We start from the raw sequence: 60,948 nt of genomic DNA on the forward strand, positions 1-60,948 counted from the left end.
CAACTTTGGCCTTTTCAAGCAATTGCTAGGGGAAAACCCATGGGACAGGGTACTAGAAGGTAAGGGGGCTCAAGATAGTTGGTTAGCATTCAAGGACTGCTTCTTCCGAGCTCAAGATCAGAGCATCCCAGCAGGTAGGAAGTCAAGAAAGGGTACCAGGAAACCTGCATGGTTAAACAGGGAACTGCTGGGCAAACTCAAGTGGAAGAAGAGAGTGTACAGATCATGGAAGGAGGGGCTGGCCACTTGGGAGGAATATAAGTCTGTTGTCAGAGGATGTAGGGAGGCAACTAGGAAAGCTAAGGCCTCCTTGGAATTAAACCTTGCAAGAGAGGTCAAGGACAACAGAAAGGGCTTCTTCAAGTACACTGCAGGTAAAACCAACACTAGAGGCAATGTAGTCCCACTGATGAATGAGGTGGGGGCCCTGGAGACAGAGGATAAAAAGAAGGCGGAGTTACTGCATCAGTTATCTTTGCCTCAGTCTATACTGCTGGAGGCTGTCCTGAGGAGCCCCGGACCCCTGCGGCCTCAGAAGAAGTCAGGATAGAGGAGGAATCTGTCTTGGTTGATGAGGGCTGGGTCAGGGACCAATTAAGCAACCTGGACGTCCATAAATCTATGGGCCCTGATGGGATGCACCCGCGGGTGCTGAGGGAGTTGGCGAAGTCATTGCTAGGCCACCCTCCATCATCTTTACTAAGTCGTGGGCAACGGGAGAGGTGCGTGAGGACTGGAGGAAAGCGAATGTCACTCCAGTCTTCAAAAAGGGCAAGAAGGAGGACCCGGGTAACTATAGACCGGTCAGCCTCACCTCCATCTCCGGAAAGGTAATGGAACGACTTGTCCTTGGTGCTGTCTCTAGGCACATCAAGGATAGGGGGATCATTAGGGGCAGTCAACATGGCTTCACCAAGGGGAAGTCATGCTTAACCAACTTCATAGCCTTTTATGAGGACATAACCTGGTGGATAGATGATGGTAAAGCTGTGGATGTGGTCTATCATCTCGATTTCACTAAAGCGTTTGACACTGTCTCCCACAGCATCCTCGCAGCTAAACTGAGGAAGTGTGGTCTGGATGATCAGGTAGTGAGGTGGATTGTGAACTGGCTGAAGGAAAGAAGCCAGAGAGTGGTGGTCAATGGGACAGAGTCCAGTTGGAGGTCTGTGTCTAGCGGAGTCCCTCAAGGGTCGGTACTGGGACCAGTGCTATTCAATATATTCATTAATGACTTGGATGAGGGAATAGAGTGCACTGTCAGCAAGTTCGCTGATGACACAAAACTGGGAGGAGTGGCTGACACACCAGAAGGCTGCGCAGCCATTCAGAGAGACCTGGACAGGCTGGAGAGCTGTACGGGGAGAAATTTAATGAAATATAACAAGGGCAAGTGTAGAGTCCTGCATCTGGGCAAGAACAACCCCATGTATGAGTACAAGTTGGGGACAGACCTGTTGGAGAGCAGTGTAGGGGAAAGGGACCTGGGGGTCCTAGTGGACAGCAGGATGACCATGAGCCAGCAGTGTGCCCTTGTGGCCAAGAAGGCCAATGGCATCCTGGGGTATATTAGAAGGGGTGTGGTTAGCAGGTCAAGAGAGGTTCTCCTCCCTCTCTACTCTGCCCTGCTGAGGCCGCATCTGGAATATTGTGTCCAGTTCTGGGCCCCTCAGTTCAAGAAGGACAGGGAACTGCTAGAGAGAGTCCAGCGCAGAGCCACGAAGATGATTAAGGGAGTGGAACATCTCCCTTATGAGGAGAGGCTGAGGGAGCTGGGTCTCTTTAGCTTGGAGAAGAGGAGACTGAGGGGTGACCTCATTAATGTTTATAAATATGTAAAGGGCAAGTGTCATGCGGATGGAGCCAGGCTCTTCTCAGTGACATCCCTTGACAGGACAAGGGGCAATGGGTGCAAGCTGGAACACAGGAGGTTCCACATAAATATGAGGAAAAACTTCTTTATGGTGAGGGTAACCGAACACTGGAACAGGCTGCCCAGAGAGGTTGTGGAGTCTCCTTCTCTGGAGACATTCAAAACCCACCTGGACGCGTTCCTGTGTGATATGATCTAGGTAATCCTGCTCCGGCAAGGGGATTGGACTAGATGATCTTTCGAGGTCCCTTCCAATCCCTAACATTCTGTGATTCTGTGATTCTGTGATATGCTGTAGGCAGTAAACACAGATTCATTTACTTAATGGTCTTACTTGCAGAAAGTCACTAACTCTTAACACACATAGCAGCTTAGGATCAGAAAGCACTGTACATGTATTCATTCAGCAGGCCCTGCAATACTGCTGTGGCAAACATCCCTTTGTTCCAGCTATACTGTAATTTTTTGTTTTAGTTCTGCTAATTAATATTTAGATAGTGCTTACCATTATTCTTGCCTGAACAGATCTTCCCTATTTGTTCATGTACTCTTTTCACTTTGTATTTTACAGGGCATTCATACGGTTTGCATGTGCTCACTGATCTCTTGATCTGAGTTCACAATGTTCCATAGTGCAAAATTCAGTCCAAGTTTTTTTCCTCATAAATGAAATGAAAGCAAAATATTCAGCTCTGTAGTGCTTTCACAAATCAATGAGTAAGTGAAGGATTTAGGATTCTCTCTGATTAAAAAAAGCTTACAGAGAGTACTAAGAGTCAGAGAGAAAGCCACAGAAGGCAAAAGCAAATAAGGTAAGGAAAAAGTTGTGTATGCCTCCAGTCTTCACAACCTTTAATCCCAGGCACTTGGGATGCTGTTAAACAATAACATGGAGTGGCCAATTATTTCACCTTATAATGGTCTTGCAAGAACAAAAGTAAACTAGCTTCAATACTACTAGAGTCATCCAGGCACTTCTGAACTCCCTAGCTAATTGGGATCCAACCAGTTTAAGAAAGGGATTTCCCAGATATCACATGGTGGATGTGGTAGAACACAGCCTACAGGTCCCTCTTGAGTCCCTTCTGTGTTTTGTAACACTTAAAGCCACACAAAGAGAAGTCATGCTCAAAGAGTTGGAAAAATAAACCTGAACTGATGTGAGAATGTGGCTGGGGAAAATCAGCTCATGAAAGCCAAATCTGACATTAGTTTTGGACTTCATTGAATTTATTTTTTGCACAATCATAACCTCAGCTGTTGCTCTGGGAATTATAATGTAATGCTTTCCTTCATAGCTTTTAGGCTATCAATTAATGAATTCTTGGAGATTGATACTATTTGTATAACATAAAATATACCAAGTTTATCTACTTTCCCATGGTGACCAATGAGAGGACGATGGAACCATTCTTCTAACTGAACTTTAATTCTAATATCAATGAACTAAATCCTGATTCACAGGCACTGCTGGTGTAAATGTTCTGAGTACACAGCATGGCAACTCACAGTGCTTCTTAGAGAAAAGCTTGCTAAAAACTACTTCTAGCTGCTCTCTGATGAACTAGCTTATTACTTTTATCAGTGGAGCCTTAGACTCCTCTCCTCATCTTCATCGCTGTTTTAGCAAATACATTAATAAACCTTTGGGGATGGATGTTGTGGAGACTGTATAAAAGACTGGTGAGAATCCTTTCCTAGCACGAGAGCTGGCTAACAGGTCTGAAGCAGATCTACCTCCTAGGAATGATGGGAGACTCTGCATATAAAGAGAATTCCTGTGAATTTTTTAAATCAGGGAAATGCAAAACGTTTTCATTTTTTTCAATTTGTCTTCTTCATGGACCTACATGCTTTCTCTCTAGCAACTATTGGAGCTCCCTGTTACTGCAGCTCACTTTTCTTGCTTACAGAAAAGAAAGGTACCTTGTATTAGTCCCAATATTTTGTGGGGATTTCCCAGGATCCTCACTGAAATGCATGGGTGTCACCCAGACAACTGCTCAGAGTAGATCAATACAGATCTTCCATTTATACAAGCAAATGTCACACTGCAAGTTACTCTATGCGCACTAAGCTCTCTCTTGTTCCCTATTTTCAGGGCAGATGAATCTTTGCTATGAGACATTCAGAAATACAAAATGCTTCTCAACTATTTTATTTCTTTTTCTTGCAAATAGAGTATAAAATTAAACATAAGGTCCAAGCCTAATGAGTTATGTTATAAATAACCCAGTGCTTGACACTTCTTTGTGCATAGACTTCTTTTTCTTCTTTTCCATTTTAAGTCATGATTTATAAACTGGAGTTTCACAATCCAGCTGCTAGCCTTGGGAATCCATTCCAGAAGAGTACTTGAAAGGACGGCAGGTCATCTGGAGGAGAGGTTGTCATCAGTTCTTCCAGCTGGTCCCTAACCTGACAATGGTACCAGCTGCAGAACCATGCAGATGTAGTGACAGTTACTGAAAGAGAGTAAGAGAGGAAAAAAATATCAAAAAGGAGGTTGAAAATTGATGACCAAAAACTCTGAAAGACTTTACATTATTGAAATTCAACTTTTACACATCTAAACAGTTTTGGTAACACATGGGTAGCCTGTACTGCATTATCACGGTGTTTAGAAAAATGGAATTCTATTCTCCAGGCCATTTTCATTAATTTTAAAAAACATTCTGTTTTACAGAGTTATGTCCTGCCTTCAGGTTTACATTGGGTGTGTGAACACCTTCCAAGAAACAGGCTGGATTTTTCACTGGGAGCTTTTTTCCAACAGATCAGATTCCCACAAGAAGGACTCAGGTGGAAGGTCAGTCGTCGCTTTTGGCCTGGCTTTCAGTCATGCTGCTGGCATCAGGTCCGTGCTGAAAAAGTGGAGAAGGGAATCTGATGTCCGGGGGAAACAACAAACAGCTGCCAGAGAGCCTAGGGTAGGAAAGAGTTGCTTGGATGCAACACAGAGTAATCATTGTGTCCTTATGTGGCATATCCAGACCACAACATAAATGCAATCAGAGTAGGGAAAAATGGACTGGGAAAGTCTTGAGATGATTATCAAGAATTACCAGCATCATTTTTGTGCTTATTGCATTTCCATTTTCTTCAGTGGAAAGATGCTGTGCTGCTGATGGCTCTTCTATAACAATTTGTTTCATTTGGTTCTCATTGCACCATCATCTGTGAAGATAACAGAGAAAATAAGGGCAAAGGCTGAAGTTAGAAAGCAACAGTTCTAGAAAAATAAGCTGTAAAACAGCATAAGGAGGAAAAGGGAAACAAAACACATAGTGAACAGAGAAAAATGTTGGAAGGCAGGCTGGGACGATCACAGATTCTGTTTAGGCATACAGTATTTTTCCCTCTACCCTGAAATTTTGATCTCAGTTTGTTCCAAAAGTTAGAACGAAAAACAAAAGATTGTACATTCTAAAAATGGATCTGTGCATTTCGCCAGATAGGAAACAGATGCACATAAGGTAGTGGGATGAACTAGAAATTTCTTGAGGTCCATTCCAACTCCGTCTCCTACGATCCCATGATAAGGCAGAAAGTTATCACAGACAGATACGTAACTGACAAAAATAACTGATCAGGTTGAACAGATGTGAGAGACAAGATCATTTTTTTAAAGAATTCTTAAGAAAATACTGTAGATAGGATTTATATTGTGACAGAATGATCTAAGTGATTTTGGTTTATGCTTCAGGATTACTACCTTGCTTCATGTGAATTGCAACACTTGTTTGTGTTGGATGCTTCCCTTTTAAAAAATCTCCCGTGGCTTCTTTTTCAGGTATAAATAAAGTTGAAAAAAATATGTGAAGTGTGGATGAAGGAGGAAAAACAACAGATCCAGACTCCCTGGTACCGTTCAGTGGCAGCAGATGCCAAACATAACAAATAAGTTTTACAACAAGCTTTACGCACCAGTCACCTTTTTCAAGAAAACTTTGAGGCAAGAAAAAAATGAGAGTTTAATTCTGTGCCTCTCGATAAGCCATTTTCAACAACCCATAAAATATGGATTTCTCCAGTGCAATGAGAGAATACAGTGCTTGGTCTTGCATTTATGGCTACAGCCTAAAACTGAGCAAAAGGAATTAATCTGCAGAAGCTGTGTAGGTCCAACGGTAACAGATGCCACCCTGTGACCTAGAAGAAAGAAAGTGACCCAGTCTGTTCCCTATTCTGATTAAGATCGCATATATATAGACCACTCTTGAAAGACATTGTTCAGACTTCTGTCTCCTGTCTCATGAAAGAGTTGATCCACACGTGATGAACTCCGCACGTATTAGAAAGTATTCTTATTATCTGCCCAAAACTTACCCTTATGCAAACAGGCCTTTACTTCTTGCCATATTATGAAGGAAATGCATAATGGTTCACCATCACTTTTCTTTACGGCATTCTTTACAACTTCTCGTTTATTAGATTAGTATCATGTCCCTCATTGTTTTCTCAACTTTGCCTCACAGATCATGTAATCTAACCTCTTATCCTTCTTGTTGCTGTTCCTTAAAGCCCTTTTAGTTTGTCTACATCTTTCTTACTGTGCTCTGAAAAGACAACATTCTTGACCTGGGGCCTGAGCATTGATTTGAGTTAAAAAAAAAACCACCTCTCTCATGCCTTATATAAATGCTCCTGTTAATATTCCCAAAATGAAAATCACTTATTTTGCAGGTGATGCCCTCAGGATCAGTTGTGGTCTGTTCTACGCTCTCAATTTCCTGATACACTTTTGTTTTCTCACCAGTTAGTCCTTGTTTTGTATTTGTGCATTTCATATTTGCTTCCTGAATGTCATACTTTTTTTTTTAAATTCTAGCAGACGATTGAAAGTTCTTTAATTTCAGAATTTAATCCTCTTTCAGCTCTTCTCACTTATCTATAAAGCATCTACAAATTTTCTAAGTCTGAGTCTGTTTCGTCAACTAAATCACAGTTTAAGGACTGACCCAGAATAGATACCCGTGGTATCAGCTTACAATGTCTTTGCATTTTGGCTGTGAAACATTGACTATTCCTTTTTGGTATGGCTTGTTGACTTCCTGTTGTGGTAGATGGATGAGATAACAACTTGCTGACACTTCCCATCAGTTTCAGATAGCTTCTCTGGGAAGCAGATGTGTCTTTGAAAATGCATATTACGGTAATTACTCAAAGCAATCAAGTGAAATGGTTTTTCTAAAGACAACGAACTTCTTAGTGTTGCCAGTCAGTGATGTGCAATGGCTTTGATTCAGTAGATTAGCATTTTTCAATAATGCAAGCCATTTATTATTCCTTTGTTCATTCATGTATTCCTCATCTTCTTGGATGGACATGTGAAGCATTTTTTTATCCGGCTAACAGGTTCACAGGTTTTATGATGCTTTTCTGGTGTACTTATCTGTGACTTCTGTGACTGAATTTGGCACCCACTTTGTAAAGAAGCATGAAGACAGTCTCCAGTCACATTACTTTCACAATAAGTTTTGATGCACATGGTTCTCTACCAATGTAGCTACTTAACCTAGAGAAACGGTAGTCCCTGGACAGGGGAGGTTTGTAGTTAGCCACCAGAGGGAGTCTACCTATCCCCAAACGTAACACAAAATACTCCGTGATCTCACACGAAAAGGAATATTTTAGACCATAAATTTTAAAAAAAAAGTCTGAGAATACGGAAATGAGGACATGAGTGGCAACCTTGAAGTATGTTCTGGGTATAAACTGTGTTTCCAAGTGTAGTTTAAACACCTGTAAGAGAAAAGGAAGTACCTCAATTTACTGAATTCATAAAGTAACACGCTGCTTATGCCAGCTTTGACATAAATGTATGGGAAGAATGAAATCCAACGCATTGTTTTTCTTTGAGGAAGAAAAAATACAAAATCCTTTGACTGAGACCAATGAATTTTTCCAGAAGTAACATGCTCATCTAAAATAATAGGTTCCATGTCAATATACTGACTTAGCAAAGAGAAATATATTCTTGGCAATAGCTTAGAGCTGTTATAAGAGAACAAAAAGCTCACTACTCCAAAATAGCATTTGCTTCATTGTTTTATACTTCTGGTTAAATAACAGTATGGGAATTTCCTAAGGCTGATGGTTTATATTCATGACTTTTTAAGAGAATTGGCTTCTAAATAACATTTGCTCTCTAAACCAAAAAACCCGCAATGCATTCCCATCATACTGAAGTAATAATTACAAATCCACTGATGTTTTACATTTGATTTAATTTGGATATTCTAACGCTTGGATCTAATAAGCAGTACAATGTCAGCATTTAAGTTTTTCATCCATCAGAACCTCAGAGAAGACTTTAAGTTCCTCTATGTTTTAAAAGGCTTGAGTAAAAATGTACAAGACCCTGAAAAAAATTTAAAGGAATTTATCCCATGTTATATTCAAATGTGTTACACTAATCATGATCTTGACTCAGGATGCATAAATTGCTTTGATCATACTGAAAGATGAAGATATATTAAATACTTTCAGTTCTACCCTGAATCCCACAATGTCTCAGGACATACAGGAAAACTAAGCAAATGGTCATACCTTTATATACCTGCCTGTGTTCTCATTGCCAGCTTTCAAGGTACCTCCCGAGTCCTCCAGCTGTATCCTCAGTATGCCACAAATACAGGGGAGAGGATACGTAGTGCCTCAAGATATGTCACCCTCCCCTAATCCCCGTCCACTCCTCTGTGCCCAGTGAAAGGTTGTAAGGACCACTTCTAGACTGTTTCTTGGAGCCTGGAGGGGGGAGAGTGCTGAGAAGGGGTCAGATCCAGTTCTTTGGGAGATGCTCAACTTTCCTCACCCTTTCTCCATAACCAGTCAGTGCCTGGACCTGGCAACCTGTATCAGACAGCACAGCAAACATCTGTCTTCACAGGTTCCTGCTGCCTAAACACCTGCAAAAAAGCATTGGTGCCAGCGCTGCACTTGCATTTCTCCCAGTCCTCCCTGTCTTCACCAGTTCTTCAACTAATGTTGCCTCTGGGACAAGCCCTGCTACACAAGCAGCCTGCTGCACAAAAAGGATATGCCAGAATAATTTTTTCAGCCCTTCCTTAATAAATAGGTACACAGAATGGCTCAATGATAGAAAATGCTGGGGCACATACCAGGGTCATAAAATGAATAAACAGTAGCTGCTAGATGTATACTCCTGTTGACATGCTGTCAGGGACAGCAGTGATGGTGAGAAACACGCAGACTGCCCCAAAAGCTGTTTCTGGACCATGAACCCGCAGGCATCAGCACCCTCTCCCACAGGGGCAGACCATGTCCTGTCTCTGCATGGGCTGTGCTCCATTCTTTCCTGCTCCATGTTACCAGCCCTGTCATCTGGGGAGGGGATGGAACATCTCCTCTGCTCTGGGTAGCATAGATGAGGCAGCTGCTTACTCTGGTCATGGCTTCTACTGCATCGAGAGCCCCAAGTGGATTTTTTTTCCTTGATGGAGGCAGGCACCTTCCCAGCAGATGCCTATTGCTAGCACGGCAGTGGGCACTTTTAGGAAGTCTCTGGAGTGTTTAGGTAAAAGCCAAAGAATAACTAAAGCTCAGTCCACACGGGTGTGCAAGTGTCCAACCCTTTTGATATCATTAGGAAACAAGTACCTGAATGATCTTGGGGATGTCAGGTAAATTTTTGGATAATTTAACGCATGCAGACAGTTGCCAGTCTCACTACACACCTGTGCAAATCAGAGTTGTATGCACTGCCTTTCTATCTAGGCTGCTGACAAAAGTTAGCCAAATGTAGGAACAGAGGAATCACCACAACAAAGAAGAGCTATGGCCCTATACCAACCATTTAAAAAAATTCTCCTCCCACATAATAAAATGAATATAAGGTAAATCTCCCAAATGTCAAGAAGCAGATCATTTATATTTCAAAACATGAAGACTAATTAACCTTATAAATATTTGACTTAGTTTAACTATGGGTGACACTACACTATATGAATGTCTAAGCCTTTCTCAAAGTTTCAACTTCCATGTCTACATTCAGATTTTTGTACTGAACCAGATTTATTTAATTTTTATAGATCAAAAAGTACTGCAACTGAATAATATTCAATCATTGAGTATGACAAAATAACTATTCTCTAAACATGACGCTTAATTCTTAACTATTGTTCCAAAACCATCATGTTTTCTTCACTACTTCTCACATATGCTATTCGTTACATATTTCCCATGCAAGACCTATATAATATTTTCAGTCCTGTGCTTCTGTCACCAAGTATGTGGGAGTTGTTTCCAGGCCACCTGGGACAAAATGAGCCAGGCTCACTCAGAATGCAAACCCAGCTAGATCCTTCCTGGGCTGGCAAAATCACTTCTGACTGCTCATCTCAGCTGGTCAGTTGGAGGATCAGTACAGCAATAACCTCCTGTAGGACATGGCAACAAAAAGCAAAGCACAATTGCATCCTCTCCTAACACAGAGGGAACCAGCCTGGACTTTTGGGCAGAGCCAGGTGACCCATCTGCACAGAGCAGGTACTGCTCCCAACCCACACCTTGAACTGCCCGTTGCCACCAAGCGGTTCACAGCATGTTGATCTCACTGGTTTTGCTGTTCACCTGATGGCTTCCAACAGCTACCACTCCCACGGGCAGGTCTGCTGCAGTGAGCTGTCAGCGACTGTGGACAGTCAGGTGAGCAGCAGGGAAAACGTAGCTTTGAAACACCACAATTCTGAACATCTTTTGAAAATGAATGCTTCAAAATAGCTCATATGTTGTAGAAAGTGAATTGGTCTGTGCAGAGGACGGCAGGTACGTTTGTTGGAGGAAATTATTCAAAATATCCAGAGAGTTCAAATATCTTGAAATAATTAATTCTGTGGACGGGCTGTGTTTGTTACTCTGGATAAATCAGCTTGTCAGCTGTTTATGATCTATATTCCTAGCATCAGGCAGGAAGTGGGAGGCTACTCATCCTTCTTCCATTTTAATCTGTATAACTGCAAACAAGAAGGAGGAACTGAGATATCAGTACACTATCCTTATGTTAACATGCCAGTACACTAGCAGCCACAGGAAGAGAACTTAGAGATCTCCAGGACAAACTTTTTTTGTTCTATGCTAAAAAAATTGCTTCCCAAACTTTTGACTGATACATATATACACACTGATATATATATACACACACTGATAGACATATATATATATATAGTCTATATAGAGGGAGAGTATACCTAGATAGACAGATATAGAGAGAGTATTTATAGAGTATAATACTCTATATAGAGTATATGTAAAGAGAGTATATATGTAGTCTCTATATACTATATATACATTACATATCTCTCTATAGAAATTACCTATATACATTGATACATGTATATATTCTGTTTCCTCACTCTTCCACTCTCTATGTATTGTTTTATAGTGGCTTTTTCTGTGTGGATCTACATGTTTTGTATCTAAAAGATCAAAGCTAAAGAAGCTAAAAGGTAGCGTGTATCAAAGAGGACATCCACTTGAGTCGCCCAAGGTAAGGGCCAAAGGTAAGGTAAGACTTGTTATACGTTTCCTGTATGGTCAATAGAAAAAAATAAGGGAGATAAGCGCGGGTGATCTATAGTAAATTGGAATTGCTCTCTGAAGGTGTGCATGTATCTCCTGCCAACTAAATAGGGAATATAGAAATGAGGATGCTTATATTACAGGCAATTTAATATCATGCTTCAAATTAGGTAAGACAACACTCTTTACAATCTGTCTTTATCTGAAAGGGAAAACGTGCTCAGGATAGAAAGTCCCTCCTTACAGTAGTGCTAGGATTTTTAAGGAGGACTGGTTAGGTGCAGTTAAGACAATTCCACCATGTGCTACTCGGGAATGCTCATGCAGAATTTCATTAATATCACTTTAAGTTCATACTAAATTCATCCTGAACAGGTTCAGTGATTTCACTAACTAATTTACTGGCAGAATCATACTTGTAACCTATAGTATTGAAATGAGATGCTTGATGCCCTAGTTTTTGACACACACAACACTGGGTTAATTAAAGCAAAGAAAATACATTGTAGGATACAACATAAACTAGATAAATAGAAGATTAGAAAACCGCATGCACTTTTCTGTAGCTAAATTTCTAGTTTATGCAGGCCAAGCACTTAAAAAATCCCTTCTAAGACATCAAGAATCTCAGTGGTTTGTTTCTGAAGCTCCCATCTCTTTATCAATGGATTCCTCACTATCTTAGGACTGCATGCTCCTCTAAAGACTTCCCTGAGATCCTCAAGCTGTTTTCTTAAGAAAAAAATGTGATTATTAACTTATTTAGACAATACATTGATTACTTTCTCAATGGTCTTGAGAGATTAATATTTTTTCTTACTCTGTGTTTAGCATCTGTTATCACTTGAAGCACAAACTTGGAAGAAACAGATTTTCCAAGCCCAAACTTATGCCTCCACAGGATAAATTTAGCTGGAGCATAGTGAAATAAAATTTGCCAAAGAAGGACAATGTTGTAAAGACAGATTTTGGCTTAACGTGTCTCAAGACATCTCAAAGAAAATCAAATATATGTATTAGATATACAAATATATGTATTAGATGCTGTATTAGCTCTAGTGGCAACAGTGCCAGGCTCTTCTTCTGCACTGCTGTTCAGTGGATGTTTGCAAGCTTTCCTGTTACTTATTGGAAAAGCCTAATCAACATTAAATTGATAAACTAATTGTTATAACAGCCAGAGACAGTGCTATTTGGTGGAAATCAATTATGTTAGAAGTTTTTCATTTTTCGTACTTATCTTTTGTCTGGTCTGGTTATAATGTAGACAGATGCCCCAAGTCAGTTTACAGCAAAACTGTAAATTATGCAAATTACAGCTGCATTTGGGCTGTGGAACTCTGAAATAAAGCAAATACTGGTTCATGCATACTCACTGTGCAACTTTCAATGAAAAATTGTTTTCACATGCCCTTATCTTATATGTTCACAAAGTGGGAAAAAAATCTCAGTGAATTGTAGATTATGCTCTGAAAAAAATGACTGGAGACATTTGAAACAACTTTCAACTTTTTCTGGCGTCTAGCTTTCTTAATCCATGCAAATACAAACATTTTGAGAGATATTTTTGAGTATGTTCTTTGTTTCCTTTAATTTCAGGGCTCTGTTAAAGCAACAGCAGTACATGAGCCAGTGCGTCTGGAGGGGAGGGAAGTAATTTTTTCTCAGAGTAATTTTGGATTGAGTATTATTAATAGTATTTTGAGTCAGGTTAATTCTACAACCACTTTATAATTTTTATGACGATAAATACTGCAATCAGCCAACAAGCACAATTTAAGATTAAGGCTCAATAACTTAAAGAGTTTATAATTCAGGATATACGCATATGCTTTGCTGAATGAGATTTTCTCACCTAACCACAGTTGTCCTGAAGTCAACCATCTATGTATGTATTTGTACAAGTATCCTCTCTAGGCAATGGAAATAGGCAATCATCAGGCAATCCATCCTACTGTAAGAGTTAAAGACAGGTAGGATTCTAGAAGAATCATCTTCTCCTTTGACTGTCTCCTTCTGTAGCCTATAAATTGAGCTGAATAGCTTAAACTAGATTCCTGCCTTTTAGACAGCTACAGTTATGAGGGGTAAACTGTACGCAAAATGCATATGAAAATGTTAAGGGAGAATTGAAGTGCAGGGTTTTGGAGCTCTATGTTGGATATGCGTGTTCTTAGAATTCCAACAGTGGTCTCAGAGAGCAGATTTCCGCTCTCTTACTTTCTGCTTTAAAATCAAAGTGAATTATCTCAAATCAACCACACACAGCAAGCTGTGAGGGGCAAACTATTTTAAAGCACTGAACACCTATATAAGAGCAGATGCAACACCTTGCTCCTTTTGTGCACGTGTAATTGCAGCAGAGGAACTGCAGGAACCCCAAACCTCGACCTTCCACAAGCTCTTTGGAGATCCTCTTGGCAACTCCCTAGAAATGGCTTCAAAGCCATGAGAACATACAAAATACATTATCTTCAGTGTCTGGAATATAAATAACGAATATTGTTCCTTACCTACCCCAAAGAACTAATTGCAAAGTTGCCCTTGCCTTTTATGCACATTTTACAAAGGCATTAATTAGCCAGCACTATAGTTTAATGTTTTAAGAATGCAGATCTTCTTTCAGAAAAACCCTGTGATCAGTAAAACCTGCTTTTGTTCCTATGGTAACAACTGAAAATTCTCAGCCACATCAGGATATAGCAAGGCCTCCGTCACTGGAATCCCATGGCACAGGAATAGGCTGCTGTATACGAGTATCACAGCCTCTGCTTTGTGCCAAGTAAGCAGGAAAATAAGCCTACTTCCCACAGGCTCAAGACTTGGCAGAACAATACAGTGCTTCCAAGGTTTATGTTTATGGTGGTGAACAAGAGAGGCAATTACACCATTTTTGCTGCATGTCACTCATTTTCTCCCATGCTGCCATCTTCTCTACATTCAGGCTTTTGCCATGATTCTCCGTAAGGTTCTCACACATGCAAAAAGCTTCCTCTTTGTTCACGTTCTCCCCTACTCTGTCCTCAAATCATCTAAACTAAGATTAGCTCGAGAATTGTAACTCTCTGAAAGAGGAAGACAATATAAACTTTCTTCACCTACAAGTGATAACACAAAACTATTTTGAGCTCTCATCTTACTAAGTCCTACACTAGATGGAGATAGCACTGCTGATTGAAAGACATACACTGAGATGCAGCTCTGGTTACAGGATTTTTTTTACAAAGAGTGTGCTTTCAGCAGGTGTTTTTTTTTGCTTCTAAAAACAGACACTTGGAAATGGATTGCTGGGGTTTTTTCCCTGAAACTGTTTTCATTATGGTTCTGACCCTAATGCTCTCACTAGATTAAATTTTCCCTGGAGAAATTAGATAAAAATAAATGGTAATCTTAAATTTTCCCCCAGTGAAGCAGTGATGGTAAGTGTTAGAAGGTATTTCTGAGCAGTCCTAATGCAGTACCAGAAACTAGCTGCAGAAAAAGAAGATCACCTCTGACCCTGTCTCCCAACTGAGGAAAAGAAAATGGTCTACAGTTGAAGAAACTTAGAATCCATTAAAGGAAAATTGCATAACAGCTACATGAAACCTTTTCTGTAACTGGAGGGATTTTCAAATGGTAACTCTTGATGTGCCACAGAGGGATGGCACCAACAGACACTGTGCACTAACTTGTCTCTGACACTGTGCCGAAGGTCCAGCCTCCTTCCTCCCACCATTCTGTTTTCCTAGGTACTCTTGTATCAACCAGCTTTGGACTGAAGAATGAAGACAACTCACAACATCAATATAAACAGATAGCTCTAAAAAAGGAGTCAAAGAATATGCACTGAAATTTATTGCTACGAATATCACTCAGACAGCAGCTAAGATTGCATATGAATCTTTAGGCAGACTGACCGCTTCTAATGTTTGTACCTCTAACTGAAAGTCCTAGCAAATTAGAGAATAGTAAAAAAAGGATCTTGACTTTATTGATTTGTTGTCAAAAACCTTGTAACAATTTGTGCCTAATAAAATGAGTTAAAATGGATTAATTAAATGCTACAAATGTTCATACCTTATATGGGACCAGCTGCAGACGTCACATATTTCCTTACATTCTCTGAAAGCAGGAAAGCAGGTCAAGACAGCTTTATATTTATAGATATATATAAAATTAACTTAGTCATGAACCATGGACTTGCAGTTACATGACCCAAAAATTTTACTGGACTGTAGTTGAATAAATAATTACTCAGCGTTTAGGAACCCTTAGCTGTCTTTAATGTGATTAAGACTATGCTTCTCTCTATGGCCACAAGGAGATGTTTGAAGGCTTAGCTTCAGGCAAGGGCATATGATGCTTCTTCCAAGTATTGTCCTACCTCCAACCATCCTGGGGCCTTCTAGATGCATGGCTTCTACTTTGGCAAGGGATGCCTCAGGTCTAGCACCTGCTAACAACACCCTTATGTTTGTTTTCAGCATGACTCCTGTATTGGGACACAACTCCTTATGAGCTTTGAGAGGCAGCAGTCAGAGAACGGGTGACTGAAGCCCAAAGCAAATCAGGCTATCTCAGAGGTTGCTGTGTGTCTCTTATCAAGTTGCAACAGCCTGGTTTAGATTTAAGACTAGTAGTGCCAAATTAAAAACAAAGCTTTGCTGGAAGGTGTGCTCTCTCTTGTAAAGCGTAAGCAGTGTAGGACAATCCTGACAGCAGAAAAATGCATATCACAGTAACCAATGTTTCTTAGTTCTCACCTGACACTAGTGCTTATGAAGATGGAAAAAATTACTATTCTCCTACATAATCTTACTATTGTAACAAGGTAAACATACCCAGCTAATGCTACTAGTATTTTAATATACTGCAACATTAGATGAACTGGGGAACAGAAATTCATATGCCATTTATTGATTGAGGGCAGTACCTGTCACTTCTCCAAAGGTGAACAAAGAATTTAACTAGTAAAAAAATCGGTTTCTTTCACATATATAAAAATTATATTCTCTAATAAATGAACACTGTAATAAATAAACACTGACCACTCACTGGCAAAGAACAAAACAAAGGTGACAGAACAAATTATTTTTTTGTAAAATATGCAATTAAATACCCAGATGGAAAGATGGCATATGTTTCACAGAAGAACAGTCATCGTGATCTGAAGTGTAATGTTCATTTGGCTGACTGGATGAGTGGGCATATGTGTCAAAAGCACAGATTTTGTAAATATTTGTGTTTTGTAATTTTTCTTAGGAAGGCTGACTCACTGCAGAGCTTTACTGCTGTGTGCAAGTGCAGGCACTACACAACAGCACATTATTCCTTTTTTAATATTTCATAAATGGGAAAAATCAAATCTCCAAAATTCATCTACTCTAATTCTAAGCACTCTGATGGTTGCTGCTCCCTCACTGCACTTAGCCATTTTCTTACAGTATCTCTTAGCGAGGAAGTATTCCTTCAGCATTTCTTGAACATTTAGCTTTTATGACATTTTCAAAAGGAAGCTAATGAAACATTATATGGTAATCTAATATAGAGTAGGTACAAAACTGGTTAGAAAACAAAGTCAAAGACTACTTTACAGTGACTATTGTTTTTATGGAAGGATGCATTGAATGAAAAATGACAGTGGTCAACTGTAGGCCTGATATGATTTAATATTCTCATCAGTGATGGAACAGGGAGAATGCATCTTATATTTGCAAGTGATAGCAAACAAGCTGTAGCATAGCAAGAGAATTCAAAATGGTCAAAACAGATTGGAGCAAATTTCAGTAAAAAAAGGCAAACTTCAGTAGGGAATGTGAGATTTTACTCCAAAGTCTGATTAAACCACTTCACAGATACAAAATGAGGCCAATAGCAGTTCTGGATATGATCACAAACTGAATGAGCCCCAACTGCGCCATGCTGCTACAAAGTCATAGCCCATATGAGGATGCATGACTGGCAGGATAGCGATAGAGTTTTAGGTTGGGCGTGATGAATTTCTTTTCTGGTGCTAGATAGCAAAGCACTAAAGCAGCCTGCCTGCAGAGGCTTTGGGGTCTTTATCATTGGAGATGTTTAAGAAAAGGTTTGACAAACATTTTCCAGCAAATGGACTAGATAACATCCTGTGGCTCCCTGCAGACCCAAACCACAGGGGCTGAATTTGAGCTTGTAAAACTCACTATCACTCTCTCCTCCAAAACAGCTTTTTCTTGGTCTTGAGTTTCCTTCAGTTTCATTGATATGTCAGTTGTTAAAATGACACGATATTGCAGTGGCTATTACATTACTACAATAATAAGATAGTCGGTGAAGTCTGGCACATGTAAGAAGTTACAAAAATCTGACATACTTGATTACAAAACCTTGATTCACATTGCTTAGAACTTCATAATCTTTATTTTGCAACTAATTTAATTGGTTTTGGACAGATGGACAGAAGTATATTCAAGCAAAGTAATAAACAGTATATTGCCCATAGCCAAATAACTTCTTGTAACTATTCCAGTGCTTCAGCACACCTGTGGCCTGAACTAGGGAAATGACATGAAGCCCTAACACTGTTGTATTGTTCCTTTTAAAAGCCACTTAAAATTGACAAGATTATACTCCTCAGTGAAACGTGTTTCTGCGTTATGAAAGTAAGTTTTTTATTGTATAACAACTCCCAAGAGTGTATATGCAGCAGACATTTTTGATTTCCATGTCTCCTCTGAAGGGCTGGACTGCAAAGGCTCGTAGAGCCCAGAGATGCTGTGGGCAGAAGCAGGTGAGGTACAGTGAACATTTTGTGCAGCAGATGTATTCACTTGGAGGAACTGCTGGCTGGTGAGGCAAAGCCAGAAATGACCTTTTGTGGAGGGTTCTCAACTTCTCTCAAGGCTAATCAAGAAAGTATGGGACCTGACAAGGGCTGACAAAAGGAAAGGGACAGAACAGAGAAGGAAAGAAATTAAAGTCCACCCCTAAAAATGGGTGTGGGTTAGGCTGTGATATTGAGGCTTGCTGCCTAGGTGAAGGAACTGCTGAAATGTTAGGTGTTCTAGAAAAAAACAAATCCTATCTGCCTCTGGTTGGGCATCCAAATTAGTAAATACTTTAGGTTTTAATTTTTCAATCTCTGCTCACTGCCTGTGTAATGGGCAACATACTCCCACAGGAATACTCTGAAGATAAAATTCATCAGTGTCTGTGAAATGCTTAGATTTGGTAGTGATGAGCCTCAGAGAAAAGCTTGTGAGGAGACGAACGTTTTTATCTTTGGAGCAGAGTTGGAACTACTTATAACAAATGAAGTACAGAGTTAACTGTTAGGAAACAATAAGTAAAAACAGTGTCTGTAGACGTGCAGTCAATGCTCCTTGGGAAGAGGGCATGTAACCAGGTAATTAAAGCATGCACAGTGTGTATACACAAAGGGATGAAACAAGTTCCACAAGCCTTGATGTTTCTACTGTTCAGGTTCTTGACGTTGCAGCCTTAATATCCTTCTCACGTAGCATTACAGAGGTGGATTTATTGGCCGCAAAGGAAGGAGTGGCTGCAGTTTCCATTAGGATATGTGGGTAGCTTCCTTTCCTCTCCTCTCCCTTAGATTCTGACTTAGTACCATGAGGTAGAGTTGACAGCTATTATGTATTCGTTGAATGACACACATATTAATACCCACACTGACAGGGATGAGGTTTGTCTTTAAATTGAAGTTTTGTTTTTTTCAGTAATACATCATGATCTCATATGTGATTGTCTTTTTGCAGTCATCCTAAGTTTTCCTGCAGCATTCACAGTTTTCCAATTTGTTTCCTTGACTGTTTTTCTCTATTTTGGATTATTTCTCCACCCAGATATACTAATCCACAGTTTTTCAAACTGAAATCTAAATTAGTTAAAAATCCAGGTCCTGTAGTTACCTTTGTATTACTCCTTGCCCCCTCTGCCACAAAAATATCTGTAATAGATTCCGGTGGCCACACGTCAGAAGCACTGCAAAAGTACGTAAAAAATCCCTCAACATAAAAATATAATGAAACTTAAAAATGCTATCCAACCTGGTAAAGGACAAGCAAGTTATTACAGTTTCTAGTTTCTAGTAACAGCGATATTGTAGCTATTTGAGTTGCAAAATACATCTTTTACTAGAGTAGGGGACAACTTTTTCTGACATGAGGAAACACAGGAAAGCTTGGCTGTTTCTTTTTCCTCTACTTCTATACATCTGAGAAGAGATGTTGTGACTTGCGTTGGAACTTTTATTCATAAATCTCAGAATCACAGAATCAACCAGGTTGGAAGAGACCTCAGGGATCATCGAGTCCAACCGTTGCCCTGACACCACCCTGTCAACTAGACCATGGCACTAAGGGCCATGTCCAGTCTTAAACACATCCAGAGATGGTGACTCCACCACCTCCCTGGGCAGCCCGTTCCAATGTCTAATGACCCTTTCTGAGAAGAAATGCTTCCTAATGTCCAACCTGAACCTCCCCTGGCGAAGCTTGAGGCTGTGTCCTCTTGTCCTATCGCTAGTTGCCCGGGAGAAGAGACCAACTCCCACTTCACTACAACCTCCCTTCAGGTAGTTGTAGACTGCAATAAGGTCACCTCGGAGCCTCCTCTTCTCCAGGCTAAACAACCCCAGCTCCCTCAGCCGTTCCTCATAGGACAGACCCTCCAGACCCTTCACCAGCTTGGTCGCCCTCCTCTGCACTCGCTCCAACACCTCAACATCTTTCTTGAAGTGCGGGGCCCACAACTGGACACAGGATTCAAGGTGCAGCCTCACCAGTGCCGAGTACAGAGGGACGATCACTTCCCTAGACCGGCTGGCTACACTATTCCTAATAGAGGCCAGGATGCCATTGGCCTTCTTGACCACCTGGGCACACTGCTGGCTCATGTTTAGCCGGCTGTCGATCAGCACCCCCAGGTCTCTTTCCACTGGGCCGCTTTCTAACCACTCTTCCCCCAGCCTGTAGAGCTGCATGGGGTTGTTGTGGCCAAAGTGTAAGACCCGGCACTTGTTCTTGTTCAACCTCATGCCATTGGTCTCAGCCTATCTAACTAACCTGTCCAGATCCCTCTGTAGGGCCTTCCTACCCTCCAGCAGATTGACACTCCTACCCAGCTTGGTGTCATCTGCAAATTTGCTGAGGGTGCACTCAATCCCTACATCTAGATCATCTATAAAGATATTGAACAGCACCAGCCCCAGAACTGAGCTCTGGGGAACACCGCTAGTGACGTCCTCTATTTGATAACTTCTTTGTCTTCTGCAATCGGAAACTTGGAGCTCCCAAGCTTCAACACAAATTCAGCTCTCCTAAGTGGGAGATTTACAAGGTCTCACTCAAAGCACTGAGGCATGAAATGTTCTCAGATATCAGCAGGGACAAGGGACATTCTCTCTTAACTCATCAGTTCAGAGATCTCCACAATTTCTTACATCTTGAGACAAAGCAGTACAGATGAAGTTATGCATGGCACTTACAAGTTTCCAAGACAACATGGATTTCTGTTTACATATTTACAACTTTCTCATAATGTAATTGGGAAGAAGCTGAAGGAAAACAATATGTAAGACCATATTCTTTCCATTTAGCCTTTACTAGGCACCTTGCAAACACTAGAGAGGTGCCACCCTTGCCCCAAAGAGCTTATAGTCTGTAAAAAGACTTATTCTTCCTATGTGAAGAGCGCTGTCTCCGTTGGATACAGTTTAGAAATTAACTTCAACACAGCAAACGTTAATGAAGTCCTCACAAAGCACGAGCACGCTGAGTGGATGAAACCTGTACTTTATCAATATGGAAAATCAAAACACTTTTAAAAACTTGCTTTCAATATAGCTTAAACAACAATAACAGCTCCAATAAAGTGTGAGTATCCTTGGTAATGCTTACTATATAGACACTGTTGACATCTGACTTCATCTTTTTTTAAATGAGTACTAAAACTTTAAATTTGGAAGAATTTATTTCATTTGTGAGCTAACTCACAAATGGGGAGGGGGGGAGAAAAGCAATTTGGAAACAGCAACTTAGGGAATGGGCCTACAAATACTTTAATTGTGTGAGACGTTACTTTAGTGGCTGTGAAAACTACGGCACCCAATTAAATGACTGCTCTGCAAGAGCAGGGCATGATACTTCTGATCTTCACTCCCCACAGAAAATCTCATCTTAAACTGTGTAATGAGTGGCGTTCCCTCACAGAAAAACAGTCCTTAATTCAATGACTGGTATGAAATGGAAAACAAATTTCTTAACTTCCCTCCGACGCGTTGGTGCAAGGCACACACGGCGGAGGGCTGCAACGGTGCGAGTGTCGGCCTCGCGGCAGGGGCTCCTCGCACAAGGAGGGACACGCAGAACGCCTCGCAACGTTCCGGAGGAACAACGCGGGGTACCGCAGGCTCAGGAGCGGCGTGGGAGAGGAGCTGCTCCTCCCAGCGCCGCGCCCAGCACACACCGCACACCCAACACGCAGGCTCGCACCCGCCGAAGGCTGCGCCCACGCCAGCCCGCTGCAGGCAAGGAGACCCCCGGGACAGCCAGCTCTCCACGCCGAGGCGGGTCGCCTAAAACGCAGACACGCGTCGGCGCTGCCTTCGTGGGACGAAGACTTTGCGGGGTTTCGCGGCCAGCGACCGACTTCGTTGACCTCTTTCGCGGCGACGGCGGTACCGGCCTGGCCTCCCGGCTGGCCCCGCCGCCCTGCCCCGGTGCCCGAGCAACTGGTAGGCGAAGTTGCTGCCGCTTCCCGGCCCCGGCCCGGCGCTGGTGGGCGCTCTCACGGCCCGCTCCCGGCCCCCTCCAGTCACGTGGCGGGAGGGGGCGGGGCGGTCGTCACGTGAGCGCGGGGAGGTGGGGGGTGCTGGCGGCCGGGCTAGAGGGGAAGATGGCGGCGGAGAGGGAGCCCCCGCCGCTGGGGGAGGGGCGGCACGCCGACTTGGAGGACCTGGAGGACGGCGAGGACCTCTTCACTAGCACCGTGTCCACGCTGGAGGTGAGAGCTCACCCGCCACCGCGGGACCCGACCCCCGCGGCCGGGCTATGGCCTGCCGGGCCCTCCCCACCCCTCCTCTCCTCGCCAGGCCGCCGGTGCCGCGCTCCTGACCGGGGCCCCGGACCCCCCGCCCGGCCGCCGGCCCTTACCGGCCCGGCCCCCAGCTGCGGCCCTGCCGCCTGCCTCTGTTCCGGGAGCGGCGGCTCCTCGGTGCTTCTCTCCCGGCTGTCGAGTGGCCTCGGCCCCGCGGGGGCTCGGTGGTTCCCCTCAGTTCTGCTGCGGCCAACAGCAACCGAAGACTCTTTCTTCGAGTACCGCTGTGCCGGGTCGCCGCTTTCCCTCGTCTTACCCCCTTCTTGTACTACCGGGGTAATAAATATTTCCACCTTTCCTCGTCACACGACGCCAGTTTCGCTGGTCACCCCCCCCCCCGCCCTTTAGACTTCGCGTGGATTAGTAACAACCCCTTTGCTTTGTTTGGCCTCTTTCCGAGGCTTCACCTCCTTCCAGTCTGCAGAAACTTGCAGAAACTGACTCTCCGAGCCTTCTCCCGCCGCAGCCGCCGCGGTGCTCGGCGGTGGCTGGCTTCCCGCCCCCGGTGGCACTGGCCCCCACGCCTCCCGGCCGGAGGGGCAGGCAGGGGCGAGCGGAGGGAGGAGGCGTGTGTGCCAGGCGGGATGGAACTGGAATCACGACTCTGAAAGATCTGAAAACTTGTGGTGGATACATCTCTAAACAAACCGTGCTTGCTTTCCATGTCAGGGGTCTAATGCAAAAAACCCAAAAAACCAAAAAACAAACAAACAAAAAAAAAAAACCAAACCAAAAACAGAACAGCTGCACGCATAAATAGGTCGTCATTCTGAAAAAATGCTCGTGTGTTCATTTATTATAGGGGGAGCTTTTCTTGCTGAGTTGTTGTGGTTATGTTTCACCTGTGTGTTTTGCCAGTATCTTCTGGAAGATCTTTGTTCTTCCTGTACACAGTTGCCTATTTAAAAATAAAATTGTTCCTGTTCCTCTTTTCCTGAAGAGTTTCCTGTCCGTGACCTTTACAGTAATAGGATCAGTGCACGTTTCTTTGTTTTATTCTGGCTGTTGCCTGCCCTTAACAAAAAAGGCCAGTATACAAAGAGGTTCTTAAGTGTATTTTAAAGTCACTTGCCTTCTCTCAAGTCACTTTATTTTTTTTTTCTTTTTATAGATACATAATCTGTGCATTAGTACAAAACGATATGTGGAAAAAAGCTGTGAAGGACTAGCAAATGATGTGAACCTGCCCTTGACAAAAATTGTATCAATAGACTTCTCTGCATCTGTGTGTGATACAGTGTGTATTATTGTAGTCTTGTTCTGTGCCCTAAGAAAGACTGCAGTGTAACATACATAACGTCTTTACTGATAAGGTCTGGAATTAAAGCTGCAAGAGATACAATAGATTTAGTGTCTAAATCATAGTTACGATGAGAAGTCCTCATCTTAATGATTAAAAATAGTTACTGAAAACTCCTCTAACAGCAAAAACTGGCGAAAAAATGCACTTTGTATTGGATGATTTGGCTGACAGTTGCATTGTACTGCATTATTTTTGTAGGCAGTCTGGAAGAAAGTAACAAAGTAGAAAGGGGAAGCCTCTTTGCTTAAAGAGAAGCTTTGAAAAGCTTTGTCAATAAAGCTTTTTTTGACGTCTAATCTTCTACAGCATTTAGGGAAGAGCATTAATCTTGTGATTTCCCTGCAAATTTGGAAGAGATCACGAAAACTGACTTTGAACTTCTCACGAGCTTGAACATAGATAGTTTAACTCAAGTGTATAGGGCACCTTAGTCCAGAGAAGAACGATTATCTTATGGTGTGGGCCTAATTAAACTTCTGTCTTGAGTGGTGTTTTAATCCTGTAAATGAAGTAGCTGTTTCTAAATGGCCATGGAAGTTCTAGGCTAACAACGGAATGGCATCGTGCTTTTCGTAGTTGGTCATGTATTTGTTTGGTGATACCAAAGGAGAGAACATGGCAAGGGACGGTGAGGTCCAAAGCCAACTTATATGAAGGCTGTGGTACTTTGAAAGGGTACCTTGGAGCTGTCCATCTGCTTTTTGTGTGATTAATTTCAGCACCCCTCCTACTTTTTCTTGTTTTCGTTCTCTTTGCGGCTCACAAAAGGCATGCTGTTCCTTTCTTACCTATGATTTGGTTGTGCAGTGGAGAAGCTATAAGATTTCTAGTAGGTCTTCCAAAAAGCTTCCATGTTAACAAAGTCTCCATTTAGAAAACATGTGCAACTCGTCTGAGTTTCTTCTGACAAAACATAAATGTAATGTATATTATGAACAGCAAATATGAAATATTTAAATACAGGAAGGCTTACCGACTTCAGTGGCTTATCTGTATAATCAAATGGAGAATATTGTTTAATTCAAGTTGAATTCTCTGATACGAAGAAAAAGAAGCTGGAGCTTTAACTTTCTTTGTGCACATACTGAAAGTTAATGTCTTGAATTAAACCCTCTTAATTCTAGAATATAACGTTAGAAGATCACACTCAGCTGTAACACCTGGCACTTCTGAGGTGCAGGCGGAAAACATTCTAGGACTTCAAAACTTGGTGGGTGGCAAAGTATGAGAATGCTCCTGTTTCTGTGAGCATAAGGCACCTATGAACTACAGGCACCATGCTGAGCAGTAGCTTATCTGAGCTGGTGGGGTGCTTGTTGCCTTGTCGGATATCCACAGTGCCTAAGAGTAGTTGAATGATTATTTGGTTTTCATTGTGCCAACCATATTGTAATGTCTTGAGGACTGCCTCCATTAAATTCATGGTTGCTGAGTGGTCTCTAGCTGGCAGAGTTGCTTTCATCAATGAGAACAGCCAGATTGAATCAGACAAATTCTCTAAGCCAAGATTGTGTTTACAGTGATACTCAATGGTGGATGCTGTGTGAATATTGCTGATGATTATATGTATGTGCTGGTAGTCACCTGCAGTGCTTTCCCAGCTATCAGGTTTTTGTAGCTCAAGGACTTCCTGAGCCCTAGGTAGCATTACAACATTAATAATCTACCATGGACTTATCTACTTGCTAAATTTTCAAGTGCATGGTTTTTTGTTTTGTTTTTAAAATAAGGTGTCCATGATATGCACAACAAGAAGTTCTGGAAGTTAATGATGCATTATGAGAAGTATCATCCCCTGTTATAAGGCTGTAATCAACAAATTGCTAATTTGCTGTCTGTGTCCTCTGCCACTGCTAGGTGAGACCGCAAACAGCTGTATGGAAGTCAGTTTTGATGACATATATGAAAAAAGTATATGTTTGATTTTATGAAAAATGGTATGTTTAGTGTTCCTGTCATTTCATCATTTCTTCCTTCTTCCTCCTTGCCTTGGTCTGTTTCTCTGCCACCTTCCTTGTTTATCTGTTGTGTCACTTGTTACTTTATTTTCCCTAGACTTCTCACTCATTCCTGTATTGCTGTCTCTGTCTTTTGTAAAGCAGGTGCCATGTGAACCTGTAGCTAAGCTACCACCTACTCATTTCAACCAGTATTTATATTCCTGTGGGGTTTTTTTTCTGATGGAAGGACACATGGAGGCACTTGAAAACAATGAGTAAGCACTAGATGTGGTAATCTATCAAGGACTGTCGTTTAGGGCAGGGAGTGTATATAATCTCATTGCCGGTTTGTTAGTTGATGTCAGAGATCTGCAATATGCATTTGGTTTTTGCACAGAAGGCAAAAATTAGATAGGCACAAAAGTCCATATGTCTTTAATAATATCCATTGAATTTAACAGTGACAATTATAGAGGAAGCAGTAAAGATCCCATTGGAATATCTGAGAGGAAGATATTAAGGCCTTCAACACTATACTAAACTTCGTAGAAAAGTAAGTCTGTATCCAAGATTAATTGTTGTAATTCTACTGGAAACGTGTGTCTTGTTCCTTGGTGTTAAATCCAGGCTGTAAGGGAAGCATGGAGGCATTCCTTCTAGTGTGATTGCTTTCTGCTGAAAATGTTGCTGTCCTACTGTTGAGTCTATTCTCTTTGCTGATGCCGTGACTTGTGAGCTTCTGTAACCCTGTTTCAGACAATGAGCCAGGTTAACTTGAACAACTAGAGTAGCACGGTGGTCAGCTTTTGTCAGACTACTGTGTTGTGACTGACAAGTAGTTGAACTGGCTTGGGGGGACCCTCCTATTAAGAGAAGGGAGAATGTCCAAATGTCTAGGGCTGTGATTTCAGCCAACAGCAAATGTGAGAACTTGTTCTTGTCTCTTGGTAAGTCAAAGCTATATAATAATTAGTTATTACCGAATGTAATGCTCAATAAAAGAGGGGAAAATTGATCTTGTTATTGCCATTGCAAACTGGAATGGGCCCATAGGCATCTCACCAGAAACTTGTTTTCTAGAAAACAAGCAAAGCAGGATCCTGGCCGTTCTGCATGCTTGAATGTCCTGGCCATTGGGTATCTTGTCTGTTGGATACTTCACCTGAGTTACTTCCAGCTCAGGAGTCGCTTAGAAATTTCACAGACGTGAACTTTTCAGGAAATGGACATATTTGTGACATTTTGTGAATTGTTGACATCAAGTAAGTTTAAAATTTCTAAACATCCATGCTGTCTGTGTGTGTCTGAGTCATGAGGTTTTTGGTTAGTCTCATCTTCCATATCTTGTCTGATACTCAGATCTTCACTGTGCTAACTACTAACTCCTCTGACAGCCATCTTAATTGCCATTTTAGCTGTACTTTGTTAGAAATAAAAGAGTGAAGTTGGGGTACTGTCTTTTAGCTTGCACCTGCAGTAGGGTGTAACTGGAACAGCCTAGTATGTTAAGAGTTGTTTGAGTGCATGGGTGCTTCTTTTGAGAGGCTGAACAGCATTGTCTGACCCACTGACTGTGTAAAATAATCAGATTATTAGGAATTATTGACTCCAGTTTCTGATACATTCAGGACTCTCACTTTCTAGGTTTTCATAGTTTCTTAAGAACTGTGTCTGTTTTGAAGATAACTTTTGAAGGTAACAAACTAAACTTTGTTGCAAAGCTCTTAAGCAAGCTAATACTGTACACAGAAGTTACAGTGAGTGTTCAGACCATGAATCATTTTTAAGGAGTTTCTACACATTGTCTTCTTCATATAAAGTCCCAGCTGTTTGTGAAGATATTTAACCCCATCCTTAATTTATCTTGTCAGAGAATGACAGCTGTTTAAAAATGCTAAAGAGCTCCTGAAAGATTAGTAGGCCAGGAAATACCTTATTGAGCTGTCAGCTTGTTGTGGTTTAACCCCAGCTGGCAGCTGAGCCCCACACAGCTGCTCACTTGCTCCCCTGGCAGGGTAGGGGAGACAATTAGAAGGGTAAAAGTGAGAAAACTCGTGAGTCATGATAAAGACAATTTAATCAGTAAAGCAAATGCTGCGCATGCAATCAAAGCAAAACAAGGAATTTGGTCACTGCTTCCCATGGGCAAGCAGGTGTTCAGCCATCTCCAGGAAAACAGGGCTCTGTCATGCCTAATGGTTACTTGGGAAGACAAATGCCATCGCTCCGAACGTCCCCTCTTCCTTCTACTTCCCTCCAGCTTTTATTGCTGAGCATGGTGTTACATGGTGTGGGACCTCCCTGTGGTCAGTTGGAGTCAGCTGTCCCAGTGTGCCCCCTCCCAGCTTCTTGTGCAATCCTCAGCCTACTTGCTGGCAGAGCAGTGAGAAACAGAGAAGGCCTTCGTGCTGTGTAAGCACTGTTCAGCAGTAATGAGAACATACGTATGTGATCAACACTGTTTTGATCACAGATCCAAGCCATGGAACTATACAAGCTATTATGAAGGAAATTAACTCTTTCCAGGCCAAAACGAGTACACAGCTGAATGAGTATTTTAAAGGAAAGACATTTTACCTGTAAATCATCCACAAAACTAGACTTCAATATCTATATTATTGAAAACAGAACTTGAGATTTATAGCAAATGTAAATTTATTATATATTTCTAAAATAAATAACACATAGGTAGAACTTCTGTTTCAGTGAAAATCTTCCTGTAAGAGTCACTACTAGACTTTGTGTCTTGTATACAAATTATACCAGCTGCATGAATAAACCTTGCTTTCTGAGGTTTCCCTACAGTCTATTTGTTCAAGTCCTCTCCTTTTGTGAGTATTCTCCAGTTGCGGTTTGTGGCAACCAAGGTATGTGAAATTTGGAGAAAGCCCTCTGTGACTGATTCATGCTAACTACAGCTGTGAAGCCTGGTATCCAGTGCAGAATTCTTGGCTTTCTTGAATAATGCCAAGGGCAGAATCTTTCCCAGCTTAGTGACAGAAAGAGATCCATAATCCTACTAGGACTTGGTGTCTTTCTACATGTTTATGGCTATTCCTGGGAAGACTGCGTTCCTTCTTCAAAGTGGGAATGGCTTTGTATTGGCCTCTGGTTAACTTGTCGATTTAGGCATGTAAATATTTGGGTTTTCATATTATGCCATACATTGATCAGGTTTAGGTGTTCAAGAAGAATCTTGAGCCTGGTAGGGTTTCTTTTTGTGATTAGAAGCCAGGTATAGTCAAAAGTAATCATCAGTAACTAACTACTACAGATAAAACTGAGAAGATAGGCTGGGGGAATAGCTGGAAGGTGTGAGTATTCTCCGAGGACTCTTTTCCACCACTCATTAATCAAGAGCAGAATTAAGGGATAAAGCTGAAAGCCATCTGCTGTGTGGAACAAGTGATCAGGAAGGCTTTTTTTCCCTGTACCTGGCCATGTTACAGCTGTTTTTCATGGAGGTGAATTGACAAGCATGAACTACATGTCATTTTGCATCTGTGGTAGTATGGGGTCCCCACTATGTCCTAAACCTCAGATCTATCAAAATGTGAGTAGCTGTCCAAAGTTGAATAGCAGCAAAACTGGTTCAGAATCGGTATGTATAATGTTTTCATGAAGAATTGCTCTTGCCGATAAAACTTTAAACTGCTTGAAACTTACAGGGAAATCAAGCACTTCTGTGCTCTGCTGTTCTAGATGAAGTACAAGATCTTGAACATGCAGCTCTATGCAGCACTGCCTAGAGAGACAGACTGTTTCTTCCAGAGTGTGCTACTTCTGAGTTCTCAAATCACTTAAAACTGTTGACTATTACATGTGACACATACTATCTACACTATCATTTGTAGAATAATGAAGCATGTCAAGTGGTAAGGTTTTCTTAAATTTCCTAGTTCATTTCATCTAAATTAGTTGCAAGTCTTGTGATACAACTTAAGGATCATGCTTCACAGAATGAACAAATAAACATTTATTACCTCAGAGCACTCCTTTTTGCTGTGGGATCGTTTTGGCATTGGTTTAGTATGAAGTGAGAAGTGTATATGTGTCAAGTGGATCAGTTGCTAGTAAGGTTATAAACTCTACTACCTACATACAGTTCCCATGTGTTTCTGCCTTGACTTTCTTTGCAGGCTCTAGGGCAAAATCCAACAAGCAGTTTGAGAGGCTGCACCTTTCATTCCTCATCACTTTGGTTTGCTTATTGGTTTCCCCACATTATATGTGGGCTTTTCAAAGAGTGGCAGCCTTTGGTAGAGGGAAGGGAATACCTCTTCTGTCAGTTGAGTGGAGCAGTTCCTTGTTGCAACCATAATCTCGTTTAGAGGACTACAAATTTTCTGGTATTGTTGTATTCCACATCTGAAATGCTGTGTTCAGTTTTGGGCTCCTCACTACAAGAAAGACATCGAGGTGCTGGAGAGAGTCCGAAGAAGGGCAATGAAGCTGGTGAAGGGTCTGGAGAACAAGTCTTATGAGGAGCGGCTGAGGGAAATGGGGTTGTTTAGAGAAAAGGAGGCTTGGGGAGACCTTATTGCTGTCTAAAAGTACCTGAAAGGAGGTTGTAGCAAGGTGGGTGTTGGTCTCTTCTCCCAGGTAACAAGTGATAGGACAAGAGGAAATGTCTTGAAGTTGCACGAGGGTAGGTTTAGATTAGATATCAGGAAAAAGTTCTTCACTGAAAGGGTTATCAAGCAGTGCAGCAGGCTGCCCAGGGAAGTGGTGGAGTCACCATCCCTGGAGGTATTTAAAAGATGTGTAGACATGGTGCTTGGAGACATGGTTTAGTGCCTGACTTCGTAGTGTTAGATTAATGCTTGGACCCAATGATCTTAAAGGTCATTTGCAACCAAAACGATTCTATGATTCTGTGATTCTATTTGCTTTTATCTCCATTCTGTCTATAGCAGGGAAGACCTTGGGCTTCTCACCTTTCCAGGCTGAGAAAGTCTTGATTTCATATATCCTCTGAAAAACTACTTTGTACTATGTCTGAATTTCTCTGGCAGGATTTTTACTGTTTCTTGCTTCTTCTGTACCAGAATTTCGGGTGACTGAGGTTTGGATAGATGTGGGGGCCAGGGTCTTGCTCTATGCTGCTTGAAGTAAAGCAGCAGTGCCATACTCCATGGTAGGATGTACACTGTTCTTGGAGACCCAGCTATAAGGAAGGCCTCTCCCTTAGAACTGTTGCCTCTGCTACGTTTATGAATGTGAAAATACAACCTGGACAGATTTTTTTTCAGTGGATTTTCAGTATTTTTCAGGTTTTTTAAACCTTTTGTAGCCTGTGGTGTTTGTTGAAGTGTAGCCTGAAATGTATGCTGCTTTGAATTCTGGTTCTGAACTTAATTATGACAACTCTATGCAAAACTAGGAAGCAAGTAGTGACACAATTTTCAGATGCTCATTTTAAAGTGCATGCAATCATGAATAAATATGCTGTTGTTGAAAACTCCTTAGCTAACTGTGTTGGATGAAGTTGTGAGCAGTGAGTCTTGCAAATTTTCTAGAACTATTGAAATAACCATAGTTGATAACTTATTCAACAAGGATTTTCTAGCTGAAGCACGGATCTTCAGTTAGGTGTGTATTTATTTTGTGAGTAAGCTATACATTTGGTAGCCCAGCTTCAGTACTGCTTTAATTTTCCTGAGTGTCTTCAAGTATTTCTCTTTTCTACAGGGCAAGTTCTAGTCTTCAGTGAATTAAAAGAACTGCATCTACAGCAGGCCTAGCTTCTATGTCAGTACAATGTGATGCTCTGTGGCAGTATCCCCAAATTCAACCTGTTGCAAAGATACCAAAATTTCTTATGGCTGCAAGCAGCCTTGAATTGTTTGAATGGCATTAACACACTCTTTTAAAAAATCTCTGAAAAACTGGTATAGAGCCCTTGGAGTTTTCTTTATGTTTCCTCTGTGCAAATCCAAATCTAAATACAAGCCTCTCCAAAAGGAACATAAAAATCAAATTACATTCAGCAATACTAATAAACTTATTTCTGTAGCAGCTTTTGTTTCATGTTAATTAATCTTTAGGAAATGGGTGACACTTTTTTTCTCTGCAACAGAGAAATGAAAAGAGCTGTTGACTAGCTCATATCCTTTGTTCATTGTTACCATGCTAGGAGTAGGAAATGGAAATAGCTGACAGGGTTTCCTTTTGGTACATCTTGCCTTGTTTCTTTCCAATGAAAGAATATTTGTTGCAATAATTCTTATGTACTAACACACGGCAACTGGTTCTCTACTAATTATTTCACTTTTCTTTTAAATAGTCAAGTCCTTCATCTCCAGAGCCAGCAAGTCTTCCTGCAGAAGACCTCAGCACAAACTCCAATGGTCCAAAGCCGTCAGAAATCATGCTAGATGATGACAGAGAAGACCTCTTTGCTGGTAATTGCTCTTTTCTTGTAATGTCTCTGCATAAACTCTTTTGCTCTTGGTCTGAAAGGAATGTGCTTTTCTAGGAAGGAGGGTTAAAACCTTTTTATGCTGTAAAAGGTCTTTTTCTTGGCTGTAAGGAAATATGAAGCAGTAACCCAGCAGTAGAAACTTCAGTTCTAATTTTACGCAATTTAGTATTGTAGCAAATCTTAACTGTTGCTTAACCTGTTGAAGGTATGCTTCCTGGAAAATTCATTAAGTAATGAATTAGTGCCTCTGGCCATCATCAGTCATTCTTTCCTGAGTTCAACAGTTGTGTATTTAATTGAAGTCCTATGATCTTCTGCAGTATGTTTTCAGGTTTATCAACTTGCAGGAGAGGTAACACACTAAAAAGGAAAAATAGCCAAGATTCTTCTTTGCCCAAAGTTGTTTGTTTTACCGTTGTTAACACATCTAGTTATTGATTGTGTGTGGTTGTAAAACTGTTTTGGAGTGTCACCTTTCATTTCAAACTTGAAGTAGAAAACTTAATCTTGCTTAGTAGTGGAAACAAAGTGATAATGTAACTTCTTTTCAGGCTTAGATGAGTTTTGTTACAGTTGTATTGGTAAATTAAAATTGGGAATATTTTTTCACCAGATTTGCATGTGTTGTCTCAGGTGTAAACACTTCTATTACACTTTTGATGTTATATATTTTTTGTAGTGTAGCTATTAATTGTTCTCTCATATATTAAGTTAGTGGCAATTTGAGAAACTTATTTAATAGAAAAGTTTAACTTAAATTTCTTATGTAGTTTGACAATGATGTGTGAATTTTTTCTTGTCGGACTTCATAGCATTAGTTAAATTTGTTTACTAAATACAAGTTTTTCTGGTGTGTACTGTCAGTGCATAGTGTGGCAGTGTTAGCTGGTTAGTAATGTGTTCCGCCGACAGTGATAACAATATTTATCATGTAATTAACAGTATTCAAATCTGTGTGTAAAAACATGACTAACTTATTACATCCTAGTTTTCTACGTAATAACAATATATAAGGTGTCCCAGTCTTTTTTCCAATCAAAGAAATATAATTCAGATTGTATTGCAAGCTGGAGGGTATTTCCTTTTCGATAAGACTCTCTTGTTATTACAAAAAGGTAACAAACTGGCATATGGGATCAGTCCTATCATTTCACTAGTGCATGATTCTGTCTTTATGACTTGACAGTACTGCATGTTTTGAAGAAAGAAGTGTGAAAGTTTTGATAAATAATCAGTCAATGGACAGCACATTTCTAATGCTTCATTAATCAGTCACTACTTTGGTGTTGTTTTTTGACTATCCTAATGCTGGTTGTGGTTGCTGTCAGTTACAGGTGTAGGAACATTAGCTATTCCAGAAAGGTGGTGTAATATTTGGAGTGTCTTATGTATGTCTAAAGGTGGTTCTGAATGCTGCTTCTCAATACTAACACTTTTCCTATTACTACATATTGAGTGAGTCAGTTGGCAGTCTGCTTTGCATACAGTCCTCATCTCATCTTCATTGATTCCCTGATATAGTAATTCGAAAAGAAACTTCATAGCCTTCAGTTCTGAGCTATTTTGTATACATAGTTATATACACATGGCCATTACCTTTGTTCTCAACTTGCTACATTTATATTTGCGTATATTTGAACTTGTATTTGCTGATGACGCTCTTAGAATATATTGACTAGTTTACTAACTCTCTGGAATTGTTTTGAGAGAGAGAGAGAGAGAATAATGAATACAGGGTAATCCTACTTGTTTTGTATTTATATTACCTGATCTTATGACTTACAAAGACCAGCAGTGCTTTAGCAACAAAGCTTTCTAATAGTAGTAATTTGGTTATTTACCTTCGGTATATAAAGCCAGCTTTTTATAACCATAGAGCCATCTGGCATGGATATTTTAGGAAAGCCAATTCTCCTTTGGATAATACTAAGAAAAAGGGTGGCTGGAGTAAATATTGAGGGGAACCAGACAGAAGGAACAAATGTTAGCAGACAGATTGTTTTAATTTAAATGAATGCTGTGAGGAAAACACAACTGATTTAACGAGTTTGAGTTTTGCTATGGAAGACATTCTCTTAAATGCATGCAACACTGAACTGAAAGCATTTAATGTACTGCATGTCTAGCACAACGAAGACTGGTCTTCTAAAAAGTCAATTTATATACAGACTGAGGCTAGTACAAACTCTCAAACGGGGAAAAAACAAGAGTGATATATGGAGACTAAGCCATAATATGACATCTTTCACAGTATCCTGTTCTAAGCAGGAAGTTGTACTCTAGTGATGAACTTCTGTCTTTGTATCACTGTCAGCAAAGGCATTCTCAAAAATGTCATCTAATTTGTGTTCCAGTGATGTGCACTCACAAGTATAACTGTTTTTTCTTTCTTAGGACTGTTTTGCTAGACTACAATGTTAATCCATTTGATTAACTTACTGATACAGATTTGCAATTAGTAGAAACAATGTGAGATGGCAACAGAAGTTGTCTATTTTCGTGCTTTCAGCATTATTGCATAAGCCTGGCTTTTCTGTGAAAGCAGGACTTAATTACAAGTGAGGGTGACTGGGTTTTTTTCTTCAACATGTTGAAATTCCAAAGAAACCTATCTTTGCCCAGCTTACAGGAACGCTTAACTGGAGAGGAAGAGAATAAGGTTCCACAGCTTTCTAACTTATGTTGTTCCTTCATATTGAATTATTAGACACTATGAAATCCAGGTGAGGAAATCATATGGATGGTTTCTGAAAGGAGAGACTCTGACTCTCTCGGGGCATAAACAATTCTAGTTTTGCAGACTTATTTGTAAAAAATGTGAAGGTATGCCTCTCTAGCTATTGTAGGCTTGATAGATCTCTTTCATTATTCCATCTAATAATGCAACCTAATAGAAAAAGAGGTGAGAGAGAACAAATTATATGATTTCCTATACTGTTTTAATGCAGTTCAGAATCTGGGGGGTTTTAGGCTTTTTAGACTATTCTTAAAACCTCTTTGCTGTTGTGTTTCTGTGGCAGCAACAGGATAGTATATGCAATAACATGGTTTAGATATTCATTACCTTGTCTCTGGTGACTCATAAGTGCTTTGGCTGAACTGTTAAAACTGGATTCCAAAGGTGGAAGAAAATGAGTTTTCCATCTGTCATTGGAGACTGGTAAATTTTGCTGCTGCATTCATTAGTGTTGTGGTTCTTGGTTCTGTGAAAAAACAAACTGTCTTGCTAAACCCTCTTAAGCACTTTCACCCTTAGAATAAAAGTCAGTGCGTTGATTATTTGGCCAGGAAAGTATTACTTTATCTTGTAGAGCTCTTACGTGTGGAGACCATAATGGTCAGTGCTCAAAATCAGGTAGTATTAGGAATATTTTGAGGGGCTTTGAGGTGTCTTAAAACCTGGCTGCCCATAAGCTTCTCCTGTAGATTGAAGAACTAGATACTGAATTAATCTTTCAAAATGCCAGCCTAAAGTTCTGTATGTAACTGCAGAAACATGCCATGGACTGCCTGTGCAGGACATAAGTGTCTGTGCCTTCTGCCTCTAGTGCTCGTAGATGACGAGCAGGGCTGTGAAGTTGTATCAGTGCTCTGTTGCCATTTTCAGAAACATGGAAAAATTACAATTTTTCCTCTCCCCTAGTCTGGTAAAAGATTACTTTTGATGTTCTTTTTTTTATTTCTGCTCTGAAAGGTGTTTGGGAATGGATCATCTTATGCAAATATCCAGCTATTGTGTCCTGGGGAAAAGTCAAAGTGTTGGGGAGGTGATTTTTGTTGGATTTTTGTTTTTTCTTCAGGTCTTGATAGATTCGTCTTAGACTTTTTTCTTGGGAGTTGTTACAGAAAAGGAGATGCTAATTCTGTGGACCAGACAAGACTTGTGCTTTAAGCCCAGCTGAACAACAAAAGTTTCTAGCTGATGGTGTCTGTCAGGCTGTTGCCATGTGGTGTGTCTGATCAGAAGAGTTTAGTGCAGATGCCTTGGTGCTTTTTAGAAGCTGGTTGTTCAGTTCTACAAGATACAAATGCACAAAACTATGTGAACCTGCAGTTTTGAAGTCAGAAGGCGGCCTTATTAGTGGCTGGCTGTTCTGTTAAAACTATTCCTGTTCTCACTAAGATTATTCTTAGTACTCCTGGTATAACAATAAGGGTCATGGGCTATGAGTCACAGTCAGTTCTGTTAGGATATCTGTCTCTGAAATATTGCTACACCTGGAGAAGCCCTTTTTTAATAACTTGTCCTCTGTTATGGACAACAGTTTCTACTTCAGTTTGCTTCTGTGTTTATGGGATCACCTGAGTAAACTTTCAAAGGTAATAAGCCAGTTTAAACACTTAAGCCATGCCAGAATTTTATAGGTCTGACATTTGGAAATGTGACCAGTAAAAGTAATTTAGTTAGCTGAAGTGAGCTGCTAGGGAGGAATTGCAAACTTGCACTTTCTAAGATGAGGTTTGACAAATGCTAGTGGTGCAAAGTAAGGAAACAAGAGCTGTCTGAGGCCGAGATTGAGCCCCATGCTTGAGTGCTGATAGAAACTTGGTGTAGTTGGCTGTAGAATGTTAATTAAGCATAAATAATTGTCTTCTGCAGCAGGATGAGTTGTTTTCATGTTTTTTTGGCGCTAAGCATCTTGACAGTGATCCCTAACAAAGACTGCTTATGGACAGTTATTATTATTATTGTAAAGTAGGTATTTATGTGTAGAAGTCTTACAGCATTAGATTTGTGGGAGTGCTTAGTATGTGCTGATAACTGCCATAGCTGATGTAAGTGTTGGATCTCGGTGTTTTCCTCCTAAAAGTTGGGCAGAGCAGTTTTTTATGCAAGAAGAGCTTATGCTTTTGAGAACTCCCCAGGAAAGCAAGACTTCTAGTTTTCATTTTTCATTCAAATACTAGTACAGAATATTTAAAAAACAAAACCCCCACAAAACCACAACCTAATATCTAAGTTTTCAGGGAATCTAAAATGAATAAATCAAGCAATTTTTTTCTGAAAGTGCCATAGCTTCTACTCTGAAACCTACTAAATTCATCTTTCCATGGGGGAAAAAAAGAAAACAAACAAACAGAAGAATTGTCAGTGAAACTTTTTAATCTAGACCATGTCATCTGATTTCTCAAAGTAAAAGAATGTATATAAGAAGCATAAATGCCAAAGTCCATCAGAACAAATCTTTTCCTTCAGAAATAGATCTGTAGCTTATGTACTACTCAAAGACTGCTTTTCTGAGGGGAAAAAATTAACTGGAAAGTGTAAGAGACTGCTGTTGTTATGTAGAGCTAATAGTTCTTCTTCCCTTCAGAATCTTTTAATACTTGTGCTTTAAACAAAAAGTACAACATCCTTGTCTCTGTTCTGCTCTGTGCCCTCACCTCCTTCCACCATATTTTCCATTTCGCTCTTCTAGATTTACATAATATCTGGGATGCATGCAAACTTGGGGGTGAAAGGTAACAGGAGGGAGGATGGCATAAATTCTCTTTCTTCTTCCTAAAAGAACTGACCTGCTGCTATCAAACAAACAGATACTATTTTAGCTGGGTAAGTTCTTTCAGGAAAATAGAAAAGGAGGGCTAGTAGGCAGCACCTTTAAAAGTTTGCTTGTGCCCAACCAACCTGAGGTTGCGCAGCTTTAGAAATACTGGTGTGGATGAAGTCTAATGTTGCTAGTCTTGCTGAAAGGAAACCTCCTTGCCTTTCTGACTGCTTCATCCTGCTGCTTTGTTTTACAGAAATAATGCACCAGTTTAGCAGTATCTTCAGCTGTCCGCAGAGCGGTAGCAGTGGGCTAATACTGGTTGGAGTTCATGTGACACACAACCTAGATCAGTTCATGATGCTAATGGGTGTGTGGATGCAAGTCTGAAAAAGAGGAGTGCTGGGAAGGAGTGTGCTTCGATTTTATCTGATAGCAGTACTGCTTTGTTATATTGAAATCACACTTTTTTCAGGAAGTCATACTTTTACAGTAACAGGAATGTTTTCTCAGCTGATGAAAGTGAGAAATCTGCGTGCTTTGAATTGTTTCATGGCTTGTTTTATAAGCCTGTCTAAAGTTGGAAGGTACAGAGAAATACTTAGTGGTGATTAATGGTTTGTTTCCCAAACACACATGCTGGAATATAGGTGGTGATAGAAAAAAGGAAGAATTGAAGTGGAATGGCTTTATTTTATAAAATTTTTATATTATATCATATTATGTAATATATATAACGTTTTATATATATATATCTTTTTCTGAGAAATGTTTCTGTGGAACAGTCATTTGTATAACATATGACCCATAAGTTGAATGATGGTAGCTACCAAAGGAGAGAACTACCTCTTTTCCAAGTTTAAATGTTGTTGTTCTACCTATGTAAAAGTTTTTTTTGCAACTGCCTCTGTTGAAAAAGCATGACTTCCCACCTGATCTGAGGTTTTGAATTAAAGTTCTTTATTGGTTTAAGGTGCAGTATCCTTGCTGTGGCATTTGAAGGCAGGAAGCATCAGCAGGATTCTTCAGAAAGGTTTAGCAGTAAGAATAAAGCAATAGTAGGAAAATAAATCTTTTCAAAGAAAGCTTTAGGATAATCTTCGTTCATATTAAAAATGGAGAATACAAAAAGGTACTTGCTTTTAAGTTTAGTTTTAAAGTACTATGGAAATCTGTAATTTGAAATTAGGAAGAGTATTGCCAGCAGTTTAAAGGAAGTGATCGTTACCCTCTGCTCAGCCCTGTTGAGTCCACACCTGGAGTGCTGAGTCCAGGTCTGAGCTACCCAATACAGGAGAGACATGGACAGACCGGAGTGAGTTCAGCGCAGGGCCATGAAGGTGATTAAGGGCATGAAGTGTACAACATATGAGTAGAGACTGAGAGAGCTGGGGCTGTTCAGCCTGGAGAACAGCCTCGGGAGGAATCCTGCAATGTGTGTAAATATCTGATGGGAGGGAATGGAGAAGAGGGAGCCAGACTTTTCAGTGGCGCCCACCAACAGGACAAGAAGCAACAGGCACAAATTGAAATGCAGCTAATACATAAGAAAAAAACACTGGGTTTTGTTGTTTTGATTTATTTTTTTTTTAATTGGCGAGGGTGGTCAAGTGCTGGTGCTCGTTGTCCAAGGAGGAGGTGGATTCTCCATCCTTGGAGATGCTCAAAACCCATCTGGATGTGGTCAAGAGCAGCCTGCTCTAGCTGACCCTGCTTGAGCAGAGGGGTTAGACTAGATGGTCTGCAGAGGTTCTTTCCAAGCTCAGCAATTCTGTGATATGCCCTGAAACAAAGTGATGACAGAAAGCTTTGTCAGCCTCAAGCCAGAATGAGCATCTGCTTCAAACCAGTTTAAGGCATAGTGACCTTGAAGTTTGTTTTTTCAATTTGTTTTGAGCTTCAGTATCATATAAAATTTAGGCACACAGTCACTTTCATTCCTGAAATAGAGAAGTGTGGTTTTATTACTTTATTAAAAACTCAAGGAGTGGCAAAAAAAGTGTTACAGAAGAATGGGAAACAGAACTGACTAACAGAGTATCTCTAAGTAGCCGCAGGGATAAAGCCGAGTGGTTTTGATATATTGATTATGAAAGATCATAGTAATCCTTTTTGCAGTAATAAATGGTATGGTTCATTGGATGCTATTTCCGGTTCTATTTTTACATTGCTAGTAGATTACAGGCTATTCTGGAGAAGCAAATAATAGTACATGGGACAAAAATGAGACTTCTTTTTTTTTTTTACATGTAATATAACTATTTTACGAATTTTAAGATAGCTATTATCTTTAAAACTCCTCTTTTCTTAACCGTTGAGTAAAGACTAGTTATATTTATTTCATGCACCAGAATTTGAAAAGTTTGGAAGAAGGATGGCTTACTTTCTTTTGATAATTGAGTAGTTCGTATAGACAGAAGTTGCAGGCACAGCTCTTTTCCAAATTGCATAGTAAACCTTTTTGGCAACTTCGTATAACTCGGAGTGGATCTGGTTTAGTGCCTTTTTACCTGCTTGGTGAAGTACTTGCCACAGGAAGTCTGGTTTGTAACAAGACTTGAGATCAGCTGGGAAGTCAATTTTGGTACCAAATGACTGTTCTGAGGTCATTATTGTCTTCTAAGGAACTAGAATTCTTGAAAATGCACGTTTAGCAAGAACCACAGCATTAGTTATTTAAACTAGAACAGGAACTTCTCTATACCCAGGAAGTGTGTAGTTTGACAGTGGTCAAAACCAGTTAGTGGCAGAAAGCATGTGGGATTTGTAGAGCAGAGATTTACATCCTCTTTAGAGATAGATGAACTGTCTACAGTCTGAAGAAAGTATTCAGTTTCTAGTGAACTGATTTAAGCCCCAAAGAGACTGAAGATAGATAGAGACTGAAGATATTTAGTCTTACTAGTCAGAATGCCTCACCTGCCAATATTTCTGTTTTACAGGTTATGGGCTTTTGGCAGGGGCGGGGGTGTATTATGGTTGTGTAACTTTATTTAACATGTGGCTTGGTCTGCTCAGTTATCAGCCTATTAGACTAAATCAGCTGTTGTTCAGAGTGTAAAAACTAAAATTGGTACATGTGCTGAAGAAGCTGCTTGTGTGGTAAAAAAAATTTCATTAGTTTTCACAATATCTCATGCAGAAATAAATTACTTATCACTTGTAACTACTTTAAAAGACTCTACCTAACAGTGTATGAAAAAAAATTGCAATATTAATCTTACTTTAACCCATTATGCACTAGAGGCTCAAATGTCACATCTAGTTTTAGCTATGTATTGAAAGAAATTATCTGGCACAAATGTTTGCTATTTACAGATATCTTATTAAACCTGTATGTTGTCATTTTAAAGTGTGTTTGTTATCTTTGTGATGCATGTCCATCTCTATTGCACAAAAACTTCTTTGCTACCTCAAAATGTTTGTCTAGAAGCAACAGAAGAAGTTTCACTGGACAGTCCAGAGAGGGATCCAATACTTTCGCCAGAACCTACTCCTGCAATCACTCCTGTAACACCTACTACATTAGTAGCTCCCCGAATGGAATCAAAAAGCATAGCAGCCCCTGTGATTTTTGATAGATCCAGAGAAGAGGTATGCAATAAACTTCTAAATTATGGAAATGTCTTTTTTGTTTTCTGAAGGTTTTTCTTCTTTTAAAATGACAGTTCCTAAATGTTGGCTCATGGGATCATCCTTTGCTAAGGGGAAGCATGTAAAAGAAAACCTATTCTTGTTATTTTGTGTATAAAGTTTAGTATGAATTTGAGTCATGAAAATACCATAACAGTTCATTACTTAGGTGATTATGTTGGAGATCTGTAGTGTGAGGAGTAAGATGCTCCATTCCTTCAGAACAGATATTGTAAAAGTGTATGTAGGAGCAAGCCATGAGCTCGATACAGGAGAAATGTTAATGATGTGTAATAACTCTTACTAGGATGTTACAGGTTTCAACTTGGATTTCTGAAGCTGTTGTTAATGGGGAAATGGAGGAAGCAGTTGTTAGCATTACCTTGCATGCTAACAAATTGCTGAAGCTAATGGCAGTTTTAACATTGCTATTTACATTTGATGTTCCATTCAAGGCCTGGTCATTGCTGAATGGCGTTCATTCTGGAGTGTTCTCATACTAGACAGTGCCTCTGCTAAATGAGTTTGCAAACAAGTCTTGCCTGTGACTTGGTGATAGCTGCTTCCTCAGATACTACAAGATGGCATTTTATTCTGATTTTTCCCCCCTTCAGCCCTGGTACACTGTCCCTTCTGCCATGGTGTTTCTTAAGTTCTCTATTTTTATCAAACTTATGTATATTACATGAAAGATTATGAAAATTGGCATGAGTAGAGCTCAGGTAAGTATCAGAAAATTCTCTGTCTGTTACTTTTCCCTTCCCTAACTCTTCTGCTACAGATACCATTAATAAAAAATTAATATCTGTCTGTTGATTAGAGGCATATAGAAACATCATGAAGGAGAGTGGTTTTTGAACCATAGTATCTGCTGGCGTTGGAGAAGATACAATGAACACATGCCCCAGTTAAATATTTACAAAAAATATTGAGGCCAACAAGTTCTGAGGAAACACAGCCATACTAAAAGCTTTTGAAGGAAGGCTTAAAACTAAAATCACAGAATCATAAAATCATTTAGGTTGGAAAAGACCTTTAAGATCATAGAGTCCAACCGTAAACCTAACACTGCCAAGTCTATCACATGAACTTTGGTGCTTTGACAATCAATGTTAGAAATTATATTAACTTAACATTGGATAGTGGGTCTGGACTTTTTCTTCTCCTTCTCCATACCATTTTCCTTGTAACCATGCATAATATGAATGTACATTACCCTGTTAAATATGACATATCTTTTTCCTAGATTGAAGAGGAAGCAAATGGAGATTTGTTTGATATAGAAATCAATGTATCAGACCCAGAGAAAGTTGGTAAGTTCCTTGAGCCTAGTAAGTTAGATGGGAGACTGTCTCATCCGTTGAAGACTATTCTGAGATTTTAACATGATTTCATATTCAGTTATCTTTTGGCAATTTTTAGTATCTCAATGAAAAACTATTTAATATGTATTTTGGAACTAAAACTGTGTGGAGGGATTAAAATAACTTGCCCTAGGATAAGTATCTTAATTTTCTTACAGGAGATGGCATGAATGCTTATATGGCTTACAGAGTAACAACAAAGGTAACTCGTGCAACAAGTACTTGGAGATAACTTGTATTTGTTGAGTAGATGGGTCAGTAATTCATAATGAATTTTTTTTTTTTTTAAGACTTCACTTTCCATGTTCCACAAAAATGAATTCTCTGTTAAAAGAAGATTCAGTGATTTTCTTGGCTTGCACAGCAAATTAGCAACAAAGTACATGCATATTGGTTACATTGTGCCTCCAGCTCCAGAAAAAAGTATTGTAGGTAAGTGTAGTTCCTGTGAGGTTGAATTTAAGCATGTAATTTAAGTACTGTAATACAAATTAAATATTTTAATACCTGTTGGGCTTCTAAAATAAATACTTTTCTGAACAAATATTACTTACTGCTTATCAGGTGGTCCAAACTATTAAATATTCTTCCTGTTCTGTATTTTTTAAAAGTTCAGGTTAAATTGGAAAGATACGTACTGGCCTCTTCCTAACTCAGACCAGCGTTGATAATAAGGACATTTGTCTTAATACATGGACTTCTGTTTCTTATCTATCATTCTTTCTTCATTCTTGCCCTTCAAGAGCTGATTAGCCTATCAAAACAAAAATGTTAAATGAAAGTTTATTTTTAACTTGCGCTGTATTAGTTGCCTGCAATATACAGAGCTTCATATGTACTCCACCTCTATAATACTTCAGTCTGTTTCTTTTGGTCATAGTGAATGCTAAAACCTCTAGTTAATTCTTCAACATTCTAATTTAGAGAACACTTTTGAGTGATGCTAGTCTTCGTGAGTGCCTTGAAGGATCAGATCCTTTGTCCATGAACTAAGAAGCATGCCTGATGCATTGAAGCAACTTCAGTTTTATGAGCTCTAAGTAGTAGAGGTTCTTTCAAAATAAACATTTAGGACAGTAAGACCTGTTAAAGTCTTTTGGCTTACCCATATAAATAAGTCATTGGACTCCGGAACACTGATATGTAGGGAATGGCGGGACTTTTTTTCAGTAGTTTAGTCTGTAAAGCTAATCAGAACAGCAGCTTTTCACATAAGTAGGAACAGGCAGACTGAGTAGATGTAGGCAGCAGAAAACTTGCAAAAATCATGATTTTAATTCCATGGAAAAGCACTGCATTTTTCAGTCTGTAAGACTGAAAATCTGATCTGATTTTTTGGTAGTTCTTGAAAGTAATGTATGATTCTGTAATAACCAATTTTTCATGTTACAAAAAAGTTCAATTACAAACGCTAACAGTGCTTATAAGGATGGAATGAGGCTTCTAGTCACATCCTTTGGATGATACAACATTTAAGGCATTTATGACAGTGTGCAAGTACATGGTACTACTTGCATCACAGTTACATTCATCTGTAAGACAAAGCTTGGACTGGGTTTGAGGTACCACTTGAACAAAACCAGCATAAATATTGATACACCTAGAAGTGTGTAAAATGGTGGGACTTACTGCAAGTGTAAGTGTAAGCAAGTACTGACTGTCACTTCAGATCCTTGTATAGAGACTTTGTTAAGCTACAGATAAGTTGGGAAAGCTCACAGGCTCTGTAGGACATTTTCCAAAGAGCATGAAACTCCCACTTTAAACTTGGACTTCAGTGCACAGCTGGTATTTAATTCTATCCAAAAATTTGTAGTCCATGCATTTCTAATTCTGGAGAAGAAGGGATTCTAGGAGGTATCTTGAAGCAGAGAGCTGCCAAAACAGCTGAAAGTAAGATGACATTGTGTTTATATCACGTGTTTATTTTTAAAGTCTTAATATGAAATATCGTACAGTGTTACGCTGTGTGTATTGTATAAAACTCCTTAGTCTGTTTATTCTGTTACACTGTTGATAATGCCTGGACTTTTAAGCTTCATTTTGGTGATGAGTGGGAGGGGCTGGCATTTCAGACCTTAGCCACAAATTCAAGTAGTCAATTACTGACTGTGGAGCAACAGATGAAACTGAGTCAGTGGTGAGCTAGAGTTGGACATTCATCCAAATTGCCTCACTACTTACATATATGTGTTGGAAAATCATGTTTTCTGATTTTAAGAAAATAATCTCTTAAGTCATGGATCCTTTCCTGTGAAGGACTAGAGTGCTTGGGTACAGAAACTGCCTTTACACTTGCATTCAAATAGGCTTATATTAGCAGAGAAAGAAACCTGACATGATATCTAGAAGTAACTGTCAATATCACAAGGTACAAATTCCTCATATTGGTCATTTGATTACATACTCATTTTTTTCCCTGTGGACTTCTGTTGCTATCGAATGTGAAGGATCTTTTTGTATTAAACTGCAGCAATTCATGCTTTCTGCAGTGAAATATTAATGAATAGTTATACTCTAATGCAAAAGGATGAGGCACGTGAATTACCTCACCTTTGATACTTTATTCCTTATACTTAAAGACATACTCGATTCTACAAATAAATTTGTGGATTTACAGTTACGCTACACTGTGTAGGGTACCTTTGAAAAAAAAATGCCTATCAGATTTATTTTCATCATGTTACAGAGAAGGGAAAAACTAAGCCTTCACTGAGAGGTTAAGGGTCCCTTCTTGTTCCTGTAAGGATGCTCTTTGTCCCCTCCATGGGTTACTGTGTGAAACTTCTAAAGCCAGAAGGGAGATTGGGTGAGGAACAACTTTGGGAACTGTTGACCTGGTAGATCACAGAGTACATATTAAGAATCTCAGAACTTTTAGCTGGAGAAGCACAGACTAACAGAGCAGGAATATATGGCAGGTAGAAATAACATGTTTGGACTGTATCATAGCATTCCTGTGTTTTAGGAAATAAGAATAATTGTGAATGTTCAGTGTTGCGTGGTGTTTTTGATAGGACTCGGGCTCCTAAACTGCCTGAGTTTGGGCCTTCAGCATGAAAAATATTGACCTCAGTCTGACAGTTTTAGAGTTCTTTTGCTGAGGCTGAATGTATTTCTCATACCATGAGACATCAGTAACTCTGGCTCCCCTATCATAGTTTTTTGACTGCTCTTGACTTGGACAGATGAAGCGATGTAAAACTGCATACATTTTATTCTGCAAATGTTATTCTCCATTCAGTTTGTAGTTGTTCATATGCTTCAGAATTTTCAGAGCTGGTTAGTTTGCCTTAGTTGACTAAAAACCTCTTAGTTTTAGAACTTAAAAAAATCATAGGTTTTTTTTTGTAAATATTGGTAATAAGCTTACCAATTAATAGGCTTATAACCTGAGGTTTGTTTTCCTATTCTGCTTTATTTGGGTAACTGTTTTCTTCTTTTGAACATGAGTGACCAGTAAGACTCTGATCTTCATTTAGATTATCTTCATAAAAGCAAATTAAACTAGTTTTGTATAACTTCTAGTCACAATTAATCTATTACAGGAAATTGCATATTTCAGAGCTGCTTCCACAAAACCGTGCAGCATGCAATGTTGATGTTTGTTTTTTCTGTTCCTGTGTAGTGTTTTTCATTGTAATTTGACTTAAATACATAAACTTAGGTGAGCTTTATTTGCTAATCACATTGGTTATATTAATGATCTATTTATGATAAAATAAAACCAATATGATGCCATTTTCTTCAAAGGCATGACCAAGGTTAAAGTAGGCAAGGAAGATTCTTCATCTGCTGAATTTGTAGAGAAAAGAAGAGCAGCTCTAGAAAGGTAATGTATGTATCTAACTAAAACTTGTTTAGCCTCAGAATTACTTGTAATATACTATGTGGGCTCTGTGATTGGGGTCTGGGCTGTCTGTACTTGGATTCTGGAGACTGTATGCAGCTGCCAAATTTTTGTGTAGAAATTGAATAATTCCCATTAATAAAGGGAAAAGTAGCCTTATTCATAGAGAGGATTATAGCTAACTCTTTTCAAACTGGTTGGTGCTTAAAATTGAGATTGCAGAGATCCAGCAAGTAAAACTTTGTTTATCAGCTTACTTTTAGGCATTTTGGGTTTAAGGAATTAAGGCACTTCAGCAGTATATCCGTACCACAGAAAAATCAACTGTTGGGCAGGGAACTTGAGTAAAATGGCCTTCTGACGACTTACAGTACATTGATGTGACTAGCTGAATTTTGGCATAAGAGATACTGGGTCTCTTGTCACCCAGCAGTGGTATACAGCTAGTATTGTTCAAGTGTCTTTGCTGTGGAAAGGTACTGTCACTGATATACTGCATCGTTTTCTCCTGTTGACATGGCTAGTAAAGCCTTTAGAAAGTAACTAGTAGAACTTAAGTAAACAGCCTTAATTTTGGTATTATTTTATAATATGCCTATTGCTGTGATGCAATTGCATCATATGAGAACAATACACCATATAACAGTTTCAGTTATACTAGAAAATTAACAAAAGTCAAAGGCTTTAGTTTGTATCTTGAAAGACCTATCTAACAGATAATGTATGAAGCTCTTGAACTTCCGGAGTTTCAGAGCCAATCGTAAACAAAAAATACCTCTTCAGAATCCTGTTACTAATATCTTTACATTTCCTAAATAAGAGAACATCTGAAATGATACTGAACCTCAAAATACTGATAAGTTGTTCTTAGTTATCTGTTACTGAAAATTGGCATATAGCTTAACATTTGCCACTGAAAATTGCACCCAGAAGTTACTGAAGTTCTGTCACTTGGAGCAGAACTGTGAAACACATTGTGGTGATAGAAGTCTATTGCTAAAGAAGTGGTGCTGTGAGATATGAACACTTGGAATAACAGCTGGGATTAGAGTAATTTGGCTTAGATAACTGAACAGATACTTCCACACAACTTTAGCACTCTGTAATAGAGATGACTAGTTTCCCCCTTGGTTGCTTACTTGAACAACAGAAGTAGGACTAGAAAAAGTTTAATTCACAAGCTCGTGTGCATGCTGATTTTTGTTTATTTGTTGAAGGTGTTACACTAGTGTACCACTTCTAGTGGACGTTGAGCACTCCTCCCATACTAGGAAATGGGCTCCCCAGGACTTTTGACAGTGTTGGGAAGGCTTCACAGTATATTCCATTTATTTCTATCTACGAAGGTGTTCAACTGATATTTAGAGGCAGTGGTTCTGTTGCTCTTGCCTCAACCTGAGGAAAATGTATTAGTGTTCCCCAGAAAGTCAGACCAAAGAAACCTGCCTCAATTTGCTCTTTTTTGAACTGAGAGCATGGGAAAAGTGCGCAGCAGAGCAATGTACCTTGTTAGTTGAGTTCACTAGAATTTATGCCCTAGAGTAGTGAACTTACATACTACAAGTCTGCTTGCCAGATGTCCTCAAGCACATTGCCAGTTGCCTCCAGTGAAAATGTTAGAAGTCTTCCTTGGTGAAGAAAAGGGGAAAGTCGAGGGCGCGGCTCCCGGGTGCTGGGCGACGGTTCCGGAGTAACGACACAATCCCAATATGAGTATGGAAGTTCTCCGTTTAATGATTACACGTACAGGATATATATAGACTCTAAGCAGAGAGCACGCTGATCACGCACCAAAGCCCGCGTTTTCATTGGTAAAGCCTTGCTGTCCACGCGTCCTATTAGCATATATGATTGGTCTATATATTTAGATACACAGAGCGATGAGCACCCCCTCCCCTTTTCCTGTTTCTCTTATCTGTTTGTTACAACTGCCAAGTCCTTGTTTTGTTGCATTTTTGCAGTGTTCAAGGAGAGTCCAAGGTGACTCGCTCTGGGCCTAACTCTCGCTCAAAGCCTGGATTGCTCAGACTGCTCAGTGGCATGAAATCATGCCCCCTCTCACTTAACCAAGCCTCCACACCTTGGAGTAAAGGCTATTCTCTAGCAGCAGATTTCTAAAGAAAAATGCCTTTGGTTTCTTGCCACATTAGTTTTAACTTGTACAAGTATAGAACAACAAGGAAAAGCTGAGCAATCTAATGTATAAAATAGTTTTACTGCAACCCTTAGCTTCTTCAGGAAAAAAAAATAAGGATCTGGTGGCCATACCTAATGGACGATGGAAGAAATACATTACATTTACAATGTCAAAATACTCAGACTTTCCGTTAAACGTCCCAGCCCACATCACTTTCTAGGATAGTTTCTAAGCAATTTGTGAATGTAACGGGTCTGTTCTGGTACTTCACAGCTGAGGCTTGAGCAAAACTAACGCTTTGCAAAAAGTAAAGCATGCTGTTGATAATGTTGTGTCACTGCCTCTTAATTGGCAGAACACATACTTTCTTATATTCCCATCATCTTTTGAGGTGCTAGATTTCTATAAATCATTGATGTAAATGTCAGACACTTTCTGTTAATAGATAATGTTAAAACTTGTGGCAGTCTTTAGCAGAAGACAAACTTGCAGCAGTTTTTAAGGGAAGAATACTGTTGAAATTTCTCTCTTCAACCCATATTTTTTCAATCAACAGTATTTAGATCTAAGCAGAAACACAAAAAATTGCAAAGGGGAGGAGTTGCATTGAGATTTTGTTTTGCGGGGGTAGATGAGTCCTTTAGAACTAATACGGGTTGAAGGCTTTCGTCTAGCCAGCAAATAAATAGTTCATACTTGAACATAATCAGCTCGATTCTCCCAAGGTCTCCTTTAATTCTAAAATAAGTCAGCCATAATTATCTGTAACAAAAAGCCTGTCCACTGCACTGTACAAGAATATTTAAATAAGCTGATCTGTTTTTTGCTGGCATAAATTGGCTGTAGCAGAGAAGGATTTCACTCAGCTGTTGAAAATATGGAATATAATATTTTACCACTGTGCAACATACAGTTATGGCAGGTCCCACCTTAAGGAGTTTCTGGTGTACACAAACTATGTTAGAAACCACTGCCTGCACCTTTGGTATGTTATGTTGTGGTATGGAGTGCTTGGGGCTGCATTACTTTGAGTCAGAAGTTCCAGGTTTTGTGGCAGCCTTATTGGAGTAAGGCTTCAGTGAATGTTTCAACAGCTTAGTGGTCCTAGCATGTAACTCTGTGCAGGACTTAGCTTAAGTGTTTGTTGGAGGAAGGTCACAGAATGCATAAATATGGTTTGAAGAGTCAGCAGAGAGGCAAATGATGGAAGGGGCATGGAGACTGAACTATCATCTGACTCTTCAGGGGTGACTTTTTAAAAAGAGTGTTCAAGCCCCATTAGATAATGAGGGAGGTTGTATGCTGCATTGTACCCATTCTTTAGATGAAGGACACTTTCCAATGCTGTCAGGCACATTAAATCTCTTTTGTTACCTAATATTTTAATTTTTAAAATCATAGGTATCTACAACGAACAGTAAAACACCCAGCCTTGTTACAGGATCCGGATTTAAGACAGTTCTTGGAAAGCTCAGAGGTATTTAAGTTCTTTTAAGTTCTCCTGTTTGTTTCTAGATATGATAACCTACAAAGCAATATATTCTCTTTAGACCTGATCCTGTAAATTCATATGAAATCAAATCGGATTGTACCCTTCATGAGGCAGAATGGCGGGGGCTACTTAGGTAACGGTGCGCCCCTGCCTCTGATGAAACTTAAGAGTGATAGTGACCAAAAGCTATTTGCTGTTCAGTGACTTCTCAAGAGTTGGTCTGTCCAATTCTGAGTGAACCTTGTTATACATGGTGAAAATCCATAATTGATGTTACTGATTGTTAAGTAAGATCAAGAATTAAACTGGCTTGAAAGCAGCTCTCTTGCCTCTAGGAGTCCAGCTTGAGGTGTATTTGTAGGATAATGTGAAAACACTAGCAATGCTGCTGGCCAGGCTAGGTGTTTTGTGAAACAGGACTTCAGTCACTTGTGCTATCCATCTGGCACCTTGCACTATATTAAATATATTGTTAAAGATACATGATATCTCTTTGTAGATGTGCATAGTGGATTCACTGTAATACTGAACTGTCTTTTGGTCAATGTCAATATCTTAGTTATATTAATAAGTCACAGAGACCTCACTACTGACAAAAGCATCATTGATAGATAACTTACAGTGGATTTGTCAATGCTGCTGACAGAACATCACATGAAGGGTAAATGGTCTGACATAGGGGCCACCTTGTATGTCACATTCAGACTAGCCTGATTAATAATATTAATTAAATTTAAAGTTAGTTAACTTACCCCTCAGGATTTCTAAGTACCTAAGCAAATACACAGTTCTCTTGATACACATGAGGTAGGTTTGGAAATCTGGCCTATATTGAAAAGCAGAAAGACATCAACCTTTTATAATCAGCAAACAGTGCAGACCTTGCATGACAATTAAATGTTTTATGGAATTTCTTTCGTCTAATTTGTTGTAAATCTAAGCTTTTCTGTTCCTGTAGTGGCAGTTTGTTGTCTATAGTGTATAGGTGGCTAAGTTAGGACCTTTGGCTAGTTCATAACAACTTTGGACAAGTAGGTCGTTTGTTCCATTTAAATGTAAAGATGTAGAAGAAAAGTAAATAGTCTATATTTTTAAGTTTTCCTCTTGAGAATGTCAAAGTAGTAAATCTGAGAAATTAGATTCCACTATATTGAAACACATGGGAGTAAAGAAAACACTATATCCTTTTCTTTCCCCTTTGTGCCCAGTTAAACCTCCATCCTTTTAACCAGTCTGTTTGCCCTTATTTGTCATTCAATTCCAGCTGCCAAGAGCGGTTAACACCCAGGCTCTGAGTGGAGCAGGAATATTGAGGATGGTGAACAAGGCTGCCGACGCTGTCAACAAAATGACAATCAAGATGAATGAATCGGATGCAGTAAGAGCTGATTTTTCAGCTTGAATAATGAGATGAATTAATGAGCCTCAACAATTGCATTTTAAAGCTGTAGAAGTAGAAAAAGGGTTATTAATTTGCTTATTGGCTTGAATTCTTAGCTGTATCAGTTGACCACCCTGGCAGTATGTGAATAATTTGCTTCTTTAAAACCAGAAATGTTGTTGGTAATCTAATTTGTAATGCATGACTCTTTCATCTTTTGTCAGTGGTTTGAAGAAAAACAGCAGCAATTTGAGAATCTGGATCAGCAACTTAGGAAACTTCATGCCAGTGTTGAAGCATTAGTCTGCCACAGAAAAGGTAACTTTACTTTTATGTGGCTGCATGAACTGAAGTGCTTAGAACTTTAGGAAATGGTGATGAAGCAAGTGCTCAGTATGTCAGAGCTCTTAACTAATTAATAGAGTTATAAAGTATATTTTAATACAAAAATTTTCTGATTGTACCTTTTAGTTTAAACTTCTCTAGCATTTTTGTGTACCTGTTTTTAATTGTAATTTTTACATGAATATATCTCATTCCTGAAGTTACTATATTGATTTAGCATAATTTTTTTTCTCACAGAGATTCAATACCATACCTAGCAAGTGATTCTACTACAGTAGGCATCCATAAATGTATGTCTAGGTTTCATGGCATGAGTAATTTCCTTCTGAACAAAAAGTGGCAGCATAAATCCATTTAAACATCTTTTGGTTCAGTATTGCTCTGTTTACTGAGTTTAAGCTCTTAAACAGGAATTTACTATTCTTAATTTGGTCCACATAATGATACATCATCAAGCTACTGTTAAGGTAAACTCTTCCTGAAAGATAAGTAGTCTCAAAATATCAGCTTTTGGTTTATTTATTTTAGAGAGAAGCAAAGCCTGTAAGTTTATATTTCAATCACCTGTGGTACTGTTTTGTCAAAGATTGCCTTCCATCAGATGATTTTAAAAAAAAAAAACCACCAAAACTTTGATTTGTAGTTCAAGAAAGACCATAAATGTGCCTTCAGAACAATACTGTATTATGTTAAAATATGAGGTCATCTTTGAGCTCTACACTTCCAAAAGTATGTGAAAATGTCCTAAGTTGCTTGCTCATAACTCTGTTGGGAGTTTTTCTCTGTAGTAAAAAATCTTTGGCCAGATGTCCTCAAGACTAAAGAGTATTTTAAGAAGTAATGGAAATCAAAGTGCTTGTTTATGGTTGATTTGAGACCTGCTCATAGATTTGAAGAAGTGTTTATTTTTTCTAAGGACTTGTGTTTAAATTGTAAGGGGTTTACATATCTGAAGACATTTTGCTTCTACAAACACCTCTAGTGTTCTGACGATTCTGCAGAAGCAGCACAGTTGCAAACAAACCAGCACTATTTATCCTGAAGTAATTTGGCTTAAAGATTTGTTCAAAGGTCCTTCATAGGACTTAACTTTGTACAGGATGACTTACATGGGATTTTATGAGACAATTGCCCTAGAATTTGTTAATAAATAAGCTCAAAACTTAATCTTCATAGATGCCAGGCATGCTGATATGTGGAATTTTTTTTTCCTTTTAAGGCATGTCAGAATGTGGCAATACATTACAGTATACACAGTTAAAGGTACTTTAGTCAATAAAACAGTCCAACAGAAATAAATTCGGCTCATGGGGGTGGTGGTTTTGTGAAATATTTGGGTTTTTTCCACTCTGAACTGCATGGAACAACTGTGCTATAGACCTGTTAAAATTGTTTTTAATTCGCTCTGTAGGTGGCTTAGCTTTTGTTTTGTGGGCTTGCATTTTTTCTGAACTAGGCAGTTGGATGATACTGAAGTGATAGTTTTTTCCATGTCTTTAGCTAGATAGGGTGGGCGTGACATTAACAGGCTCAGCAAAACACTCACTGATGGAGAGTGTTTTTGTGCCGGAGTTTTTCTCCTAGATGTGGTTTCACTGTGATCTCCTTGTGTATTTTATCATCAGCTTTAGGAAATACAGCTTATATTTTTCAGTTGGTGAAGTTAGGGTTGAAGTAGGGCAGAGGTCTCAGCTCCACTGATCTATGCTGCAGAGTAGTGTAAGAAGTTTACACTGTACTGAATGTTACTCATGTATTTCAGAGCTTTCAGCCAACACAGCTGCCTTTGCTAAAAGTGCTGCCATGTTAGGTAACTCTGAGGATCACACTGCTCTATCTAGAGCTTTGTCTCAGCTTGCAGAGGTTGAGGAGAAGATAGATCAATTGCATCAAGAACAAGCTTTTGCTGATTTCTATGTGTTCGCAGAACTGCTTGGTGATTACATTCGTCTCATCGCCGCAGTAAAAGTGAGTACTCCTAGGAAAAATACTTATTTTTGTGTTTAAAGTCACATTCCTCAACTTGTAGATCTAGGGTAAATGAATGTGTGCATTTGCACACGTCATAACACAGTTTTTCCCTGAAGTTCTAGCTGAGTAAAATGAATGCATCTATGAAGAGTTATTCCAATGATAAAAATGGTTGTGATCAAAAATGGAAATGGATTAATAAAATCCAGAAAGAATGTAAATGGTGAACATAATTTACTTTGAGCAGTACTAACTGTGCACAGTAATTGGGGACACCATACACTACTGTTTCTAAGCATAGTGTACTTGTTTCTTTCAGGTTACTTATTTTTACAGTATGCTCATAAATTTTCAAGAGCATAATCTGGCCATATTTGGTATGCACCCAATAGTTTTTGTAAGTAAGGAACAAATACAATTTGTGGCTCTACATCTCATTAAAGAAAATATTCAATTTTGGTGTAAGTCATGCTGCACAGCATAATTAGGTTTTGACATGGGACAGGGTGTCTATGAATTTTATCCAGAAAGATCTTTGAACTTGCCAGGTTGTTGGGAGTATATATTTTTATTTTCTTTTTTTTATTATTTTTTATTTTTTCATATGTATACTTTAATTCTGCTGCCTTAGTCCATTGCTAACAAAAATGTACTGCTGACTGTGCATGTAATCCATATGCATGAAAGGTTCACTAGAATCTGCATTTAGACAAGTATTTGCATAATAGAGCACTTCGTAGTGGTTGTTTTGGTAGTGTTTTGATGGAATGAAGAACAAAAATTCGTTTGGGGCACTAAGGTGTCTGCTATGAAAAGGATTCTTGAATACCCTGTTATTTGTGGAAGGTATTGAGCTGTGCAAGCATGCTGTCAAATGAAATGCAAGAAGACATGTTGTGGACACAGTGAGGTTTCTTTGAGTATACTTGTTCTAGTTTTATCCAGAATTACTTTTTGCTCCTAGGAATTTAGATAGCTCTAACAATACCATTTGTTTAGAGAATTTGTCTGTCCGTACAGGGTGTGTTTGATCATCGAATTAAATGTTGGCAGAAGTGGCAAGATGCTCAGGTCACTTTACAAAAAAAAACGTGAAGCTGAAGCAAAGCTCCAACTTGCCAACAAACCTGATAAATTGCAGCAAGCGAAAGATGAGATAAAAGAGGTAATGTTATCAAACATTATTTTGGAGGTCAGACTTTCTGCATTAACTCATTCATTCTTCATTAATGCACTACTCTATACTATTTTGATTTACAAATCACTTACTCATTTGCTGTTTTCCATATTTACTGGAATTGTTAAAAGGAATTTATTTAAAATACTAAATGTGCACAATTGTTACTCATTGTAACATCTGTAAGGCAGTTAATACTGTCTCTACAGAGTCTGGGAAATGGGAGGAGTGGAATATGGACAAGTTAAATAATGCTTGTAACTGTTAACAGATCACTTGGGTAGGCAGAGGAGCATCTCTTGGCTTCTAAAACTAAAATCCAGCTAAGATGGCTAATGGAGAGCTTGTTCCCATGTGTTGCTTAATTATGCAGCATATCTACCCATATATATATATATATGTATATATGGTGTAATTTCAGTAAAAATAAATCTAACATTTTGAAGTGTCATAATTTATACACTTTTTCTATCATGCTTCACTAAGGAAATTGAAGAGGTAGGACAACTTAATTATTTAATGTTAATGCATTCTAATTATGCACCAGTATTCTCCCACTATGTAACTGGAGAACATCATTGCAGATTTCAAGCTCTCTTACACAGTTACTTTGTTTGGCTTCCTCATTGGTCACTAACCACATGTTGCTTTGTTCCTTCTGCCCTTTGGTATGTTTTGCATATGGTGTTGAAGTTACTCATTAACTTGGCTTTCTTTTTCTTAAAAAAGGCCTTTGTTTACTGGGAAAACTTAGTGTCACTCTTGTGTGACCACGTTCTTGCTGGTTACCTCTCTTGATGTCACCCATCCACCAACAATACAACTGAGCTTGAACTCCTTGTCGAAAATACTTCCTGAGTATTGGAAATAGTAGGAAATACTCAGTGATCCTTTCTCAGTCCCAATATTAAAAGAATTAATTATGTTGTTCCTGAAGGATTTATTTTTCCTGCTTTATTGGATGATTAGAGAAGGTTGTTAGTAAACCCACAGTTTGAACGTGCAGATCAAAATTTCAGTTGCTAAATTCTGTAATAGTATTCCTTCTGGCAGATAAATTGCGAAGTGGAAGTCTACACAGCTTGAGCTTCATCCGTGACTGAGTTGCTTTTTGCAGACAAAAGGCCAAAGAACAGTCCTAGAAATACCTTATTAATAAGGAGAAATTTCTCCTTGTCAGAAACTGTAAGATGGCAGACTATTATCCAATGATAATTAGTATAGAACCTGGCATTTGGCCATGATGAAACGGGGATGTTGGATCCATTAGGCCTATAGAGGCTTTCACTGAAGTCTCAGGCACCTCTAGTTGCTGTGGTAGGAAGGCGCAGCCAGTCTTGATCTGTCTTGTCCTTCACTGTTTTGTATTGTTTCTGTTACTAGATAACTCTTCAGGCTGTTCATCCATGAAGGACATCCTATTATGACCTATTGCATAGCTTCATAGTGTATATCTGAAAAGGTGATAAGGGGACTCTGAACAAAGTAAAAATATAAGTACGTAGGAATTTATTGGAACATAGATGATGTTCATCTTGTATCACAATAGTAACTTGACACTGCCCCACAAAATGCTTTTGTGAATAAATAGCACCACTGGATTGCTAACAGGAATATGCCATATTGAAGTGTGTTGCTTCCCTGCTGCCTTTTTCTGAGGAAGATTAAGTGTTACTGGATATACTGGCTCCCATGACTCAGTTAATATATTGAGATGAACAATACAGTTGCATCTTAAATATCTGTTAGCCTCCATGCATCTGAGGCTGATAGCTTTTTTCACAGTATATCTACACAGCTAGCTTAAATTTAACAATGTAATAGGTGTGTAAAAGCAGTTATAAGGCAATGTAGATGATAATGATCTCTTATTGTCTAGCTGGATGTCTTTTCCCTTAAACTAAGAGGAAACATAACCTAGTGTCATGTATTCTTACATGAATGCCACACTCCCAATATGGCAAAACCCCACAAGCAACATCACTTCATCTGAATTTCCCTTTTGTGCTCTTCTTACCTGCAATAACTTTTCTACTCCTGCTTTCTATGAAAACAGTTCCCACTGAACAAGAAAGCACGTGCTTTGGCTTGCCTAAGCAACATGTGTTCTGACTGGAAAGCCAATAAACACATCCTCAATAGCTTGTCATCTGCAACAGAAATATGATAGAGATAATCATATACTTGACCATAGGCAGATGAAGATTTAATCATCTCTTCTGGGATTAGGAAAGTACTGGGAACTAACTTTTAAGACTCTTCCAGACTTGATTGGACAGGTAGTTACAGAAAGCTTACAGGTTTAGACTCCTCTTTTAGCAGTGATTGTAAACGGAACAGCAGGTAAAGCTTCAGAGATCCTTTTTTGTTTTCTAAAGAATCTTTAAAAAATGTTAAGTGTTCCTCAATAGCAATACTAAGGTACTTTTACATTTCATGTACTTTTACATTTCATCTACAGATAGCATTATCTTAGAGATACCATTGTTTTAACTGCTCTGATGACATACTATTATACAAATGGTTACTTTGAAATTGTTATTGTAAGTTTTCCCTTAAGTATGCCAAAAAACCAAATAGGTCCTTTTCAGCTCTTGAGTGACTATCACTAATATACTAAAAAAAGTACAGATACTGATGGACTGAATGGACAACACAAAGTCTTATCTCTGCATGTCTTTCCTTTGTCAGTGGGAGACAAAAGTTCAGCAAGGGGAAAAAGATTTTGAACAGATCTCCAAAACCATTCGCAAAGAAGTGGGAAGATTTGAGGCATGTATAATTTTGTCCAAGTAAATGACAGTTTTCCTTAAGATAATATTGACATTCCAAGTAAAATTGGTGAAGAGGTTAATATCCCATAATTTATTTATTAACAGAAGGAACGAGTGAAAGACTTTAAAACTGTTATTATCAAGTACTTAGAGTCGTTAGTGCAAACACAACAGCAGGTAAGATAAATTTTAAGTTTTGTACAAGTTAATGTTGAATATGTTCCATATTAGGTTAGTTGAAAAAAAGACAGGCTTTAAGTATAGCAGTTTCTAAAACACGAAGAACTACTTGTAGTCTGTACTGTATTGGAGAGTAACACAGTGATTGCAGTTCCCAGCTATTGCTATGCTCCCTTGCACAGCTCTAATTCAGGGAAGCAAGGGAGAAGCCCCGTTAGGGATATGGGCGAGTGGTGGGTCTTGTCTTCTCCTTCTGAAACTGAAGTAATGCTTTCACTTATAGATTGGAGTAAATCGTAATGAATGTGTACTTAGACTTACTGAAGAGACTTAAATACTTAAACGTTTATTGCTCTTTTTAAAAAGTATAAAATATTACTGAATATTGTAGACCAGTAAAACAGTTTCAGTGACTCAGAAGTAGATGTCGTTCCCAAAAGAGTGCCTGGAGTCTTTCATTTGTTCATTCCGGAAATATAACCCTCCGGCTTTGTTTAATTAAAGAAAAAAACAAGTGGTACCCTTAGAGGTAAGAATAGCAAACTAAGCTTGCAAACAAATTCTGTATAACTGTATTCTGTAGTGTTCAATGTGTGGTAACAACTCTGTTGCTATGAGCAGATTTGTGTATGTATTACTTGTATTTTTTCTTGCATTATGTAATAATGTGAATGGATAATATGAAGCACCTGTGTTCTTACTTTGTCCAGTGGAGACAAGTTTACCACAAGAGGAGAAAGGTATATGTGTTTTCTTTTCCAACATTTAGTACTTAATAGTGAGTGTTTTTCCCTTCTCTTCAAGCTAATAAAATACTGGGAGGCATTCCTACCTGAAGCCAAAGCCATCGCCTAAAAGAAGAATATTCCAAATGACAAGACACTCTGGATGTTTGTCCTGGATAAAACTAAATTCCACAGTGAAAATCACTTTAAATCATCCAAATAAACCACTATATATTTTATGAATAACATGTGGCTTTTTTTATATACTACAGCATTTTATTAACAAGCTGCATGTCCTGACCCTCTTTGAAGTGGACTGTGGCATGATGTTCTGCAGTACATTGCTGAATTGAACACTATTGTGTCTTAATACTTGCACTAAAATGTGCACTGCAAGGCCAGAAAGCTGATATTTTTGTTCTTTACAATACAATGTTCTGTAGTACGTTTACCTGAACTTTATGAAGCAAATTTAATTGCATTGATTAATGTTCACTTAAACATTCCTGTACAAAATCATGTTTTTGTGATTACAGTAATAAAGGGATGTACCTTGTGAAACATTAAACACTCCGGTTTTGTGTCTGTAGATATTTATTGATGTTCTTAGAAGTAGCATTTAGAACAGATTGAAGTTACATCAAAGGCAGAAACAACATGTAGTAAAGAATGCCGGAGGATGGTATTAAAGATCCACAAACAAGTATTTGTGGGAAACTATTCTGGTTTTTAATTCTGAATCTCTTCGTTACAAGTATTCTTTTCACCTGAAGTTATCACTGCCTTGGTAAACTGTAATGTGTTAATACTTGTAGGGTCAAAAGATTGATGCTTGGGCAACAGACAGACATAAACCAAAATCTCTTCCAAGTGTTTTACAAAGCTTCTAAAGGGTTAAGAACACCTGCATGGTCAAATACTGGTGTCCTGATGGACTGATAAATTTCATCAATTGTCTTCAGTGGTCTCAGGATACAAAAAGAAAAAAATCTTCCAATGATTCTGGTAATTGGGGAAGAAGAAAACTAGGTAATTCAGCTGAGCCCAAGCTGGTAGTAAGGGCTAGCATTCTACTTGGATTTTCTTGAGTAGAAAATACATTTGCAGGGATTGGTTGTATCTTCTGTAGGAAATCAGAGCAGCTAAACATTTTTCTGAAATACACACTATTAACATAGGACATGCTGCTTTGTCATTTTAATGACATACTGAGCTTGTCAATGGCATGTATTAATCTTAATGGCAGGTATTAATATTAACAAATTTTTGACAAATGTTAATATCATAAAATACAAATGAAGCTTTTGCTTTCAGCTAATCAGAAGACTGCTGGATAAGCTCATGAATTTGCATTGTTTGTGTCAAGCGTGAAGAAACACCCAATACTATTTCTGAACAGAATGGAAACCAAAATTCAGCTGGCAGATCATACACTGATTTATGCAATGAAATTAGTGTAAACTTTCCAGATTAGTTCTCCTATTGTTTCTGTACAGAGTTCTGTTGACTCAGTATTTCTAGGAATTTTCAAGGAAACTAGCACAGAAACTGTTATTTTAAAAAAAATATTAGTCAAGCCTATGTCAAGCATCTTGTAAATGCTGAGATGCTAAAACCTCAAGGTTGTAATACCTTGTGCCTCAGTGTTGGTTAAGTCTTTTAGCTTCTAACTGCTTTTTGAAAAGCACAAGTATGCAACAGGTTTATGTCAAAGAAATTGATCTAGGCATAACACTAAGTGTTACGATATACTTGACTTTGACATTAGCTCATTGCTAATGAATATTGACCAACAGCTCCGCATTAAACTTCAGATTTGTTCCAGTGAGAGTGAGTATTTCCATAACTAAAGACTTAATTTGGACATGCAGAGCTCAAAATGGGTAAACATATACTCATTTTTTTTCTTTCAGTGTTTTATCCAACTTTCTTAGCTCTTGATCTTTTTTTTTTTTCTTCTCTCAGGATTAGAATTCAGTTGAATTATGGATCAGGTTTCTTCTCTCTGTGACGAGAGAATCAGAAACAGCTTTCACATTAGTCTCCTAGCAGAGATTAGTGCGACTTTCTTTGTCTATACTAGACAATTGAAAAGAAAAATGGATTGTGTAGGGTTTGGGGTTTTGGTTTGGTTTTTTTTTCCCCTTAAAACCAGAAGCCAGTTGGAGAACACAAGAGTAATAACATTTCTGGATTTCAGTGTCACAGAGGGTTGCTAATACAAAAAATTTGTAGTCTTTTTTTTGCATCACAAGGTTCATTTGA

The 60,948-nt window shown here is 39.2% G+C and overlaps 1 protein-coding gene across 1 annotated transcript; it reads left to right on the forward strand.

Annotated features, from left to right (window-relative positions):
- The first annotated feature begins 22,290 nt into the window (after nucleotides 1–22,290).
- SNX2 (sorting nexin 2) lies at nucleotides 22,291–59,256 on the forward strand. The gene is given in 16 exon segments (XM_068422890.1): nucleotides 22,291–22,405; nucleotides 32,028–32,145; nucleotides 41,085–41,248; nucleotides 42,534–42,600; nucleotides 42,810–42,853; nucleotides 42,942–43,083; nucleotides 46,405–46,483; nucleotides 50,040–50,115; nucleotides 51,395–51,508; nucleotides 51,736–51,829; nucleotides 53,619–53,824; nucleotides 54,848–54,907; nucleotides 54,909–54,992; nucleotides 57,696–57,776; nucleotides 57,884–57,955; nucleotides 58,763–59,256. Coding segments are annotated over 16 exon segments (1,560 nt in total). The 5' UTR covers nucleotides 22,291–22,297; the 3' UTR covers nucleotides 58,814–59,256.
- The last annotated feature ends 1,692 nt before the right edge of the window (nucleotides 59,257–60,948 follow it).

The sequence above is a fragment of the Nyctibius grandis genome, chromosome Z (genome assembly GCF_013368605.1).
Source record: "Nyctibius grandis isolate bNycGra1 chromosome Z, bNycGra1.pri, whole genome shotgun sequence".
Taxonomy (NCBI): domain Eukaryota; kingdom Metazoa; phylum Chordata; class Aves; order Nyctibiiformes; family Nyctibiidae; genus Nyctibius; species Nyctibius grandis.